Genomic DNA, 71487 nt, shown 5'->3' on the forward strand with positions numbered 1-71487 from the left:
CATTAAATTCGGACCGGAAAGTTGCCAAATTTGGCAAAAATGGCCTAAAATCGGCCTTTTTTTCCGGATTATGGCCTGTAACTTGCCAAAAATTGATCTGACGATAAAATTAGTTATTTTCAGAAATAAAGCTCGTTAAATTTCCTATAAAAAAGTTCCTATACACTTTTTTGCTCAGGGCAAAATCAAGCGCGCTGGCGGGCTCCGAACTTTAAAAAATGAGCGAAAATTGTGTTTTTCGCGGTTTTTGCCCGATGTCTCCTGTTTTAATCGTCCGACGAGTAATTTCTGGACAAATTAAGTGCAGATGATAAAATTTACACTTAGTGAAATGAATTGATGTAAATAATAAGGATAACCCAACACATTACAGTATGCGCAATTTTCGCACATTTTACAAAGTTCGGAGCCCGCCAGCGCGCTTGATTTTGCCCTGAGCAAAAAAAGGTATAGGAACTTTTTTATAGGAAATTTAACGAGCTTTATTTCTGAAAATAACTAATTTTATCGTCAGATCAATTTTTGGCAAGTTACAGGCCATAATCCGGAAAAAAGGCCGATTTTAGGCCATTTTTGCCAAATTTGGCAACTTTCCGGTCCGAATTTAATGGCGCAAAGTTGAAATTCGGATTCAGCGTCAAAAATTACATAGGAATCGATGAAAACATTGCTACCCGGGATTTTTGCAGGCTATAGCCCCTTTCGTGGCTTATTTGCCTGGACTAAATGGAAATAGAGCAAGGGAAAAGATGCGGGTTGATGACGGCGCAGAGATACAACTATTCGTGCTTGATGGATGTCCGTGTTGTATCTGAAAAATTGAAGGCGCGTTGGCACGAGGCGTGAACTCGCAATGTTCCACTCTACGATGCTAGTGATGTTTCGCTTCGGGAGAAAAGTTAAAAAAGGAGGCCGCAATACTTCTCTTCTAACTTCAGAAGTGTTAACACTCGACTTTTCTTTCTTTTTTTAAAAAAATTGATGTCTGATTCTCTTATTAGGATGTATTTGTAGACGTCCATCTAAAGCTCGTATGCAGCAGCGCCATGACTCCCTTGGCGGAGAAGGCCGGATCAATTTGACCCGGTTTAGGATTTCTAGGGCGGTAGTTGTCAAAAAAAAACTCCCTTACCCTCGCTTATTTTCTTTTTTTCAATTTCATGTCTGATTTTTTTTTTTTTTTTTTTTTTTTTTTTTTTCGATGTATTTGTAGACCTTTCATATACAGGGTGATCCAAAAGTCCCTTCCACCCCCTCTAACTTTTTACCTAATTGAGGTAAAGATTTGAAACTTGGGGGATGTTCCTAGGTCAAAGGGAGCTACTTTTTGGCCCCCTAAAATTTTCAGGGGGGCCCCCCTTGGGGGGCTACGGACCCCAACTTTTAATTTTCAAATAGGAAGACCCCCTTTGTGATAGCTCGTTCGAAAGAGCATAAAAAAAGAAAACTTTTCGCGCAAACCCGAAGTCAATATCTCAAACCGTTTCAAAATGGCGGCCGGTTAAAGTTCAAAATGGCCGAAAATTCACACCGGTTATTTGTCGATGGATTTGCGCGAAAATCGGTATGTAGGGGTATTTTGACACGAGAAAAACGAATTTAACGTTAGATTTTCAAAAAAACCGAAATTTCCAAAATGGCCGCCGGTCAAAGTTCAAAATGACCAAAAATTGATTTTTTTAGAAATCTAAGTTCAAATTTGTTTATCTTATGCCAAAATACTCTCAAATTCCAAGTTTTAGGCAAATCCATCAGCAAAAAACCGAGGTGACAATTTTCGGCCATTTTAAACTTTAACCGGCGGCCATTTTGGAAATTTCGGTTTTTTTTGAAAATCTAACGTTAAATTCGTTTTTCTCGTGTCAAAATACCCCTACATACCGATTTTCGCGCAAATCTATCGACAAATAACCGGTGTGAATTTTCGGCCATTTTGAACTTTAACCGGCCGCCATTTTGAAACGGTTTAAGATATTGACTTCGGGTTTGCGCGAAAAGTTTTCTTTTTTTATGCTCTTTCGAACGAGCTATCACAAAGGGGGTCTTCCTATTTGAAAATTAAAAGTTGGGGGCCGTTGCCCCCCAAGGGGGGCCCCCTGAAAATTTTAGGGGGGCCAAAAAGTAGCTCCCTTTGACCTAGGAATATCCCCCAAGTTTCAAATCTTTACCTCAATTAGGTAAAAAGTTAGAGGGGGTGGAAGGGACTTTTGGATCACCCTGTATATATCTAAAACTCGTATGCACCGACCGTCCGACCCCGTTAAAACCCGTGGGCTAGATTCGCGTTTTTTAGCAAGCCTCGGGTCAATTCGACCCGGCTTGGGCATTTAAGGGTTATATGTGCCAACTTTGTAATGCAGTGTCATACGCCAAAATTTTAATCTTTCACGGTCTACAGTTCTGTTGATAGGTTAAATTTTTGCAGCGTGTTTCAGCGCCTTCTTTCCATCAGTCGCATAATTTCCACAGTGAATATCGCCTTTTGAACTTTCTCGACATTACTTGACAGAAAGTAAAGGCTCAATTAAAATATCACGAAAAATGAACTGAAACTTCCGGAGTTGATATATTCCCCCACTGTAAACCATAGAAGGGCATATTTTTTTGTTTCTTTTCTTTTTTGTTTTGTCTTTTTTCAGAATCCGGAACAGTTACCGTATGGACGCAAGGTTTGTGAGGGTTCTGGATCACCGGTTTAAATAGTTTCACCAAGTCCCTTTCTCCGCCGATCAACGCGTCCGTCGATCGACCCAGATTCAGTTGGTGCGTAGGAAGTCAAAACGCCTTCAATTTTTTGAACGCAATACGGACATCCGTCGAGGTTGTATAGTTGTATCAAGGCGCCGTAGCAAACGCGTCCCATTGTTTATCGTCACAGACGAATTTAAGTTGAGAGGAAAGTCAAAATGCCTTCAATTTCATACACACATACTTTTGGGCAAAATGAGGGATGACGTTTCTCCACTTAGCGACGTTGCAGACTTCCTGAGAAACTTTATTTTTCAGTAGGGAAGCTAGTCAACATGATGCGTAAATTCTCTATGATTTTCCGTATTCGATAGCAGGAGATTTGATTCAAAATATAGAGTCGTAAATTTGGATTGTTTCTCTTGGAAGAGATGAAATAAGAACGAAAATTTTGAAACACCGCAATGGAGATACGTGGTTTCGTACTTCAGGCGGTGCGATACGGACATACGACATCCATCAAGTTTTAACTAACGAGAGGAATTCTCATTACCATCGAAATGAAGCAGATATTCGAAAGTCTTATTTCCCGCATCCCAATAAACATTCTTCGTAAAAGTGAAAATAAGACGTCATACCTATTTTAAAATAAGAACGCCCAAATAGAAAGAAGTGCACTTAAATAGTTGGAACAGGGCGCAAATTTTACTAGCATTAATTCTGTCTTCTTATTTTCGATTTAAAAATCTAAAAAGTTTTGTTACGTCACGGCGGCCCTAAAAGGGTTAGGAGGGGGAAGGGGGTGTTCTCCTGGCTGAAAGAATTTCATGACCGCACTCTGTAATCTAATGCAAAAGCAGCCTCGCGTCAAAGGTTGTAATATGTTCTACCCAAACTTCGATCGTAGTTTTTAATTTGCCTGTTGAGAGAAGCAAAAAAAATGAAAAATTTCAGTCGAGTTCGTGTGGTGCAGCGAAAGTGTTGCTCGCTAGCAACACGAAAAAGACTATAATAATTCGAAAAGAAAAATTAAAAATACACGAACATACGTCACCTAGATACTATACACGCTCTCGCGGAACGACTGGGAAACTCGATCAACGTTGCCTTTTTATTTTGATTTTATGATTTTTTTTTTTTTTAATTTGTCCTTTCTTTTCTTTTGGTTTTGTTAGAGATGATCCAACCTAAAATAATTGTTGAGTCCCAGTCAGTTAATATTTTTGTCGTAAATTTAATTAATTAGTTCGACCTGAGTTAGTTCTTCTCTCCACTCGCTTTTCATCCACGAGGTCATTGCTGCTATGATTCGGGTAAAGTTTTTTTACAGAAACCTTAACCTCTCCTTTGTCAATGTCTTATTAAGTAGTGAAATTCAAAGTCGCTTGCGAGAAAAAATAAACGATGAATCGAGTTTTTAAGTCAACTACTTAGTGGAGAAATACGGTGATCTATAGTTTGAAATTTGCATCCGTTTCTTATAGCCATTAAATTGTAATTTTTTGCCTTTGTCTTATTGAAATATCTTAGAAATTATGCCATTGTTTGAGCTCAACGATGCCATAACTATGGTGAAAATGTGTATCTCAGTTTGCGACGTTGAAGATTTCCTTTCACTTTTTACAGTCCCTCTTCTCGTATTGACGTTATAATAGCACAAAATATGTTTTTCTTTTCCATGCGAATGGCTAGACAATTTTGTAAGGAGGGGGGCCTTCATGGGGGCTTAACAGTATCGGATGGCTTCATGATCACAACCTCTGCGAGGGGAAGGGGGCACCAGCTTTATGGGGGACCCCTCGGAACCCCCTCACAACGCTCTGGTTCGTTATCTTTGCCTTTTCAAAAAGACTCCGACAATGGATACCTAAAATCTAATATACATCGAAAAGTCGAAATACCTAAAACTAAATATTGACGGTGAAACTGCCAAACCACGTATATCGGTTTGCGACGTTGCAAACTTCTTGTCATATTTTATTTTTTATATAGAACACCACTTAAAGCCAATTCTTTAAAATTTCCGTGATTTTTCTTATTTGTGTGAGGTAAATTCTGTAAACACTTCGGGGAATGATGTTGACTTGGATTACATTTTGCGATAAGGAACCACTATTTCTGGCTCGTTTTGGAAACAGCATATATGCCATTGGTTTCTCTATGTAGAAAGGTGCTTTTACGGGAGAGCCAGAGATAGTGGTTCCTTATTGCAAAATGCAATCCACTTGTTCTCCTACAAAGAACAAAAAAAATTAAATGGTAGCGGAAATTTTAAAACACCGCAAACGAGATACGTGGTCGGGGAATTCTATCGTCGAAATGATTTCTTCGTCGTTGAAGGTCCGTTAGAGTTTTGTTAGAGCAATAATTTTCCCCATTTATTCGAGAATATCGAGAAAAATTCACTAATATTTGACTCCGCTCAATACTCACACCTATAAATTTCACCATGTCAGGGTCATCAAATGAAGAAGAGGAAACCGAGGACCACTCAGCATCGTAAAAAACAAGTGACCCTTTATACTATGATGAGAACATTGGACAAAGTAGAAAACTCCATAGCACATTCAATTTTGGAATTAGAAAGTGAAGAAGATGAAAGTAGCGATTCTTCAGACTCTGGTGAAGACAACCGTCTCCCACGCCTTCGAGGTTTAGGAGATGTAGGTGAGAATATCATTGACTATCTAATTGAGGGATTTTTCAGAAATCAAGGATACTCATTTTAACCCCTCCCCCCCCCCCCCCAGGAAAAATCATATCCGTTTTAAACCTTTTTTTCTCAAGTTGTTTGTTTACTTATGGAAAAATTTATATTTTACTTAAGGAAGATGTTTCTTCAGCAAAATATTTTTTTCAATCAAATGAAGTTTTTCACCGTACGGAAAAAACTGCACTTGTCAAATGCTACACGTTGCACTTCTTTGAATAACATAAAAACTCAATTTAAATTTTTTAAAAAATGAACCCTCTCACTGCTGATACATTTTTTCATGTAAAATACTGTTTTTATCACTTTTTTATTTATTAAATAACGCTTTCAAATTTTCTTCAAGTTATGGATTTTAACTACTGGTTCTTTATTCTTTAGATCAATAACGAAGAATCCCAAAATCAAAACTCAAAATCCAATTTCTCGCCTGAACTGGGCAAAAATTTCTCTACAGGATTGTATCTCTCTTGGTCTGCGATCTCTTTTCCCGTGGACATTCACGACATAGGCGGATCTAGACACCTCGACAGTGGCGTGGCGTGCTTTGCGATTTATCGATTGATCTGCCATTTAAACCTATGGAAAAGGATCGATTAGTAGGGTGTTCGCAGCGAACACCTTAGTAATCGATTCTTCACCTCGGATTCAAATGGAGAAATATCGATAATCGATCATTCACGCCACGCCACTGCACCTCGAACGGGAGGAGGGGGGCGTAAAAAAGGTCCGGGGGCTCCATCAGAGAATTTTAAGATTTTTGAAGCATTTTTTATGAAGATTGAATCAATTTTGTCATGAATAATTGCCAAATGTAAGTGTCTTTCCTTCTTCTTTCCTCCGTTCCTCCCATTTTTCTTCATTCTCCTTTTCTTTCTCCTTGTTTTCGGGGGAGGGGGGCTATATCGCTTACGCCCCCCTTGGATCCGCCTACGTTTCACGACTGAAAATCCTTAACTCTTCTTGTTGCAGACCAATCCTGTTCCAATCTGTCTATTTCCTTCCCCTTCACCTCTCCATTTTCCGACTCCTACCTCCTAAACCATTCGAACTGTCCCTTGAGGAGATCATCATATTCCAGCTCACACGTTCTCTCACGCCTTAGAGACTTCAATCAAACCTGCTTCCCATTATCAATATCAAGCGACTCGGACTTTTGCAAGGAAAGCGAATCCTCGTCAAGCCTCGTTGACCGAAAATTGTATGAGAAAGAGATCAGACGTTGTATCAAGATATTAGCGAGAGAGTCAAAGAGGATAAATAGTGGCAATTCGCTAAGGAGGCATCGCAGAACGACGCACAACTTGCATTCTTACGCGGGATCAAGATCTAGTTCTTGTCTCGAAAATTGGAGCTTGCAAGACCTCTGCATGGATCAGCACCAGTCGATAGAGGTGTTGTCCTCCAAGTCCTGCGTTGTTATAAAGAAAAATTCGAGAACGTCGATTGCCCTAAGAAAGTAGAGGAAAAAGATGTTGCGGTCGCTACGGATTTTTCCCCTCAACACAACTCGGAGAAACAGGGGGACTCCCAAAATGAGGCGGAACAGTCTGAATCAGTACCCAAAAAACCCCAAAAGAAACTCATCTTGACGTCAGTCTCCGAGTTCAACGTACCAGAGGTACATTTCTTTGATTTTTGTTGTTGTTTCCGAGAGGAGTTTAAGAAGAGAATTAGTGTAAAATCAAGCTCTAGTTATTTGCCTTACGTATAGGTTGTTTTCAACGGTTGAGGTCGTCGTTTCCCCACAAAAGAACGTAACTGCATCTTATTGTTGCCGAATTTCCTATCGCAAATTGCATTTTTACCAGAAGAATCTTGGGCATTTCTAACTGAAAATTTCACTGATTTTTCCTTTGATCTCACGCAAAAATCGGACAAATTTTAGACAAAAATTGCACAGACATTCTTGCAAAAAATTGAATTGTTTGAGTCAATTTTGCAACCTCGGAATGAAGTTACGTTCCTACGTTCGGGGAACGACGATTCGACCCACGTTCAAATAGTTTCTTCGCGAGCAGAAAGTTTGAATTTACTGTTTAAAATGTAACCACTAACATTAATTTCTCAACTATGAGTTAATTTTGGAAGATTTCGATAAGTTCAACGTGTTCCGTGTGAGATTTTGACGAGGGAACATGTCTACACGGGTTTAATCCTCATCATGTCTTGTGCTCCATTGCATTTTAATCGCACAACGCCTGAATACGACTATTCGTGATCTACGGATGTCCGCGTTGCATACGCGAGATACTGAAGGCGCTTTGTCTTTTCCTGAGCCCTTGATCGTGCGCTGGCCGCGCTACAGTGCTTCGATATGTTGTTATTGTGAACAAGGGGTCAAAGTACCATTACATTTTACAAGAAAAATATTATCCTTTGTTGCATCCGAATCTTCACTTTTATCCTCCATCATCGCTCATTTCTCACTTTAGACTGAAAATTCACATTATTTTTAAAATATCTTGAAAACCGCATTGCGCACGGTCTCCTGTAGTAGAGTACCTGTATAGGGAGAGTACCGACAGATCGGTTCATGGAGGCTTAGGGCCCAAAAGTGCAGCCACCTTCTAACCAACAAATTTCTGACAGTATGTACATATACAGGTGGCCCGTTTTTTAATTAAATACAATCAAATTAACATTCAAACGTTTGTGCGTTTAAACGTTAAAATTAATATCGCATTATCAAAATTGTGCAAAAAATGACACACAATTTTGACGAACGATAAACCGAACATATAGAAAATCAAAATAATCAAAACATACAAAATGGCGGAAGTTAAGGGGCCGTTGGAGAGCCAATCAGAGGCCAGTTGTTAAGTTCTGTCCATACCTGTGTAAATCTACCTTGGTCTCCTGTAGCATCTTCTAATTTTTTCAACAGATCGTAGAGGCCTGTAAACGTATTGCCAGTGAGATCATTCCAAGATCCAGCAGCCCACCCAAATGGCCGATATACTGCCCGCTATCTCGCGTTATAGATATCCTGTCTTGGATTGTGATGAGCACTGCCAAGGTATGCGCTGTTATGAGAGTTTCCCGGAATTAAGATTCCTAAAACTTAACTTGATATCAGATAGTTTTTTCTATTTTATTTTATTTTTTATCATATGATTTGGACAGATTACAATTTTCGAATGGAAAAAGAAAATCATTGCCATTAAAAATCGTCCTGTTTGTAAATGTGCATAAGATTCATACAAAAATCTATAGGTTCTTAATCATCATTATCAAGACTTTTAGGCTGTAAAATGGAATGGCAATTACGCGCAGCCGACAGAGAGAAATGTACTGTCAGTTACACAACCGACAGGAAATTTTACAGGCTAAACGTCTCAGTAACGATTTTTTGCTAAACTTAATGCAGGCGATATTAGATTTCCTTGATTTAACTTGCTCCGTTAATAGAATAAACTTCAAATTTATCTAGGGTGTCTGGAATTTGCGGACCAGAGTATCTCAGCCGAATGTAAGTGCTGTTCTCTCAGGATTATCGCAAGAGGCGGAGCTAAAGACTGTGTCTCCCAAAGTAAATTCGTGCTGTTCTTGTAATTGTGTCGGATCAGTCTTGCCCCAACTGATTTCAAAACTGGAAACTCTGGATTCAAATATTCAGCAACTCAAAACACTTTTAGTGCAGAACCATCAGAATCCATTGTACAGTGAGTATCCATTACCACATTTGATAATCGAATATTAATGGAAAGCTGCTGTGTTAGGGTAAAACGCCGTATGAACATTCGGATTTTGCCATATTTCTTTCGGTAGAAAACAAATTCAGGGAATTTTCCTCTTTGAATTTCTCAAAAAGGTTCAACCGCGATTTATTCTAGTGTATCCTAGAATTTCAAAGAAGAATATTTGCAACTTTTTTCTAAAACATCAAAATTTCATTGAAAGAAATTGAGCGACATTTGAATGCTCCATCGATGTTCTTTTTCAGCACGACAGTTAAAGTTGATCAGGGCACATTAATGACCGTGATAATTTTGTTTTTTTTTTTTTTTTTTTTTTATTTTAAGAGCAAATGGAGCTAAGATGATAGCTTAGTAGGAGTAAGTGTCAGAAAACAGAGAACCTACAGCTTATGAGTGAAGAGTGAGTAGTATATGAGAGAACATGAAAAAATTAAAATCGTAGCGTTTCTCAAAATCATTGTCAATGACTGTCTGAAAGAAATATAAAATCAGGGATAACATTTTCCAAGTTCCAAAATTATTTTTATTTCACTCTGACAGATTCAGCCACGCACTGAGTCACGTTACATTTTGCTAATAATTGAGCCGTACAAGTTTTAATAGATTTAACTCAAACAAATGAAATGATGTTTAGCCATGGAGGATAAATCTAAAGTATACATCAGCATCTCTCATTTGATTGAAAAATTACGGATTTGCGGTTAATTACGGTTATTATTTACGGTGCTATGTTCACGACACCTCACGTTCAAACTTTTTTATTTTTTCCCCCAGAATATTAGATAACGTTCTGATAATTTATTTGTGAAATGAGTGTTTTCCTTACTTTCGTAAATTGCCGATAAATATCTTCAGGTTTATGCAGATATGATTAGGTAATCAGGTTAAAGGAATCTACGACCTTTATGAAGAGTACGTCGCATAAATGCTGTTTTCTGAACAAATGCCTGTTTTTTTAATTGTGATGTCGATTCCATCATAATTTTAAGCATGTCTCTTTTTAGCAGTCATTGACCACATTTGATTTTGATACGCTGTTACCTTTTTTCATTTTTTTTTCAGGGCCTATAAGTCGATGTCTGAAGGATCTGTTCTCATCATTCATGCGATTTATAAAAGCCGTTTGCTTTCTGTTCTCTGGCATTCAATATTTGCTACTTGTTGAAGTGGTCATTTTTAAAGGAATGTCAGCGATTTCATTAGATCTTTCCATTGTGAAATAAAGTTTTAAGTTCCACCCCAATCCAAATCTCGCAAGTTATTTCCTTTTTCAGGAAGTTGAGTAAGTTTATTTTTTTTTATTTCATCTCACTTTTTCATTTGGTTCTGTTGAGCTACACGGAAAAAAATAAGTTAGCGCTGAACCCTAACACTTCAGGTGAAATAGCGCCAACTTAAGTGTTAAGGCTCCACACAAAGTTGTTTTTTCCGTGTATAGATTTTGAACATCGTAGTGGGTTTTCTCCTCATTCGTCTCGAAAAAACAATCTAACTTTGCTTCACAAAAAAGAGCAGATGCAAAAATGGCTCGGCTCTAAACATTTCATTTCAATGCCCACTAGGTACTCAAAATTTTCGCGCATATCAAGAGGAAAACAATCAACCTTATGGCTTGACATTTTTCCCAAGATAACCATAGAATAGTATAAAAAATTCAATTCGTGTTGATTGGTGTGTCAAATGTTCCAGAATTTAACGCTTATAACTCTGTTTATACGAGACATTGAGGTTCTTATAAAAGTGGTCTCGCTGGTTTCCTGGTGAAATTCTCTACTGGAGGCACCCCTTAAGGTCTAAAATGTAACGAAATAATCATCAAAATTTGCAGCTTCAGTCAAAAATTTCATGCCCGACCTCTCTAATTTACTCGATCCACTGTGCGTCGTACCAAATCGTGGATTCTCTAACTTAGTGGCGTGGCGTGAATTGCGATATATCGATTTTTATGCCATTTAAACCTATGGTAAAGAATCGAGTATTAAGGTGTTCGCTGCGAACACCCTGTTAATCGATCCTTTTCCATAGGTTTAAATGGCCGATTAATCGATATATCGCAAAGCAGATGCGCCTTCACGTCACTATTTATTACTAATGATCTAGCTCTAGTTTCATCGCATCCCGTTTTTCTTCCAGACTTCCAAGGGACATCCACACCGCCTCCTCCGCCACCACCCCCTCCTCCCCCACCCCCGCCCCTCCCTGGCGGGCAAATGACACCCACATGGGAGCAGCTCAAGGGAGGAGATAAGAAAGAGGCGGACAAGAAGAGTGATGGAATAAGGAGGCCTCCTATTACGGTTGAAGATCTCAGGGCTGTGACGTTGCGCAAAACCCCGCAGCAAAGTGTAAGTCATTATCACTAAAACTAACAATAAGCTGATGAATTCTGCCATGATAAGGAAAAACGCCGTATGAACCTTCAGGCGTTGCCAAATTTCCTTCGATAAAACGCGAATTCCCTGGTAAACTTATGAATACTCGTATTTTTCTTCCTATTTTTCAGAGCATATTCTTGGTATTTTGATCTAAAGTCCCTGAAAATGTCATCAAAGGAAATTCAGCAACTCTCGAATGTTCATACGGCGCTCTTCCTTAGCACGGTAGAATTGATGTACCTATTTTTGGGTCTATTGCACGCAAGAGATACGGCCGTGTGGGACCAGGCTTAATGGTGGTAAAAAAATACAAAAATCATAAGCAATAATGCATCCACTGGGCACGAAGCAGACGTGAACAGGGACTCAAAAAGTATTCGGGATTTTCGGCCCATTAATACTTTCATTCAGTGCTCCAATTTCCCGGAACCAGTACCAAATTTAGGAACTTTCGAGATTTTTCTGAATTTTTCCCGGAACTTTTGAAATTCCCGAAATGTTCCGGATGTTTTGCATTTTCCGGAACTTTTGAAAACATCTAAAGAGAATTCCGGAACTATTGACGGTCGTGGAGCAGGAGAAATTGGAACAAAAAAGTTCCGAATCCCGGAACTTTTGACGGACATGAAATGGGAGCACTACTTTAATTGGCTTCTTTTGGGAGTTTTTTGCAGTAAGATGGAGACAGACCAGAGGAAAATTACCCTGAAAATCGGCCGACCAACCGGGCTCTTTTCCGGTTTTCCTGTTTGCATACATCTGCCCCTGACACGAAAAGTTGTGCATGAATCCTTGTGCACTTGCTTCATGAAAATATGGTTTTTCTGGTTGATATTAAGTATAGTAATGTAATGGTTTTGATTTATTTCAATTTTTCTTCCGTTGAAAAAAATTATCTGCTCGAATAATCAGTTCTACCTGTTTTAAGTTCAGTTTCGACGAACAAACATTATCATAACGAAGTTCAGGAAACGAAATTTTCATCTCGATTTGACCAGTGAAACACTTTCGATGCAGAATGAACCCATTTTATTTGATTCGTTTCTCCATTTTCCAGAAAGAGCGAAAACTAAATGTAGACCCTCGCTGCCCAGTTGTCAATTTAGAAATGCTGCGTTCCGTGAAGTTACGGTCGAGACGCAGGCTAAATAGCAGCGGAAGTCAAAGTTTGAAATCCATCACAACCAAATCTTCCAGGTATCAAAGTCTCTCGTTAGATTGTGTTCGTTACATGTTTTAGTTTAATTTTAAAGTTCTTTGTGGTGGAAGGGGATATAGGAATGTCTGAGATAAGGAAGGAGGGGAAATATAAAATTCTGAAAGCTTGAGCGAAACCGAGCTTGGGTACGATCTTGACACAAAGCACAATCCAAGACAAGTATTCAGGCGGAATGGGTCATGGTTTTTCGGAAAATTCTGTAGGACTTCTGAAGTGAGGACTGTATTACATCACTATATCAGCAAGTAAGATGGTTCAGGGACATCATTCCTACTGATAATTAATTGGTTTTCAATCGTTTTGCCCTATGTCGTTCATAACCCACGGCGACACGACTATTCCTATTATCGTGAAATCACCCTTTTAATCACAAATTGAAAATATTTAATTCCTATATTTAATGGCCAATTCCAAGGCAAGCTGTTATACCGCACTCAAATTATGTATCTTACAGAGAAAGAAGTGACACAGTTAGCCGAAGTTTGAACACAGGAAGCGACTACGGAGATGATAGTCTTCAAAAACAAACAGCGTGTGAAGCCGATTCCTCCTCTGGGTGACCGTACATACCCTCATGGGCCAGTTTTTGCCACGACAGCACGAATTTTTCATCGGACGGATACGTTCATCTCTTGTTGGATGGGGAAAATCAAATACGGGATCAAATGGAATACTGTCCCCCCTCTGAAACTGCCTCCCTCAAGGAGCGACTTGATTATTACGACACATTTGAAACGAGTTTGTATATATATTCTTTTTCATACGATTGTAGTATTGAATCTCGACCTGAAATCATCTCACCAAATAATTTACGTTGTGAGAGTCAATTTATATTTTACTACAACGAGCACTCTGATTCAAATATCGCTAGAGGTTTCACAATCGCAAGATATAAATATGTCTTTTTTTAACACAAAAAGTGTAACTTCGTGGTATTTTTCTAGAGAACAACGATGTACATCAAGACACCAAAAACCAGCATAAACATGTAAATATTAATTTTGATTTTGAGGGCAATGAAGAAGCACTCCTAGGAAAAACAAGTTTTTTTTTTTTGTTTTTTTTTTAATTAATTAATTTGCTAGTCACATTCTCACTTTCAAGTCACATGCGTCGAAACATTCAAAATAAAGCATGCAAAAATAATGAGGGTCTGAATTGAAGCCGCCGGTTTTTCAGAGCTTGAAATTGCTGAATTGTCTCTATGGAAATATAGTGACCTCATGGTTGCATTTTTCAGCATACCTATTATCTTTGAAAAAATTTGCGTTTTGCGCCGCAATGACATTGTAGAAAACGGCCACTGTATGCAAAAAGCTTAAGAGTAGCTAAAATATTAAAAACAAGAAAGTTTAATTTGGAGCATCTCTGTAGCATAAGAGGTGTGTTCGTCTAATTTTTATGGGCTTAAGTAATAAGTGATTGTAAAAAGTATTCCATTCAATAAATGTGTTCAATTATTTTCACCATCAGATTTCTTACTTTACGCATGATGAATTATTATTTAAAACACGAGGCCCGATCGTAATACGTCTCTACTAGTAGCTCTCTGCTTCGGCTGTGTTGCTTTAAGAGCTTGCGTAGCTTTTGATGCACGAATACAAATTAGAGACACAGAACCAACACAACATGATAATAGAGCAAGGGAAAGGACGTGCGTTGATGACGGCGCAGAGATACAACTATTCGTGCTTGATGGATGTCCTTGTAGCATCTGCAAAATTGAAGGCGCGATGGTGCGCGACGGGAACTGGCAATGCTCCGCTCTATGTTGCCAATTCTGTGTCGCCAGTGGCGTGGCGTGAACTGCGATATATCGATTGTTATGCCATTTAAACCTATGGAAAAGGATCGATAAACAGGGTGTTCGTAGCGAACGCCTTAATAATCGATTCTTTACCATAGGTTTAAATGGAATAACAATCGATATATCGCAGTTCACGCCACGCCACTGTGTCGCTTGGATTCGGGGGAAAAGTTAGAAAACGAGGAGGCTGGAATACATCTATACTATCTTCGGCTGTGTGTTAACACTAGATTTTTTTTCTCTTTTTAAAGTTGATGTCTGATCCTCTTTTTAAGATGTCTTTGTAATTTGTAGACGTATCTAAAGCTCGTATTCAGCGGTGCCATAACTCCCGAAGAAGAGATGGTGGGGTCAATTCGACCCATCTTGGAATTCCTAGGGATAGGTGTGTCAATGGCGTGGCGTGGAAAGCTATCGATTGATCTGCCATTTAAACCTATGGGAAAAAGGATTGATAAACAGGGTATTCGGAGCGAACACCTTAATAATCGATTCTTTACCACAGCTACAAATGGGGAAATATCGATAGTCGATCATTACACCTCGCCACTGGTAGTTTTCAAAAAAAATCTCTGACACTCGATTTGTTACCGGCTTGTTAGCGTTAAGAGCTTTCTTTCCTCTAATATAGTGAGGAAATAGAGTTACAATGTCTATTTTCATTTCACGCTAGTTGTCATTTTTTCATTGTGTATACGTATATTATTAATTAAAATTTTTCTGGTAACGAATGGCAATCTCTGATTCCCTCATTTTCTGACGTAGGGTTAAAAAAGACGCTCAAGGTCTCGAGGTCTTTGTTCGCGACAAAGAAATCTTCGATGATTTGATGACCCCAACGAATATCTCAACAGAGAAGGGCGAAGGGTAGAGCCGCCATGAAATTACTTATTTTTAAAGCATTTACGTCATCAGAAATCGATAAATTATAAATTTCTCCGTGATTTTAAAACTGATCCCTGTGCAAGACGCAGGCGGAACGGAAAATCGTCCCTCAATCGAATCGACAGTCCTTTCAACTTGAATGGGCAATCTGTCGCGAGGCATTAAGATTTGCTCCTTCGATCCGGTATAAAATAAAGAAAAATTAATGGAAAAACTCTTTCACATAATTTTGCTGACGTTGGCGCGAAGGATCTATAACACTAACGGTTCGCTAAAAAAGGGTTTCACATGTTTTCATTCACTCCGTCGAAGAACGAGCACTGAAACTCCGAGGTAAGTCAAAATCACGCTATCAATATTGTCGCACTTTTTGGGTGATAGATAGGCGCTATAAGATAACCTCTCCTACTCTACCAATTGGGTCGTATTACACCCTTTAACGTTGCATGCAAGTTTTTGTTTCCTTCTTCTTCGTGAAAAACCATATGAAACGAATAAAAAAAAAATTAATTGGAAAAAACAAGTACGAGATGTTAATGTTAAAACGAAGAATATTTTTTAAAATTAAAAATTGAATTAAATTAGTATATACTGGGATTCATTCGCGACTATCAAATACTGTACCAGGGTGTCCGAGGAAATGATTGATTTCTTCTCTTTTTTTTCAGTTCGGGCCACTTCTTAGTGTTTTTTTTTTTCTTTTTTTCATTGGTCAAAGATTCCTAAATTTTAGTCCCCATTACCACTATTTGACCCGAGTCAGGGTCTCAGCGTGACAAAGCGTGGTCCTGTTTCCCTAATTTATCCCCTTTTAATCCCAATCTAGCAATAAACTACTTTGAGCTGCTGCTCAAAACGACAGACAACGGAGGGAAGATTTTCATCGAATAAAACAGAATTTTTTCACTCGAATCATGTTTGGGACTCGAATTCTTCACAGTATTATTCTTGTATTACTAAATTTGCAAGATACAAATACCACTGCTCGTAAAGTTTGTGCTACCGATTTTACACAAAATCTAATTCGAAGATAAAAAAGTTTGCAGCATTTCTCAGAAATCTACCTTAAAAAAAAGAAAGAGGAAAAAAAATTCAACATTCAAGTCGTAATGCCTGATAGCTGGGAAGCATCGGATTATAAGAATGTTTTAGCTGCCTTTTACTTACTGAACTAGTCAAACTAGCTCCAGTCACATTCACTGTTTACAAAAAAATAAGATAGAAAAAGGAAAAGTAGAACAACTAAAAAAAGTTGAAGGGCTTGTTTTCAGAGAGAAAAACTCTTGAAAAAAGCTGTTAAAGAGCACGAATAAGGAGACCTTTTTTGGTTTTTCTAGATACCTTCCAATTTTTACGAGTTTCCATTGCTCCATTTGTGTAAACTTAAACAAACACTTTATCGATATCCTTCGTTTTATAAATTATATATTGACTGCTACAATTGAAAACTGCGTACCGCCGATGCAGCATTCCAAAATCTGCAATAGTTTTTTTATTTACAATTTTTAAAAAATTAACAAAAATATCCTGTATGTAGAAAATATTTCCTTGAATGTAAATATTTTTGGACGAGAGAAAAAATTTCACAAGTTTAAAAGGAAATATTTTCTGTTAAATTTTCCTCTTTACAAGAGTAAAACGTTGGCAAATATTTGCATCATCGCATTTTTTTATTTCAGCAATCAGAATATTGAAAACCGAATGTAATTTTTAGAATTTCACACTTTTGATGCTAAAATTCTTGTATTATATCTTTTTAATGTAAACTCTACATTAATTGGGTGTAGAAAATTTTAGAAGGGGCTCTCTGATTCATACATTTTAACAGTTTCATGAATTTTCTTTTTTTATTTACCGTGTGCCTATTCAATCACGAGTTGTGATCTTACTCTACGGAAGCAATATTTTCCGTAAAGCAATGTTTATCGAGATGGGTTGAAAAATCAGGTTTGACCTATTGATATTGAAATACCTTTAGTGTTCTGATGAATAATTAATTACATTTGCTGTAAAAACCGAGTACTACTGTAATAGTTGTGGTAACCACTAACCACCGAGGCGTGTCCTCTACCACGGTAGTTATCGTGACTGACGACCTGCCTGGCGCATGTTTAACCAGCCGCTGATTGTGATAACTATTTTATTTCTTTCCAATGTAGAACATTTTGACGAGAAATATTTAAAGAGAAAAAAATGCCACTTCTGATTGTCAACGAGTGGATGGATTTTACGACACGCTGGCGATTCGTTAGCAGGAGAAATAAATGTATTGCCACGGAAAAAAAATCTTTGGTGCTCATAGCCAGATAGTAGGTGACATTTACCATATTGGATTCCCAGATTCGACCCCTGAGAACAATTTTGCTACGAGCACAAATGTAGGATGGTTAGAAACCTCAAACCGCGATCAGGTAGGCGTTCACAACAAAGATGGTAAATCGCACCAACACTGCTGGGCGGGCGCGCCGTCCTCCGTAGACGTCCCGCACAACGCTGCTGAGATAGACCTTCAAAGATGGTAAACTGACCCATGCATCTGGATGTTTTGTGTATCAATCATGAAAGCAAGGAGAACCTAATATTTTGTATTTTTAGCCATAAAGAGAAGTATTTTCTTGTGAAACGTACAACTAAAAAAATTGAATACAAAGGTGTGCAATTTCGAGGTTCACAGCTAGGGGATGGTGGAAATGGGTTAATCGCGTAAATAAATTTCGAAATCGAGTAAAATGAGACTACAGCACTTATTGTGAGGTGCTGTAGTCGTATCCGACCTATCAAATTTTTTTGCCTACCGCGGGGATTGAACCTGGGACCTATCTAACCCTAGCCGGAGACCCTAACGATTGAGCTACCTATACAGTATGATGAGAATCTTGACCGAAAAACCTGTACATAGCTTCGATTTGAACGGAAAGCCAGGATATTCAATCTACATACTTAGATTGGTTCATTTATTTTTCTAATTTTTGTATTTCATTTTATTTTTAACGTTATTTCAGTTTTTTACTTTATTTTATTTCGTTACTTCATTTTAAATTTTTTACTTTATTTTTTTTCTTTACGTAATATAATTTGTCTTTGATTATTTCTTTTTTATTTATTTACTTTATTTAATTTTTTTCCTTTGTCTCTTTACTTAATTTTCATGTTTTACTTTATTGTTTTTTCTTTACTTATATTATTTTTCTTTGATTATTTATTCTTTATTTCTTCCCTGTATTTGATCGTTACTTTACTTTATTTTATTTCTTGCAATTTTTTTTTTTTTTTTTACTTTAATCCAGTCACTTCATTTTAATTTTTATACTTTATTAAATATCTCTTCGTTGTTATTTATAACTGCATTTTATTTATCTATTTTTTCTTTTTTTCTTTTCATGTCGAGATTCAATTCAAAATTTTCAAACTAGGATAATTTTTATGATTGGCTAAAGCGCTTCTAGCATTGGACAAATAAGCCCAGGCTACTTACTTGAACAAGTGAGATTATGTAGAATAGAGAATAAAAAAATTACCCCTCTAAAGTACTGAAGCCTTGACATGGTGTTAAATATAGTGCATGCCTAGCCTACTGGTAAACCTGGGATGTTTAGCTTAACGACAGCATACAATTGACAAGAAACATTGTTAAAACATTAGTAACAATTGATAAATTTCTGCCATTTCCTTGGAATTTTGAATGTAGAAACAAATTGATTTTGAAAACTATTATTAGTACCAGGGTCCTTTGGTCGCTACGCTGCCGACAACCAATGCGGAAGAAAACAACATGCGTAAAGAGTCGTAGAACAACCGTGTTCAAGTTATCTCCGAGATTAATGGATTCAAATACCGTCAATGTTTTATTTTTGATCAATGTTTTTAAAAGAATACACACTGTTATTCTAATGAGTTTCCGCAAATTTTCCTGAGTGATTTTAAAATAAATAAAAGAAAATTTGACTTAAAACGCATAATATCCAAAATCTAAGCTCAGATTCGGCTTCCTCGTGAAAAATCGATGCAATTTCATGTATCATATGTCACCATATCATGAAGGAAAGAGATTAACGTAGGCCTGTAGATTCTAACATATCAGTCCGACGTGGCAACATGGGTGATTCGGAGTGGGTCAGCTGATGAGTAAGAAGAAGTTTGTTTTCTCGGAAACGGACGAACCAAATGCTTGGCGCCTGGCGCTTGGCGGCGTAGCTCAAACGTTTGAATTCTGTGCCTACTTCCGCATAACGGCCGGCTTTGATAGAATCTTTACGCCTACGCTTACCCTCTTTTCTTTATGCTATGGTAACATATGATACATGAAATAGCATCGATTTTTCACGAGAAAACCGAATCTGAGCTTAGATTTTGGGTACGATGCGTTTCAAGTTGAATTTTCTGAATTTGAAAATTTAAGACGGCGGACGTAGCCTAAATTGATACATCGGCTCCCATTCCATCGATTAAATTCGAATTTTTAGTCTAATTTCGAAAATTCGAAAAACCAAGGTGGCGGGCGTGGCCTAAAACGCTATCTCGGTTCCTGCTCGTCGGATTTTAGTAAAACTTGATGCCAATGGGAGAGAGGGGGGAGGAAAGAAATTTTCAAACACTGTTTTCAAATACAGTGTTAGTTTTATTTTTCCCCTCGAAAATTACGATATGAGGTATACTTTACTTTTAGAATGAAATAATTTTTGGTTTTGATATATATTTTAGTTCGTTTTAATCCCTTTTTTTAAATCAGTGAAAAATTTAACATCGCCCGAGTTTCTGAATTGTTGTAATAAATGTCCTTTAATTATCATTAAAACCGAGCAGAGTCAAGAATAATTAATTGCGTGAAGTCATATAGTTTAGCGGCGACTTTACCGACGCCCGAGCCAGGGACGGGAAAAGGAGTACGCTCCACGAACATATTATTACATGCTTATCAGTCACACAAGGTGGGTTGAATATGAATTCTTGAAAATTTATCAATATACTTTCCCTAATCAGCCCATATCTGATTGCTTTCTTTGGTGACTCAATGTTGGTAAAGCGTAAAAAATTGGCGGGGCAGACTACTAACAAAATACTTTAATTGAGTTATCTGAGATGGTGACCTTCATAATCAACAAGTTTATAATCTGCACTAACGCATTCTGTAGTTCAATGAGCCCACTTAACCGAGTAGCATCAACCAAAAACAAGTTAGGTGAAGCGCAAGCGCACTCTTTGGTGCAATGAGTCAACTTGATGGAGCAGTTTACCATCAATTTTGTCTCGGTGAACAGATTTGTAATGGCTAGTAGCAACTAATTGAAAATGATTGATTTCCCTAAAGACGTTGTGGACAATACAATGCCGTTGGTTATTCTGTCAATTGTTTCATGTATACGGCACCAACTTTTAATTAACAAAACCAAGATGGTTATCCGCGCACAGTCATTTTTTTCTGTGATCGTGACTGACGACCTAAGCCTGGCGCATGTTTAACCAGCCGCTGATTGTGATAACTATTTTATTTCTTTCCAATGTAGGAAATTTTGACGAGAAATATTTAAAGAGAAAAAAATGCCACTTCTGATTGTGAACGAGTGGATGGATTTTACGACACGCTGGCGATTTGTTAGCAGGAGAAATAAATGTATTGAAATACGGTATAACTGTCTCCGTCTTACATTTCAGTGCCAATCAGTGTGTTATCAGTAAAAAATGGTGATAGAAGAATTATCAAGAATTTTTCGAAATATTTTTTGTTTCAGTGGGACATTATCATGCAGTTGACCTTCGGTGTTTTGGTGACTTCATTCCTCGTTACCCTATTACACCCTTCTTTAAGGTTTGCTAACAACTATAATATATTTGTTTTTTTGTCTCTCGTAGAGAGCTAAGTCGTTAATGCGATAAAATTACAATAAATAGACTGAATTGTGATAATGAGAACTATACACGTTCTGGTTCGTACATGAAAGCACCTGTCTAAGTAGGGAAACTGATGACACGTGCGCGTTGTTTCTATAACGAGTTTGGGAAGTTAGTTAATTTTTACTTTGTGCGGTTTAGATATTTCAATGGATGGTCGTCCAAAAAAAAAAAAAAAAAAAAAAAAAAAAAAATTCTCCGACGCAACTCTTTTTTAGCCAATTTTAGTCGTGCGCTGGTAGGGCGCTTAGGAGGTCTCTAAGCATGGAGTTTTTTTCTACATGATTATTGAATTGGACACATCATGAAGCATATTTAGAGCAAACTTGTCCTTAACTTTTCTCAAGGTTCAAAAATAAGGGACACCACAACGCTCGTCGACGCTCAACGGCGATAATTGAGCAAGGGAAAGGAAGCGCGTTGATGACGGCGTAGAGATACAACTATTCGGGCTTAATGGATGTCCGTGTTGTATCTGCAAAATTGAAGGCGCGATGGCGTGAGGCGCAAACTCGCAATGCTCTGCTATATGTTACCGATGAGGTGTCGCTCAGATTGGAGAGATAAATTAAAAATGAAACCCAAAATTTCTCGCCTATTTTCGGCTGTGTTGACATTGGATTTTTTTCTTTTGACGTCTGATTTTTTTTAGGATGTATTTGTAGACCCATGTCTAAAGCTCGTATGTGCCGGTCCCGTGCAACCTACTGGGCTCGTGTTTTTAGCAAGCTATAGGTCAATTTGAACTGACATGGGTATCTAAGGGTTGAGTAGTGGTTAAAGTAAAAAAAAAAATTAATTCCGATTGCAACGATGCAAACTTCTGAACATGCAACATGTTTTAATTTATTTGAAGAAAGTTAATTAACATTTCCGCTTGAAATTCACTGTGAATATCCCTAACTTATTAAAAAATACAAATTACAGAAAATTCATTAAGAGGGATTTCTCGAGAATTTTTCTTTTATACAATAAAATCAAACATTTCTAACATCGCAATGGAGAAACGCATCTTTTACTTTAGCCAAAAATGACACGTCTAGTGAAGATTTAAAAGTTGTTGATCAAAAATCACCCTACTTTGAGTATAGCTTTGATATTTTGGAGACAAATAGATATTTCGAAATAAGATGGACATCCTTGACATACTCATGCTTAAAGAAACTATGTAAAATTAATAAAATAAAAGGAACTGTACAGATGCAAGCTATATGCACACAGTTTCCTTTGATTTTATTGATTTCAACATAGTTCCTTTTAGAATAAATACGTGCAAATAATTTCTTGGCGAAAGTTTTAAAAGTTGAATTATGTTGTCTGCTCTTCCGACGGGTTACAAACTTACAACCGCTCACTTTGACTTAGATGCTAATTTATGAACTTTCGCAAATTTCCTTTGAATCGTTTCAGGACAGTGGTGGGAGGCTCTCTGAAACTGAAACTGTGTTTGCCGTGCATAGGAGAGGAGTGCAACCTGTTGCCTGAGGAGGAATGCCTTTACGGATTAGTCAAAAATCATTGCGGTTACTGGGAGTGTGGCAAGGTAAGGAATTACTCATTATAATCAAATCAAGCAAAAAGAGGCCTAATAGGAAGTAGGTAATTGAATTCTTTAACAAACAGGGTCGAGGGTGTACAGTACAAATTGTGATATACTGCGCGCACTGTAGTCAAATACCTCTGTGTCTACGGTTACTTAGGGTTATTGAAAGTTGTTGTTTTTCGGTCAGATCAATTAAAAGAACTTGGTAGATCGACCAAATTTTATGTTAAATCGACCGAAACTGAAGTTGAAAATATTAATTTTCAAAGAACTGATTGAAAACGCCCGCTACTTTTCCTCGTAACGGGAGCTGTAAGGCGAGGAAACTGAGACACTGAATAAGCGTTTTCTTAGCAGAGCAATGTGAGCCTAAATTAATCCCTAAGAACCTGTTGCGCAAAAATAAGGTCATTCAGACGAAGAGGAAGTATTAAGCGTGCACGGAAAAAAAAAGAATTGCTGATTCAGCAATTCAATTGCTAAAAACAGTGAGTGTAATGTTTCAATGTAGATTTTACAACACAAAAATGCTACTTTAACCACATTGTAAACTAATTTAACCACAAAAATGCTACTTTAACCACATTGTAAACTAATTTAACCACGAGGGTGGTTAAAGTAGCATTTTTGTGTTGTAAAATCTACATTAAAACATTGCACTCACTGCTTTTAGCAATTGAATTGCTGAATCAGCAATTCTTTTTTTCCCGTGTGATTTAGAATAATTCCTCACACTTGACATCGTTTAACTGCTCAGCGAGTAGAAATCGCCTTCAATTTTTCATGATACCAAGTGATGACACGAGTGTTCATATATTTGTATCATCCTCCAGGCGACCTTAAAAGCATATGATAATGGAATCAACAACGCAGAGTAGGCTTTTAAAACGTTCAGGGGGGCCATTTTGCATGATTGAGGGAACAACCCCCCCCCCCCTCCTCCCCGCAACCCTGAGGAGGGCGAGGGATAAAATTGGACGCGTAATACAGCTTAATGTAATACGTAATACGTAATACGCTTAAGGCGTGTTGGAAAATTTTCTAATTTTAAAGGGTGTTAGTTTTATCGATTTTCTCCTCTTATTTCATGTTGATTCATTTTTTTTTCTTTAAAAATTATAATATATCCCAGTGCAAAACCAGGATTGCCCTTGGGCTGGCTGCTTCGAGTTGTTTTCACTAAACTCTTAAATGCCTACAGAAGACTACACTGAACTTTGACCTGCATTTTATGGAAGACAACAACGCTTTATTCTGAAACTAATGCTCAATCGATTTTCAGGGCCCTGGACAAATCTGTGGCGGACCCTCAAAGATTTTCGGTGAATGCGGGGATGGAATGCACTGCAAATGTGACCGCTGCGTTGGATGTTCTTCGAAAACATTAGACTGTGACCTCAACACGTCGATCTGTTAACGCTGCTCAAAATTTGAACCTTATTTCCACCATGACCGACATGATTTTTTTGCCAAAATTTCAACGGAACTACTCATTAAAATATCTCTCATTGGATCTAAAACAGTTAAAAATGCACATTGAATAAAGAAAAAAAAACAGTTCTTCTGACCCGCGGAAATCAAATGAATTCTGCGTTCGTGGAAACCGTGCCACAATACGGACGTATCCCTTCTTAAATACACAAATGCTATGTCATGTAGCGTCAGCAGGTGGGAAAATGCTAGTTTTACATCTGGAATATAATTGTTGTTAAGATTTGTTTTCCTACTGTTTCTCCTTCCTTGAACATATGTCATTATCCTCTCTCTCTCTCCTTCTCTCTCAAAGAACTGGATATTCCAGTACCCAGGACACACAAACTCTATTAAATCTTCAATCCCTGCTGATGATTCAAAAAGCTTTCTCGCTCAAATTTAGAAAAGCATTACAAAAATTGACATTTGACCTCGTTTTTTTTTTTTTTTTTTTTTTGTAGAAAGCTGTATTTTTTCAAAAACTTTCTGTGACATTTACTCCGTTTATTTTGCAATGCCCTCCTATTATAAAACGCTCTTTTTATTTGTTTATAGCTTATCTGGGCCATAACACAAAATTGCCCATTTTAGAATTAACATTCAGCGGGCATTAACGGTACTTTTAGTCCAGTGACCTTTTTAAGTATTTTCCGAGCACCTCAGTTCTACAATAAATGGATTACATTTTGCAATAAAGAACCACTATTTTCGGCTCATTTTAAAAACAACACATATGCCATTGGTTTCCCTACGCAGATATGTGCTTTTAAAGGGGAGGCAGATATAGTGGTTCCTTATTGCAAAATGTAATCCAAGCACAGCATCGATACCGACACGAATATGCCGCACAGTGGATCGAGTCAATGGGAGAGGTCAGGCAAAATTTGGAAATTTTGAAAGCTTATATTATTGGAAATATGAAACAAAAAAGTTTAAGTAGGGTTTCATTGGCTTTTTCGTAAAATTTCCTTCGGTAACACTCCTTGAAATTGAATGCTTGACGGAATCAAAAAAGAAAAAAAAAATTGAAATTTTAGTATGTCCGATCGCTCAGACTGACTCGATCCACTGTATGCCGGATCTCCTCAGAATACAATATTGCAGAGTTGAGATAACTAAATTATTACTGATGTCCTCCCAAAAAGAAATATTTTGCCACGCTATTGTAAAAGTATCACACACTTGAGTAAATAATCCGCTTTTCATAATGCATCCATATTTGAAACACTTCTTTTTCGTGTTAAGAAAATAAATTAGAGCAGAAAAAAGATGGAGGAGGAAAAATATGTAATGTTTTAAGCAAAATTAGTTTTAGTTTAGGATTTTTCAAAATACACTATTTTTAACAGATATAATAGTCAATGCGTTGTACTTTATACGTTGTGCTGCAATTTTGAAACATTAACGCAAACGAGATAAGTGCATATTACAAATTTTAACTTACTTTACGAATACCCCTCGTATGTGGCAACGTCGCGCCGCGTTGGGAGGCTCTATATAGATAAACACATGTATATGATCACTTGTAATGTGGTCATAACGTTTGAAAATTCAAGGTTTGCTGAACTTTGCTGAATGAGCTCGGTGAGGAACAGCCTCCGAATACCTTGTGAAATAGAGGTACTCGGTTTTTTGTGTTTTCAGGCGATAAAATATGGCAACGTTGACTTTTTTGGGAGGCTTTGAATCCAAAAACTTTTTTAGAGGAAGGATTTGACCACCTACGTACATAGTTTGCCAAAAGAGTTCAATTCTGGTGTAAGATGAGTCACCCTTTTTAAACCATTTTAAATAATGATGAAAAACAGGAAAATTAAAAAAAAAAAAAAAAAATTTAAACAATGAGCGCAAAGTTTAATATCAACGAAAATTGGCCAAAGTGATCCTCTTACACCTCCAATAAACATACTTGAAGGGATTTTTGCTCCTCTGATCGATGGGAGCATTGTGAAAGAGCGCGTCAAATGCCGCGAAATTTAAGTCGAGCGACGATCGAGTAGTGGTTTGACTACAAAATGCTAAAATCGCTGATTTTTGCATTTTGAGACTTGAAAACGAGGGATTTTTGAGCCTCGTGGGTGTTATTTTCTGTATCTGGGGTATATTTAAACTGTTATTTTCCTCTTAAAATACAGTATCAGAAGTCTCATTATCCGAATTTGCGACTTTCTAGCTCGATTGCATTTACCGGAAAAAGAACAAACACAGTATGGAAATAGAGCAAAGCAAATGGAGGCGCCTTGATGACGACGCAGAGATACAACTATTCGTACATGATGGATGCCCGCGTTGCATCTGCAAAATTGAAGGCGCGATGGCGCTAGGCGTGAACTTGAATATACATAGGAGAGCCGTAATAATGGAGCCTCGTTTCGAAACTTTTCTCACGACACCTCATTAGCAACATGAAGCGGAGCTACGGAGCATCACGAATTCACAGCTCGCGCCATCGCGCCTTCAATTTTGCAGATGCAACACAGACATCCATCAAGCACGAATAGTTGTATCTCTGCGCCGTCTTTCCATTTGCTCTATTTCCATATTGTGCTAGTTTCGTTTTTTGTAGGTATTGGTGCTCCAAGGGCTCCGTGAGCAACATAGCCGAAGATAGGATGTCCCTAAATGGATTATCATTTTAAAAAGAGAAAAAATTTTAGAGGTCTCTCAAGCGATCAAAAAGGCGCACAGTAATGCAGCAAGGCCAGCAGAAATAAAACCCATTCCCCATAGAGCCTAGGAACTGTTGCCTTGGACCTCAACAGATAATACAGCTAGAAGTCTTGAGTCGAGTCTTTTAAGTTATTTTGAAAGAAAGAAGACGCAACATATGTTTTGTTTCAGAGGAACCGGTACTTTATTTCGAAACAACTGCTCCTGTATTATTTTCATCATTTTTTAAAAGAATAACAATTTTGTTTACACTTTCAATTAACTTATTACAAACAACGTAATAGCGAAGAAATTTTCTCCACACTGATTGTTCTCTTTGATCGTCATGATTGCAAACGTTGCTTTTCGCTACGGCAATCGATCCTGGTCCAAAAGTCGTAGAATGGTTTACGGTGTAGTTATCAGCAGCCTGCGGATATCATATCATGTCCTGAAATCAAATTTTGCAGGTCTATAATCACTCAGACTGTTTAAAATTGTGAATAGGGTAAGGTTAAACAATATTTTATCACATTAGGTCAGATCAAATCAAGGAGAAAATGAGCCACAATATAAATTGCGGGCTGAGCGGCACCCCCTGCGTTTACGAGTCGTCTCTGATTGGCTGATCCGCTTGATGCCTTTATGGAAATTACCAAGGAGCTCATTTTTCATTGAACATATCTCGAAAACAAGGAAAAATTTATACATCGGAGATTTCGTAAGTCAATTTTCCAGATTTTTCTGAAGAGATTGATGGATAATATATGAAACTTTTTTCTCAAACATACCAAGCAGCTCCACCTAGAATTTTTTTTTTCTTTCTTTCTTTCATGACACCAAGCGCTAAAAAAAGTCAAAGCTTTAAACTATAAGTTTTAAAAAAAAAATCCAGGTCGAGCTGCTTGGTGCGTCTGAGAAAAACGTGTCTAGTATTACTCATATTTGTCTCTTCAGAAAAATCTGGAGAATTGATTTCTGAAATCTCCGACGCATAATTTTTTTTTTTTTTTTAGAAAAAAAAGTGTCATGTATTATTCACCAATCTCTTCAGAAAAATCTGGAAAATGGATTTCTGAAAACTCGGACGAATAGATTTTTCCTTGTTTTCGAGATATTTTCGATTAAAAATGAGCCCCGTGTTATTTCTCATAAGGGCTCCAGCAAGTAGGCACCAGGCGGATCAGCCAACAAGAGACGGCTCGTAAAAGTAGGGGGTACCACACGGCCCGCGATTGGACTGCATTTTGCAATTTGGAACTGTAAATCCTAGCCCGGTTTAAAAACAACGTATGTGCCATTAGTTTCCCTATGCACATAAGCGTTTTTCCGGAAGAGCCAGAATTTATAGTTCCAAATTGCAAAATGCAGTCCAATTCATACTGCGGCTCTTGTTTTCTCTTAGGGTCATATCAGGTTAGGCTATGTTCAACCGGGAGACAAAATTACGGTTCCACCATCATGATACAAAATAAGTATGACCATTCACAGTTAAAGAGACCGAAGTCAACAAAAAATATTCGTGTCTTATTGAAAAGAATTTTGGCGGCGTCTAGAGGCTCTTACGCCGTTCTTACTTAGCATGAAAGTATTGGACTCAATACTTAATCAAGGGATTCATGCAGACGGAATGGTCGAGGAAGCTGTGAGCACGAATTCCAATATCTAAAACGTCATTCTACATAATGGAACTCTACAACAACCCCATTTCTGAAAGCTTCCTTTGGCAAACGAAATGATCACGTAGCGATGCGGTTGCACTCGATGCCGAACCCTGTTGAGCTAAAAAAACACGCAGTATAAGCAATCGAATGTTGCCAAATTTCCTCTCATAAAATATTTGTTCAAGGGGAAAGTTGGATTGCATTTTGCAAAAAGGAACCACTAGCATTGCAATGATGCTAAGATTATGCAACTTCATCCTTTCCAATAAAATTGCGGAAATTGTGAAAAACTATGAAATTTGGATGGTAATTTTTGTCTTAAATTTACAGTTTTTAGCGAGTAAAATAGAAACTACTAAGGGATAATCGGGTTTTTCCTCCTAGACAAAAGAAGTTGCACGATCTTAGCAACATTGCAATGCTAGTGGTTCCTTTTTGCAAAATGCAATGCAGTTATGAATGCTTCTCCTTGAAAGTTTCAGACACTTTCGATTAAATGACGACATGTTGCATGCAAGAGATACAGCCGCGCGAAAGACTATTTAGAGTTAAATGACACGAAAATTACGATGGTCACATTAAAAAGTCTGAAATACACTCCTACTGCGCAATTGCGTTGTCAGAACGCGTTTTCAATTCCCGCGTCTGAGGGCAGTTTCTAATCACCGAAACGAGCAAACGGCGGCTCGTGATTTCCGGAAGATGCCGAGTCGTTGTTGTTGTTGTTATTTTTCCTTCAGTTGTTTACAAACCAACGTGATCTCTTATAGTGTCCATATACGCTTTATGCGGTAACCAAATCGATCAACTTTTAAATATCCAACGCAATCCTTCTACATTTCATTTCACGATATCACGAGCTCGATTTTAGGTTATGTGTCAGTTTAGTTGACGAAATAGCCGCGAGTTGCCGTTAATTGTTTCCGTTAGAAAACTGCCCCAGACGCGGGAATTTGAAAAGCGCGTTCCTACAACGCAAAATGCGCAGTAGAGTGTATTTCAGACTTTTTAATGTGACCATCGTAATTTTCGTGTCATTTAACTCTGAAAGTCTATTCGCACGCTGTATCTCTTGCATGCAACGGCCATTACGAACAAAATTCTCTGAAAAATAGGAGGAAAACTATTGAAAAATTTTCCCGGAAATTCATGATTTGTTTATGGAAATTTGAAAACGTCTACAGGCTCATACCGCGTTCTTCCTTGATACGAGAGGACAGTCCTAGAGCACCCTATAGCGGAGTAGGCCATCGGCCAGTTTTCATTGGTCGCGAGAAAATAGGCTGACACGATGTTCTTACGGACATGACATGTTCTAGACAGTCCTAGTCTCACGTTGAGGGCAAACGGCGTGTGAACATTCCAACGTTGCCAAATTTATTATGATGAAGTAAGAATTTTCTTGAAGATTTCTGAATATCCATCTCCCAATTTATTCGAGACTAGCAGGAAACCCGTGCTACGCACAGGAGAACCCCCACCATCAGCAATCACTGTGATTAGTGATCAGTTACTAATTGTGTTTCTGAATTATTTTTTACTATTTCAAAATTGGCGAGACGCACTGGTTTGATAAAAATGCAGAGATTAGTAGTATGCTGATTAAAGCTGCTATTTTGGTCTGTTCTGCAGTAAGCTCATATGGTCATTATAATAATCAACAATACCCAATCAAAAGTTGGTTATTTTTATAAAGATTTGTTACTTTTGTCAGTCCAATGTTTAATTGAAGTTATAGCTGGTGAGTTTCAGCCGCGAAAATTACGGGATTTAACCAGAGGTTTCGTTTAATTCTCAGCAATGGCGGGTTTGTCATCGACATCGCGGAGAAAACGTGATTTTTCCAGGGATTTTGTAACACAAATTAGAATTTACACGACAATCACCACGATATCACGGCAAATACGTCGTGTTCCTAGCGAATTTCTAAGAGTATTATAATTGCGCGTTATTCAAATCAATATCGTGGCATACACGCGAATTTCTTACTCAACTAAGACTACGTAAATGTGCGCATAAAACTCATAAACATCTGTTACTTGGGATGGGCGAAAACGTATGATTTTCTTTCAATTTTTTATGATACCACATACCCACTCCGGAGTTCAAATAGTTGCTCGCTTCATTTTTGCTTGTTAAAAGTGAAGAATTGCAAGAATCCAATCTCGATTTTACGAGAACTATGGGATGTAACCATCGGTTTCCTTGTATAAGATTTAATGCTTTGAAATTAAGGGGAAAAAAAGGGAAAAAAAACATTAGCGATGATCCAAAATTTTGCAAGTATGACTCATGTGTTTCGGTAAACTATGATTGAAACAGAAAGCAGGTGGAGAATGTCGAAACGATGTTCTAGTTTTGCTCTGCTGTCAGCACCGCGTCTGCAGGCGCTGTTTGACCGAGCCGTCATCACAGTACAAAACGCCTTCAATATAGCGAGCGGCAATGTGGACATCCCCCGTGGTGAAATAGTTGTATCAAGAGCGCCTTCCACGATCGGAGTCAAATATTGATGAAATGCGCGCAAAAACCCCGCTTCTCCTCCGATTGCACCGTTGCACACCGTCTTTATGTTCCATTTGGGTTTACTTATTTTATTTTTGAATCCAAACAACAGCTTCTCTCAAAATTTTTCGAGAATTTGCCAAAATCATTTCAAAACAGAACCAATGCACAGACAGATTTTCCAGATTTTCACATCCCTGAGAGAGTAGCCCGGCAACGGATGCACGAGTCGGAGCTCGCAAAAATCATGGCGCGGCGTTTCCAACAGCGCGACGCCGAACTCGTTCCATCCTCCTCGCACTCGTTGGACGCCGAACTCCTTCCATCTTCTTCGCACCCGTTGCGCGTACCCATAGAGTACATAGAGTCGTAATGTAAATGGGAGAGCTGGCGCCATGTTCTGCTCGCAGAGTTCCGAGCCCGGTGTGCGCCGAGTTCGGGTCACTTTTTCGATACAAGTTCGATCCAAGATGGCAGTGCGGAATACGTGGTGATCCCTATCTTCTTTGTTTACATCGGATGGCCGAGTACCCGTGTATCGCAAACAATTGATTATGTATCGAAAAAGTGACCCGGCGTCACACAGGAGTCTCGGAATTCGGGACCTGGAAAATGCTTAAAAGTGGCGCCAGCTCACCCACTTACATTACGACTCTATGTACTCTATGACTCTCTCTCGCACCCGTTGTCCTTACGGAAAAATCGACCCACGCGAACCGCGATATCCCGCGAACCGGCGGGCGGATCGCGAAATCCTCCCTTATCCGGCGCCTCGGGGTAGAGAGGGATCCCAGTGCGGAATCTCAGGGTCATACGGCCTCCCGTTCACGAGATCCGCTGTTACGTGAGTGAGTGATTGAGTGAGTGAGTCAATCAACGTAAAGTCTGCTTTATTAGTATAGATTATGAAACGCGATTAAACGATAGTATATTTAATCTCGTTTCATTCGCGATTAAATATAAAATATCGGTAAATTTTAGGGCAAAACACTCATAACTCTCCTTAAAAATTGCAGAGTGACAAAATTGTCTTACACTTCAAAAATTCCTCACTTCTTCCACAACTTCTTCGGAGTGTTTGAACGCAGGATTCCCTGACTTTGCCATGTTGGCTTTGCAAGGCTTTTTCGACATAATTTTTCATAGATACTCTTTTTACAAAATATTACGGCGCGAGGTCCCTTGAAATTGAAAAAATTCGAAAATCGAGGCCTGGAGGTTCTAATCAAGTATTCAAGCGTGTTTTAAGTGGCCATGAAGCATGCTAGTTCGGTAAAGAATAATTAATGTCGTCAGTCCAAAGGGAGAATCTCGAGGTTCTGCAGCGAAATTCCTCGACTTTTCAAGGTTTTCAATGACATTTCGAGAAGTTGTCACCCCGATAAAGATTTAATCAGAGAAAATTTGGCAACATTTGAGCGGTCGTGCAACGTTCATCCTTGGCACGGGCGTACTCACTACTCATCCTCAGTGGCGTGGCGTGAATTGCGATAATCGATGGCTTGGCGAAATAAAACTTTATATTAACTTTCGTTCCAAGTGCCAAGGAGTGCCACGCTGGGACTTGTTGGGGCAGACCCACAGGACCCCTGAGAAGCCTCCTAAACAATTTTTAGCTGCTAATATCTGCTACTCCGACGGCAGCATGATATTATCTGATATGAAGTCGGTTGCGCGAAATCGGTTTTTATCACTCCGCGCAACCAATTGTTGATATTTCTCTAAGATCCATCACGCAGGTAAGTGGTCAAAGGTTAAAATAGGCTAAGTACGTGTAAAAGAAGTTACTGGATGCAGCAGTAGTAGTGTAATTTATTTACTTCTATGTATAGGACATTTCAGAAATTTAAATTGTTTCTGTTATTTATCATACTAATAATGAATGGTCAAGAGGTTAGAACTGTTATTATAAGTTTAAATAATGTGACTACTACTCACACTGGTTGGTATCCTCATGTTATAATAATTATAAACACGGCAATTATAGAAATTTCGAATATCATGTAGAATATCATTAAATTTCACCTGTAGAAAGTCAATATTAATAGGACTAATATTGTAAATATATACTTATTACACATTTTAGTCTGACTAATTTTACCAAAAATTAAAAAACAATATTCATATTGATAAATTAAGCTGGATGTAGCTAATTAGCTACATATGGTAGTGGATGAAGTAGTCGAGAGTTAACGTTTCGTTTGGTCATGAAGGGCAAATAGATATGTTGTTTAAAATCTCGTTTCTTCTATTTTATTCAATTTTTTTTGTTCCTATATTAACAGCAGTATTAAGATATACAAATATGAATACGTACAATGCTGCTCATAAAGCCAGGTGGAAAGAGAAAAGGATGGCTGCAAATATTTTAAGAAGTGTCGAACGTTTAAATTATAGAAATGCATTCATTTGCGAGATGGAAATCAATGTTTTTAGTCTTCTTCAGAAATAACTTATGTAAATAGCAATTTTTCTCGGATTTTCATCACTCAAATGGTAAAAGTAAAGGCAGATGGAACAGGTGTTCGCAGCGAACACCCAAATAATCGATTCTTTACCATAGATTTAAATGGCATAACAATCGATACATCGCAATTCACGCCACGCCACTGCTCATCCTCTCTACCACCGTCGGCTTCGCGTGACGCGGCGTGACGCTGAGAGCGAGAGCAACGGAGGAAATTCTGTCCGCCTTCAATTCATTGCATATGCGATAAGGACAACTACCGGGCACGAATAGTTGCAGTTTGGCCAGGCGTTTTTAATCCTACATACTAATTCTACTGCGATTTGTGAACAAAACGTCGCGTCGTCGTATTGCAGACATTTCCGCAGTTCGTCTTTTTGAACAGAGACCGCGTTTCATTCAATTTCTTTTTTCATTTTTACCTACCTATTGCTTCATTTGACCTACTTATTTTTAAAAGTTTTACTCCTGCGAGTACATTATCCACGTGTTTTTACTTAGATTTATTCTTTCTATTTGCAACGATGAAAAGGACACATGCATAAGAAAGTTCCAATTTTATTTTCTTACCTTGATCAGGTTCTGAGATTTCTGAGACGTCTTCACCATGGGACAGTTGACTAGTTTCATAGGAATCGGATATTTTCCGATTGACGTGCGTTTGTTCATGTTTTGCAAGATGATCCTTGCGGTAAAAAGCTTTCCCGCAGATTCTACAGGAGAAGCATTTCTGGTCCGAGTGAGTTCCGTAGTGCCTTTTTAAATGTTCGCTCCTTTTGAAGCCCTTGTAGCAAATAGAACACACAAACGGTCGGTCTTGGCTGTGTCCTTTCCTGTGCTGATCTAGGTGTTCTTTCCGTTTCAAACAGACCCCACATTCTTCGCAACGGAATCTTCTGTCAGGTTCGTGATCTGCAACAAAATTTATTATGTTGAACACAGAGGAACTAGGGGAAGAAGAAAACATGTTGCACGAAATCGACGTTAGTGTTAGTTAAAAGAAACCCTCATTTAAGGTAACGATAGAAAAAAGTAACAACGGTGAGGCTCATGGTGTCCTTTCTCTTAATTTTTCTTGTTTTGCCGGTTGAAAATGCGGGTGTGATCCCTGCGAAACGTCCCGGGTTTCTTATTTTATTTTATTTGTTTCATTTTATTATTTGCGGCCTTAGTCCCGTTTTAAGCTGTGTCTCTCTCTCTTTAAGAAAAGTAAGTATTTTCAGTTTTGACAACCGAGCTAAATAAAAAATCGTAAACTATCATGCGCGCTTCATTTTTTCCTTTCACGATGCGGGAATTCTTTGTGATAAAGTGAGAAATTACGCGATTTTCATTTCAGTATCGCGGAAAATAGACGCAGTTTATTCAGCGGTTTTGCGAGGAAGTGAGATAATACGCGATTTGCACTTCAATGTAGCGGTTTATACGCGATTTTTCAGCGACTTTGAAAAAATATACAAATGACGCGTTCTTCACCTTAATATCGCGTCATACAACATCCGCGATTTTTCCAGCGGTTTTGTAAGGACAAAAAAAAATCACACAATTTACATCTCAATATCGCGGAGACAGGGATGCAGAGTTTTCCAAGTTTCCACGTTTTCACGCACCGGCCGGCTGGTTCTCCACGTTTTTCTCAACGGTTTTCCACGATTCTCTTCAGTGTTATTTGTGCGGACCTTTTGTCTTATTATTTCCTTTGATTTTTTATTTTTGACCATAAAAATTATCCATCCTTGCACAATTTTGAGAGCCCGGGCGAGTGATCGAGCGTTGTCGGTACGTACCCTTGGCGCCGCACAGTGGATCGAGTCAATAGGAGAGGTCTGACAAAATTTGGAGACTTTAAACGCTTGTAACTCCGTTTATGCAAAATTTTGAGATTTTAAAAGTGGTTCCATTGGTTTCCTCGTAAAATGTTCCATCTTAAGCTCCCCTCAAAAGTTAAAATGTGACGAAATAAACGTCAAAATTTGCAGTTTTAGTCAATAATTTCATGTCCGCCCGCTCTAATTGACTCAATCCACTGTGCGCCGCATTGCTTCGATACAAAATCGCTGCAAGTTCGCCTTCAAATTTGGCGATGCAACCTAACCCCACACCGAAGTTAATTAAGTTGTATCCACCGATTGTCTACATCCCGAATGTTTCTACTTATCCTGAGGCCCTGATACTTATATTCGGGGAATTTTCTACAAATTGACAGAGACGCACAGCCATGCCATGAAGAGACGCTGCATAAACATTGAATATTGCCCTATGTTTCTCGGACAAGTAAGTAAGTACACTCAAGGAAAGTTAGGGCTAATTTTCCTTGAAAGTTCTATAAGATTTAAATCAAAATGCGACCGAACTTAACTGAAAAATTGGAAGTTTAATAGTTAAAATTTTTCTGGGAAATCTTTTTTTTATCAAAGGAAATTTAACAAAAGCCAAAGGTTCGAGACGAGGAAGAGGAGGGGGGGTTCTCTTCTCTAAGATATCGAAATAGTTTGTGGAAAATGTATAGGAATGCTTTTCAAAAGCGGAACGAAAATTAATATCCATCTCCTTTATTTTACTTCGAAGTCTCACATCATTTGGAGTCTAGGCACTTGTTAAAAACAAAAGTAACCGTTGCTCTGCATACTTAATATTTGAATATTATACCTGGACATAAGGTTAAAAATGTATAATACTTAACTAGGTTTACAATGAAACTTTAAAACAGTCTGCATTATCAAACTCCATTTGGCAAATTTAATCCCCATTCTTCCTCCTCCTTAAAATAAATACCGACCTTCATTTTTTTATTTATTTATTTTACTTTTTTTTAAGCCAATAGGGGAGCCAAAAAAGTTCAATTATAAAAGTTTGAAGTTAACTAACCTGATACTAAAGCATGATTCTGCAGCGAGGCTTCATCAGGAAATTCCAAATCACAAACGTTGCAGTTAAAATTTGTTGCGCCATCTACTAGAGGATTGAAGGTTTTGGGTTTATACACAGGAGATTTAGTCCTATTGTCCTTGCAAATTGTGACATTCACAGATCCCATTCCGATTGCAGAAACTCCTTGAGATAGCAAATTATTACCTAAAACTTTGATATTGTACGGAATGTTATGTTTTTTTAAAAAGTTTTGAAAACTTAGAGGTAAAATCTGAGGTGGCATTCGGGACATATATTGTAGAAGAGCACTTGATTGCATACCGATATTTAGTTTAGAACAGTCAGTACTATCAAAGTCTCTTTTATTTTTAGTTTTCAGATCTAGAAACTCTGAACTTAGAATTGGATCTGTCATGGTACCAACACTATCTACAGACACTGATTTAACAGACCAAACGGCTGGAGAATTCATATGCAAAGCGTTGTGAGGTAACGTTGAAAAAATAGGAACACTAATGGAGTTTTTAAGATGTTCACTGAGTAGGTTGTTCGAACGGTTGGGATCAGTCCATGCAATTTGGATATCATTGCTAGTGATTGATGTTGGTGCTGAGATATAGTGGACAGGAGCAAACTGATTACTAGTGCTAAAAACTTGCTGAGGCTGACTAATAGCTGGCGTATTTAGAATATAATTTGTTGAATTCACTGTTTGAACCCGAGAAGTAGCTATACTTTGCAACATCTCAGGCATTCTATCTTGTGTTTGCACTCCTTGTATATTGTTGACTGCAACACTAGTGACCATGTTCCCTTTATTTGCATCTCCAGTTGGATCTTGATTGGACTGGACTGCCGCTGACTGATGAGAAAAATCAGGGACCGCTTGAAATGTGTTGGCGTAAGTTCCGTAGTTCATTTTGAAGTTTGGCAGTACGACGATGGCCTGTCACCAACTGAGAAAAGCATTCAAATTCCAAGAGGAGATCCAATTGTTGAAATAAGGATGATTGAAAATCATCCTTGAAGGCATTGAGCTACAAGTAAAGTTATATTGAGACAACATCACAAACGTAAAGTGATAGAGCTTAATTGTCCCAATGATAAGGAATAATTATTAATATCCTATGAGGTGGAATCGTCCCAGTCATTCGTCAAGTTATGATTTAAAAATTACACGGCACTATATTGATAAATCACTAGAATACTTGTGTTTGGTGACTACTATTTTAGAGGACACTTCATGATGACCATATCCCAGATGCTGCATCTTCACAAATACGATGGATTTGCCCTCAGACACTTACGACGCTGTTTTTATACATTTCCGATATTCTCGATTAAAGAAACACGATTAGTACTTGCTAGCATTTGCACACTGATCAATAAATATGACACTAAAATGTTGAGGTGTATGACAGAGATGATAAGATAAGTCGTAAACAAAACAATCACAGGAAGGTGGTGACTGTTTTCAGGTTAGGTTAGTTTTAAGAATGACGTCACAGACGTAAACAAACAGCGACGCCTCCTCCACTCACCCCTCCCCATCCCTTCATACGTATACTTCCCCGAGCGGTCGAGCCTCATCTTCTTCTACTTCCCGAATTTTTAGTTTCATCAATTTTTTTAAACTGCCTGGGAAATATACAGGGTTATTCAAAAGTTACGCACCTCTGGCCATAACTTTAGTTCTAATTATGATATCGATTTGCGGTTTGTGGCGTCCTTCCTCATATCGAGGGGGAAACTTTTTGAGGTACTTTTCAGTTCTTCACCCCCCCAGGGGGAGGGGGGCGGGGGGCAACTCAAAAATTTCAAATGGCAACCCCCATCATGTGATACATCGTTAGAAAGAGCATGAAAAAAGAAAATTTTTGGCGCAAACCGGAAGTCGATCTGACCCCCCTGTCAAAAGTTAGGGGGGTCCAAAGGTTATTTAGGGGGTCCGTACCTTCATTTTTTAGAGTAGCTTCGGCGGCTCTTGGACATACCGTTTCTCTTTTCAAAGAGTCCTCGAATACTGCAAGTCTGATACCAAAGTCTTCATATTGCCCCCGGGCCACCAAAGCCCCTCCGTAGGGGGGGATGGGCCTGTTACAATGAAACATTGCATTAAAATGCGAAAAGTCACAGAAGAGCTTCAAACTTAGCATCAAATCCGAGTGGAACTTCTTGCCGATGTTAACGCAAACGCAGCCTGCGACTTTAAAGTGAGTTCTCAAAACTCTTAGCCCCCTGCCCCCCCCCCTCATTTTTGGTTGCAGAGCGGGTAAAAACCGGGAAATTCACTACAAATAATGCCCAAAACTAATGTCCAACTTGAGGAGGACCCTTGAAACGTTGCGATCAGTCGGAGCATTGAAATACAAGGACTGCCACCCCCTTGAAGTGCGGAAACATCCAAAACACCCCCGCTGCCCCCCTCATTTTTCGTTGCAGAGCGGGTAAAAACCGGGAAAATTGCCAGAAATGATGGACCGGTTCATACCAGCTCTGCAACGAAAAAAGAGGGGGGCAGCGGGGGTTTTATGGATGTTTCCGTCCTTAAAGTGGGCGGCAGTTCCTGTGTTGCAGTTCTCCGACTGAGCGCAACGTTTCAAGGGTTCTCGTCAAGTTCTACAGTGGTTTCGGGCATCATTTCTGGCGATTTTCCCGGTTTTTACCCGCTCCGCAACGAAAAATGAGGGGGGCAGCGGGGGTGTTTTGGATGTTTCCGTACTTTAAGGGGGTGGCAGTCCTTGTATTCCAATGCTCCGACTGATCGCAACGTTTCAAGGGTCCTCCTCAAGTTGGACATTAGTTTCGGGCATTATTTGTAGTGAATTTCCCGGTTTTTACCCGCTCTGCAACCAAAAATGAGGGGGGGCAGGGGGCTAAGAGTTTTGAAAACTCACTTTAAAGTCGCAGGCTGCGTTTGCGTTAACATCGGCAAGAAGTTCCACTCGGATTTGATGCTAAGTTTGAAGCTCTTCTGTGACTTTTCGCATTTTAATGCAATGTTTCATTGTAACAGGCCTATCCCCCCCTACGGAGGGGCTTTGGTGGCCCGGGGGCAATATGAAGACTTCGGTATCAGACTTGGAGTATTCGAGGACTCTTTGAAAAGAGAAACGGTATGTCCAAGAGCCGCCGAAGCTACTCTAAAAAATGAAGGTACGGACCCCCTAAATAACCTTTGGACCCCCCTAACTTTTGACAGGGGGGTCAGATCGACTTCCGGTTTGCGCCAAAAATTTTCTTTTTTCATGCTCTTTCTAACGATGTATCACATGATGGGGGTTGCCATTTGAAATTTTTGAGTTGCCCCCCGCCCCCCCTCCCCCTGGGGGGGTGAAGAACTGAAAATTACCTCAAAAAGTTTCCCCCTCGATATGAGGAAGGACGCCACAAACCGCAAATCGATATCATAATTAGAACTAAAGTTATGGCCAGTGGTGCGTAACTTTTGAATAACCCTGTATAACTCAAGTAGAAATTGTGAAAAAAGTATGAACAAATATGAAACTTTCGCAGCATTGAGTTAAAGAAAAGGGGTGGAAAATTCCGAGCCCTTAGACTACGACTTAAAAACGTAAAATAACAATTTCACATTTTTCGCATAGTATTTGAAAAAATTGAATCAACCGAAACGTTTCCGCTCCATGAAGTGAGTAAATGAATGGTAATTTCTGCACCATGCAGTATAATATAGATTCAGCTTCACTTTGAACATCTTACATATTATCCCCCCCCCCCCCTTCACTGCGTTGATGTAAATTTTTGAAATCCTCTTCCCCTCGTTTCTATCCATTCCTGACAACAATCCTACTCCTCAAACAACTCAAAAACTAGTTTTACGTATTGATCTTCCCTCTTCATGAATTTGACTGCATATTTGGAAAATGAGAGATTATCCTGCTCGATGTCGCGTCTTCCAGAAACTTTGAATGAATGAATGAATTTTGGATCGATCCATGTCCCGTAACTCTACAATCAACATCCCAAATAGCGCAGGTTGCAATTAATTGCGATCACATCGTACCTAAAAAGTATGTTATTGCTTCGGTATCGGAGTGCTGTGTATATTGCCTACTCACTAATTGAAGGGGCTCCTCGTATTGAAAATCAGCCACATACATGGAACACATTTTATTGATCGTCCAAAATTGGCATTTATTGACCAAATGGACCACATTTTGCGATATAGAACGACTATTTCCGGTTCATCCATAAAAAACCCTTCTGCATTGTGCAACTGATGGCAATTCTGCTCACAAAATAAGCCAGGATTGGTACCTAGTTCCTTCATGCGCAATGTAGTCCAAATGATATAAAAATAGTGTGTTGTCATAGCCAAAAAAAACGGCAATTTTTTGGCATGTGTTGAAATATCTGTTTCATAGAAAATGTTGGGGAGAAAAACAGATTCGTTACGCCTATGGTAGCACATTACTGCGGTTTATTCCCAAAAAGTCCCTTTTGTAGAACCTAAATAATTTATGTGTGCAGCTGAAATTAGCCGAACACGAAAATGATCCGCTTCATTTAACTATCGAAAAACAATATTTCGCTTTTGGATACTTTCTTTACATGCGTTAGAATTTACAAAATACATTTTTCGGGAAGGTACAGCTGTCGGGGTAATGGATCCATGTTTTGTCAATAACTTAAAGCGAAACCAGTATTTCAGCAATACCATGCTATGCTATGTTCGTTTCCTTCCGCACTGAAAAATAATTCTCGGCGTTTTTACCAAGGTCCGTTGGTACCTTTACCATCTCACTTTTTTTACCAATTATTGGTAATTTTACCAAGACGGACTAGTAAGCTTACCTAAAAACCGGTATTTTTACTGTTTTTTCCAGGTAAGAATACCACTTTTATTGGTAATTAATTCCCGGTAACTTTGCCATTTTATCTCGGTAATTCTACCACAGTCGATGAAAAATATTATGGCGTTTTTACCAAGGTCCAGTAAAATTACCGAGAAAGCTCAATAGTTTTACCGAGATTTCTCGGTAGAATTTCCAATTCCATAAATGGTAAGAAAAAACTGGGATCAAATAGAACCCTGAATTCTTGGTAATTTTACCCTTTTCTTAGTAAATACACCGAGATTTTTTTTCAGTGCGATGTAGAAGATCCGCCTTGAGGTAAAAACATGCAAGATCCTAAGAATTAAACATGGTATAAATTCTCAAGCTTTTAATGAAATCAGGCAGGAAGTTTTCGACGTGGAATGCGATAAAAGTTTCTTCCCAGCCTCACGATTTGTTTTCAATTTTTTTCCTCACAAAAACGGAGACCACATAATTACTAGTTTCGTAGATGACCGTGGCATGTGTGTGCCCTCTATTACACGCCCACGAATTCCATAGACGCGGGGGGCCGAACCAATCGTCATCGTGATCGTGTTGTTTTTGGAACTTATTATGCGTCATCGAAAACGTTTTATATTCGTCCTCACCTAAAGCGAAGGTAGTACCAATTTTAGACACTGCGGCATAGTCATAACTGCAGTCGAAAAATGAGCTTTTTCATGAGAGGCTTTAGCATTACCTTCATTCATCCCGGTAATACAGTAAAAGCTCGCTAAGTCGAACTACGGTTAAGACGAAATGTCGATTAAGTCGAATTTTTTTTCGGTCCCTGGACACGTTCATAAATGAAATGGAAAACCGGTTAAGATGAATTTCCGCTTAAGTCGAATTTTTTGTCGGTCCCTACACAATTCGACTTAGCGAGCTTTCACTGTACCGTTAGGTACGATGGATCTTGCATTTTATTTCTTGAAATGTGTGACACATTTCGTCTTTTTCGTATAAAACGAAACTCCATTCGAAAGTTGCAAAATGCATTACCTAAAACCATTATTTTTCACAATATGTGCCTGTGCAATTTTTTGGATATTTACCTACGTGAGATCTGAGGGATAACCAGGGAAATTTTTTGATGGAAATGTCTAAGATTCTCCTGATAAAAATGCAAATCACGAGGGGAAATTTCGCATCATTGCGATGTAGTTACGTTTTTTAAAAGGGAAAGGGAAATATTATATTTTGAATTGGTAGCACTTATATTTCGAAAATTAATAGATATAATGGAAGTTGAACTTACCAAAATTTGTTTCCACTCTAACTCAGCGTTCCCGGTCGGTTAAAGCGTTCACCTCTTTGAGGATTGGAGTTTTGCCTTAACGTCAAAACCATCGAATACTGCGCACATATCAAAAAATAAATGCGTGCTCTTTGACTTTGAAAGCGTGTTTTTCTTTCTTCTTCTGTTTCTCCATATTTACTTATTATCTTATGGGAAAAATTGTATGCATTTTTAGTAGGTAGGTATTGCAAAATCTAATATGTTAAATCTTTTCTAGCATTTAACTGAATGCTAAAAATTTCCTAACGAAGGCGTCAGGGGGCCTCCGTCTATCAATGATATCACTCTTCAAATATTTAAGCATCTCTCTTTCATTTTATTTATTTATTTATTTATTTATTTTCAACACCTGTTAAATCTGAGAGATAGTAGTTCAGTTACAACTGTTGTCGAGTCGTGTACTCAATCACAGTCAGGCGGTTTTTGTACGCAAGTGAGAAAATAAACACCTAAGTATCAGAATTGAATGGTTCATCGGTCTTTTCTGAAGACTTTGGTGGCGCCTGTTTGCACCTGAAGGTCCCCCAAAAAATTCAGATAGATGGCCGAAGTCGAAAATGCGTATCTTAGATCGAAACGCCTTTAGCAGCCGCTCATAATTAATGTTTTAAAAGGAAAGGAACAAAAGTTTCCATTAAATTCTTTTTTATCCGCATTTTATCCGCCTTCATTTGATGGATTATGCAAAAACAGCTCCTAAGCGTTGAAATATTCTCACAATTGAAGGGGTTAGAGCGGGAGAAACTCGATTGAGGGGCTTGGGTGACAAGGCGTATAGGTGAAATTCTTGAAAAAATTGAGACATTCATGAACTTAACTAAAATTAGTTTAAAAGTAAATTCTTAGGAAAATTCACGACTAAAATCCAACTTAAAAGTATCGAGAAGTGAGTTTGAACTCCTTTCTGTCTGAAGGCTCCGTGTAATTTTGAAACTTTAAACACTTAGTTCTTGAAATAGAAAAAACTGCACGTATACGCCTTGTCATCTAACAATAAGCTCCTGAATGGAACTGATTATTTTCCAAATCACGTAAGCGCCAAAATTGCGAATACGAGAAAAACAAGAACAACCGTTTTATTCGCTTTTTTGACAATCTTCGAATACCACGAAATGTATGTTATTCTAAAAGGCTATTTTGAAATCAGACACGATTGATTAGATCACAGAAAACAAAGAAAAACAATCCCTCTGCCACCAAAATAGGGATTGGCGATTACGTGATTTCGAAAATAATCGCGGTTCAGTTGTGCTGTTCTTTACAGAAGCAAAGTGGGAATGGACTGATGTGGTGCTTTCCGAACTAAGAAACTTAATACGCCTTTATTTTTCAGCCAAAAATTTGGCAGCTCTATTGAAACTCACTATCCCTGGTAAAAAATTGGCAGTAGAATCTGTGTTCCGAAATACCACAGACCTACAGCCGGCTATAAGATTTCCAATAGCTGTTATAGCCGGCAACACAATTTCTTATTGCCTTTTATAGCAGATGACGATTAAGCAACGGCCTGGCGAAATAGTGTATGTTAAACGTTACTAATAACGGATGCTAGGACTTATTGAGATTTTGGACTACCGCTCTATTTTTGGGCCGTAGTATTTTGATATATTTTGCGCGGAAAGCTGCGTACTTCTGAAGGATGCCCGGCATTCCTAATATGTTGGAGCGCCTTTAATTTCGTATGATACTGTGCAATACCTCTGGTGTGAAATAGTTGCTTCAAGCGCCGTGGCACGCTGCGGCGCGGCGGGCGGGTAGTCAGCGCGAAAAGCGCATCAGCGCCTACAAACCTAACAGGGATACTTCAAGCATTGCGCAATGCGTGAAGTATCCCTGTTAGGTTTGTAGGCGCCAGTGCGCCGCCACTCCGCTTTGTGTTAGGCTCTAATATTCAATCTCGTAGAGTCAGCGATTTTCAACTCATGACTTTGAAATGTTTGCACACTCTGTATGGATTATTCTCATTTTAATTAATGAAAAAAAAAACATGTAAAAGTGCGTTTTGTAAATATTAAGGTGATTCCGTACAAACTTAAGGATTTACAAAGCACTAGAATTTCTACACCATTTCTTATAGCCCTTTATAGCTGATGGCGAAAAAGCAACAGCCAGGCGATAAAGTGTAAAGCCCGACGATAGGAACAGTATGTTGCCCGGCTGTATAATTTTTTTCCACTTTCTACAGCCAGCTATATGATTTTCTATCGCCTTCTTCAGCCGGCTATAAGAACTCCTATGGTATTTTGAAACGCAGGTCCTATGGCCAATTTTTACCAGGGATCCGTGTTTCTTTTTGTAGTTTCACCTATTTATACACGTAGAAAAGGGTAAGCGTGTTATTTCATCAACGTGTCACTCGTTTTATGAGTTATTACACAATCTGACTAGCACTGTTAAGCGTTTCTATAAGGAATATAGTTGAATTGCATGCAACATGGTAATTTTTAACAACTCTAGAACCGATGCTTGCAAGTGCTACCTTTAAAGTGTAGATTGAATATATTCCATAACTTGATGAAACTTCCCTAACATTTGCAAAGTTAAGTATGAAACTGCAAGTCAATAAAGTAAAGAAGAAAGTAATGAGGTGAAACTTTCCGACGTTGCAATGCATTTAAGCCCCTCTGCGTGGCATTGACTCCTTCAATTAAGCTGAGAGCGCCCCTCTAGGCTCCTAAGAAAGTTCAGTGGGTGACCTCTCAGGTATTATTGATGAAGTTACAGTATTGAACTAGTAATTAAAGTTAATCAGTTATGGAAACAGCACCCACAATATTTAATTTAAGGAGAGGGAATAACTGGCTTAAAAAGGTTGATTTTTTTCCTGTTGAATTCAGGCAGTAGACGTCCTCCGATAAATGCATGAAAGAAGTAACTTTTTTGAACGGTCGGCAAAAAAAAAAAATAAATATAATCATAAGATATTTACAAATAGTTGGCACCATCGATAGGTACGAAATAAATTAAACGGAAGACAAGAGACATCCTCTCGCGCCTGGAGACCCCCTTCGGGTCTCGCAAGCATATTGCAGCTTATTGTAGAACTTTAAAAAAGAGATTCCATTCCACAGAAAATATTGCGGTGGGGAAGACATTTGTGGGAACCCACTTCTCTAGAGTTCTGACAAGTCCCAAAAGGGCCATTTGAGCATCAAGGAAGACTTAGTAGGATAGTTTTGGCCTATTTGGATCTGGATCAGGAGCCAATGTTTCCAGTTTCCAACGGAGCGAGTGTTGGCCTCCAATCGTTCTTCATCAACGCGTTACCTCGATCACAGCTAGGCATTTTTGTGGTTTTCTCGCACCTCTTCGACACATCCCAGTACGAGTATCCTTCAGGACACTGGTAGAGATAACCTGTAATACAAATTTACAAGATGACGTGGTCAGTAAAAATGATATCTCAATTATTGCAAATACAATATTGAAATTATGCAGGATTATCATGATTTATTCGGGCGAAGGATTGTCCGCTTCTCACAAACTTAAAAACTTATATCCGTTGGTTGTTTTTGATTGGCGACTAACTCACACCGCAATCACACGCTGAATGTGGGAGCTGAATGAGGCTTGAATGTGGAAGTCATCGGCCCGATGCCTGAATTTTGCGCGTGACGCGCAAAATTCAGCAACGATTCTCAGCAACCATCGGACCAATATTGAATTTGTCTGAACTATTCGAGTAGATTTAATACTACACATCTGGATGAAAATAACTCGAATTTGCTAAATTTCAGCCGTTGGGCGATGACTGTTGACTTCCACATTCAGCTGCTAAATTCAGCGTCTGATTGCGGCATCAGCGCTGAACCACCGCTCTTACTCGCGCATACTATACCACTGTATTGTACGTGGCCTATACCGCTGGCAGAGGTCCAAAGATGATAGATTGAATTTTCCGAGGTTATAATTTATTCTATTATTTGTTTAAAATTAAAATCTGCATACAATTTTTTCAATTCCTTAGGCTCTGAAAAGTTAAGAGACTCGGTTTTCAATTTGTTTTGTGACTTACTTTCCGTGAAAAAACACGATATATTTTCATAAAACTCACCATTAGTCGATCCGGTGCTGTCTTTCTTGCATTTGTAAAAGAGCTGACAATCATTTTCATACGGGTGGTTACCTTCAGTCGGGCACAACTCTTTTTTCGATGTTATTTGAATCTGCAATCAAAAAGATACGTATTAGTGTTTTCACTCACCCCGTAGTCTAAAGCGCCAGAAACTATAATTCAATCACTATAGTTCTATTTAAAATTCCCGCACTACAGTATTTAAGCTAACGTTTGTTATATACCCGTAACGGTTCCCCTTTGATTGGAAATAGAGCGGGATGTATGGATCTGGATGCCTCCAGTCACTAACTGGGCCAAAGTTAGAGGTGTATCTAGCACTTTGGCAACACCGGATATTCTCCATTTAAACGTGCGCTAAATAATCGATTCTTGTCGGAGCACTTGACCCCTCCGAGAATCGATACATTTCTGTAGGTTTACATGGAGAGAAAACAATGTTGTCAATTTTCAGGATCCGCCAGTGGTCAAAGTCTGGATGCAACTATTCCCGCTCGAAGGATGCCTGTGTTGCATACACGAGGAAAAGAAGGCGCTTTGATTTTTCTTGAACTCACAGTAATGCAAGTGCCAGCGACGCAGCGTCCATTAAAAGTTGTTTGCACGTTGCTCAAGAGGCGTTATCGGGGATGGGGAGGGGAGGGGGCTCGAAAGACCTAGACCCCCAGAGGTAACGAAAAACATATTTTTTAAAAAAGAAAGAACTTTCTGGAAATTTTAAGACCTTTTCCTCCCAAGACTCCTACGCATGAAAAATGTTTTACATGCAGCCCCTTCTTATGTACCTATAAGTTATTCCTCGACTTTTTTTTTTTTTTTTTTTTTTTTTTTGTTAAGGAGAAAAGGAAAATTAAGGTATGAAGGGGACAAGCAGTTGTCCTCGATCGGCATCATTAATACCGAAGACGCCTCTTACAAAGTGCTGTGCGAGGTTCGAGGCTTGCACAATAAATTGCTGACAATTGTAGGAGGCCTTCCCTAATAATTCCCCCGGTTGCTCTAAGAATCGTGGAACACGGCTCGTAAGTCCTCAAGAGTGATTGAACTTTAGGGAACGCAAACAAACTATTTTTGGGGATAAAATTCGGGGTACACTTACCGGAGGTAATGAGCCGTCTGTTACTGCTTTCAAGAGCCGAGATCCACTATCACCGGAGCATTCATCTGTTTGATCTAGAACAAAAGAAGAGAGGGAAAACAAGGTATAGATATTTAAAAAGACTTTTTCATATTAACAACAAAAAAATCATCCACAAAAAATCACCCAAGAGTGTCAGTATCTATTGTATTTTCAAGTAATAGAAAAAAATTACCCGGAAAAATGTATTTTAAAGTTGAAGTTAATATGCAATAAAATATGTTACAGCAAATGTTCCACTTTGAATTCCAAGAACGAATCTCTTTTTGGGAATTTATGTATGTATGTTGGCGGGAATCAGCAAAGTATAGAATTAGAGGATGGGCGGCAAATTGGAAGCTGCGATATTTACAAATATTTAGGAGTGTTTTTAACCCAGGATGGAAGATTGGACCAGGCCATCAAGAATAGGAACATGCTGGGAAGGAGGGCAATCGCTATGTTAAATGGAGTCCTTTGGAACCAAAGGATCTCCAAAGAGAACAAAAGGAGGATTTACAACGCGATTGTCAAGAGCATAGTAACCTACGGGTGTGAAGTATGGCCGATGAAACAGCGGACCCGGGAGGTTTTAGAGGCAACAGAGATGGACCTCTGGCGTAGATCCGCTGGTATTTCCAGAAAGGATCGCGTCAGGAATGAGGCGGTACGGGATATCATGGATGCCAAGCAGACCATCGTGCATGATATTATGACAAAACAACTCATCTGGTATGGTCATGTCCAGAGAATGGCAGGAGACAGGTTGCCGAAGAAGGTCCTTGACTGGGTTCCTCCTGGGAGAAGACGCAGAGGGCGCCCAATGAAAGGTTGGAGGGAAGGGATTGAAGCAGAAATGTTAAGGTGCTCAATCCCCCAAGATTTGTGGTTTGAAAGAGAGCAGTGGAGGTTAGGAGTCGTAGAGCGCGAGGGAGTACTGTAAAGCGACTTGTATGTATGTATGTAGGTATGTATGTATGTATGTGCCGCTTTTACGGCGCGCTAGGGCGCTCTGCGACGCCTACTCTCCACAGGAATCTGTCATGGTAGAGATCCTCCGGAAGCTGGCATCTCTCCATCTCTTCACGGATGCCCTCTACCCACCGCTTGGCGGGGGGTGGGGGGGAATTGATGTACTTTATGTAAAACATATCTTAATTTCACCGATCTTCCCTTCAGTTTATTTTTATATTTCCTTTCACGCATATTTTACCTGATCAATCCCACTTTTTATAAGATAAAATGAAGAGCAAATTATCAAGAATGTGGGTTTTTTAAGTATCATACTTTATGTAAAATATATCTTCATTTCACCGATCTTTCCTTCAGTTTATTTTTATATTTCCTTTTACGCATATTTTACCTGATCAATCCCACTTTTCATAAGATAAAATGAAGAGTAAATTATCAAGAATGTGGGTTTTTTAAGTATCATTGGAAGATATCTTACCGATTTCCAAACACTGGACTTTGGCGTCGTCGAAGATCGTGCCCTCGGGGCAGGAGAAGACTACAACTTTGATTTCAGAGCTCTCAGCAATGGTGCACTGGTAGAACATCCCGCAACTTTTAGGATGCCTCCTGAATCCAGTGGGACACGCGATCGCGAACTGATTTTCTTTCAGATCAGGACACGTCTGGTTGACACGCTCTGTGCTTGTTTCAGTCGTGCTTCCGTACTCGGTAGTTCTTTCAGTGGTATAAATATCCGTGGTGTATCCGGTGGAAGAATACGTGCTTGACTCGGTGGGGGATGTTGGGTTGTACGTGCTGGAGGATCCGTAATCCGGATACGTTGAACTGTACGTGCTAGACTCAGTCACACTCTCTGTAGAGGTTGAGCTGTAACTGCTAGATTCAGAGGTAGGCTCAGTCTGTTCATCGTACGGGGTACTGCTGACAGTTGAATACTCGGTTGCTTTCGTTGAACTATATTCCGTAGAGCTTTCTGTCGTTCCCTCACTCGTGCTGTAATACGTGCTTGATTCTCTTGTGGTATACGGCTCTCGCGTTGTAGTGGACTCGGTCGAATATCCTGTAGTGCCATTAGTATACTCAGAAGTCGGTTGTTGAGTTGTTGGCTGATACGGTTTTTTGGTTGTCCCCTCCTCTGTTGTCTGATTTCCTTGATTGCAATCTCTGGGTGGGTATACGGAGGCTTCATAATTGCAAGTGTCTAGCGCCGGATCAAATATGGTTCCATTGGGACAATCAAAAAAGAATACTGAGAATCTTTCTCCTTTATCGCCATCCCAGTCCACACACCTGTAGAATTTCTTGCAGTCAGAGGGGTGAGGGAAGAATCCAGCCTTCTCGCACTTGATTGGACCCGGGGCTTTCGTTGTGTCGTTGCATGGTTTAGGAGTGGTTGAACCGTTCACAGGTTTCGGGCTGGTTGAAGGCTCCGTCGGGTATGGTTTCGCGGTTGTTGTTTTAGTGTATTTGGTGGTTGTCTGGGGTGGCTTGGTGGTTGTTCCCTGAGGGCGACCGGTGGTTTGACCATATGGTGGAGCACTAGTTGATCCGGCTGGTCTGGTCGGATACTTGTCTGGGTATGATTGCTGCGTGGGACTGGTCTGACCGTAAGCCGGAGCACCAGTTGAACCTGCTGGTCTTGTCGGATACCTATCTGGATATGGTTGTTGTGCGGGAGTGGTTGATGACGTTGTGGTCGAATTGTTAGGAGTTTCAGGCTGTGGGTTTGTCTCGACAGGCATTTGCCCGCAGTTCTCGACCGCCGATGGATGGTTACAAACGCTGTTTACGGGGTCCCACACAGTGCCAGGGCCACAATCAAACTCGTACTTTGTAAATCCTTCACCGTTACTAACGCATCTAATGAACTTACTGCAGTCCTCGGGTACCGGGAAGAAACCTTCGCTCGTGCAAGTGCTGGAAGCGCTGTTTGGTTCAGATGGAGCTGCAGATCCGTAACTGGGATTCGCCCCGTTTGAGTTCGACGGTTGCGTCGGATAAGCTGGGCGTGCTGTGGTACTTGGTTTTTGGGTCGTTGTTGTCGGAGGTTTGTAACTGGAGCTCGTTGTGTACACTGGTTTCGTTGTTGTACTTGGCGAGCGAGTTGTAGTCGTTGTTGAGACAGGTCCATATCCACCTCCTGCATTGGGATTTTGATTGGATGGATAAGTAGGCCGTGATGTGGTCGTAGTTGTGGTTGTGGTTTTTGGTCTCTCGGGAGAAGTCACAGCGGGAGGTCCGTAACCAGAGCCACCACCACCACCACTTGGTCTAGTTGGATACGCCGGTTTGGCAGTCGTTGTAGCTTTTGTCGTCGGTTTGGTCGTCGGTTTTTTCGTTGTAGATGTCGTCGAGTAGTAAGATCCACCCTGGCTTGGTTTCGACTCTTTGTCGGGATAGGTGACCGATGAGCTATTGTACGGTTCGGTTGAAGTCGGAGGGCGATACGGAGTCGTCAGTCCACAATCCGGCCGCTGCACGCTTCCGGGGAAGTTGCAAGTGTTTTGCTCGGTGTCCCAGACGGTTCCCTCCCCGCATTCGAAATCATACTCGGCGAACCCGCTCCCTCTTGGTACACATCTTATGAATCTCGTGCAGTTTCCCTCGACGGGGAGGAAGCCCTCTTCCTTGCACTGCTTGGTTGTGTTCCCTGGTTTGACTTGCGAAGACGACGGCGGTGGACGTGCTGGGGGTTGGTAGCCACCTCCGCTGACCGGGTTTGGTTGATTGGGGTAGGACGGTCGTGGGGTGGTGCTTGATGGACGTGGAGGGGAGCTACTTGGTGATGGAGGTCCGTAATTAGAACCGCCCTCTGGACTAGGCCTACTGGGATACGCTGCAGGTGCGGGCGTGCTCGGTGGAGGAGGTGCAGGAGACGATGGTGTCGGTCTATTTTGCGGCGGATATCCTGGCTGGCCTCCAGATGATGTTTCCGAGGGTCTACTTGGGTAAGCCGCTGGTGGTGGTCGATTTGCATTATTTGGTGGTGGTGGTTGGTTTGAGCCAGGGAACTCAATCGGACGTTCGTCAGTATCTTCGAATGGTGGGATGTTCTCAGATGGAGGAGCCTGAGGAGGGGAGGCATGTCCATTGTTATAGCCACCAGGGGGCGCGTATGGCGCTTCAGGTTGCTGCGAGCCAGAGTTGTCCGGACTGTTATTCCATTCACTTCCCGAGGATTTACAATCCGATCTGCCAACTGCCGAGGGGTAGTTACACACGTTATTTTCAGGATCAAAAACGGTGCCCTCACCACAAGTGAAGGCGTATTGGTCGTACCTATCGCTTTCGCCGTTCTTGACGCATCGGTAAAAATGCGAGCAATCACCCTCGATAGGGAAGAACCCCTCAGATTCGCATTTCGGCAGGTTGAGGACGGGCATGGGCGGTTCTGGCGCTGCGCCCTCCTCTAAATTATCAACATTGTTGCTCGGCTCTGATCCTGGGGACGAAGGGACTTCTCCGTAGTTCGAGGGACCGTAATTCGAAGATCCCTGCTGGTTTCCGTAGTAGTCGTTGTTCGATGGAGCACCGTACTGGGACTGGGGCGGTCCCTGGGGTTCGGACTGACTCCCCCAGTTGTCGGGCTCCGGCTCGGCTTCGATTGGCGGGGGTAACTGTCGACACTCGTCCCGGGAGGATAATTGTGGGTGGACGCAACTCTCGTTCTCCGGTTCGAAAACCGTGCCGGGGCCACACTGGAACTGGAATGAGGTGAATCGGTTCCTGGGAGCATTTTCGTCGGTCTTGCTCCAGTCTATGCAACGGTAGAACGTCGTACAATCATCTGGATCCGAGTGGAAGCCCTCCGAGTCGCAATTGAAGTTCCGTCTCAGATTTCCGTATAGTGCTCTTTCCACTCGATGTCTGCTTCCTGGAACAATGGGGAAAAGTACCATCCCATTAGATTTAATGAAAGAGGAGAAAGGAGTGTTGTGTCAAATTGTGATAAAACTCGGATTTTTTCAATCTAATTGAGACGCCTGGTGCAGAAAGTGTATTTTTTGGTTGCCGTGTCTCAAATCTTCACTACTAATTTAAATTTCAGAGAGGAAGCTATGCAATGAATTTTCTGCAATTTTTCGTTTTCAGCATCGTAAAGTCATAAAGGAAATTCAGTAAAAATATCAACTAATTCCATACAATTTGATCTATTTATTATGAATGAAACGTAAACGGAGATTCTGAGATACTGCACCCAAGAATTGTCCTTACTGCACCCAGCGCTTCAATTATGAGTAAGTTGTCTCGGAGGCTTGTTGTAGGTGAAGTTGCAAAAGTTGGAGAGACAACTGAAAAATTACGTATGTCTTTTGTGCGTATCACATTGATATTTAAAATATTATTGATGATATCACGAGACTTTACAAAGAAAGAATCGTGATAATTAGTGATCGCCAATTGATTCTTCAAAATTCATCTGGATGTAAATTCATACAAATTTATCATTTTTCCTAAAAAGGAAACGAAAAAGAAAACACATGGTAGTTAATCAGCAAAGAGAGCATTTCATTCGATTAACTTACAAAAATGAGAAGGAAGGACTTACTAGATGGGACAGCCGAACATAATGTGATGTAAAATGAACAATAAAAAAACGTCCGAAGCAGGCTTATCATTATTCACGCCTTGTGGAGCTCATCTGAAACAAAAATAAAGTATATGAGAAAAATTTCAGAATTGAAACCATTAAATAAATTTTGGAAAATTTGGAAACGTCGCCTGATCTACTGAAGATTTTAGGTATTTTGTCGCGAATTTTCTCAATCACTGTTGCATTGGTCATTTGTCTTCGTCTGGAATTAGCCGCCGGTGAAGTGGTGAGTGCTTGGACAGTCGAAACGCCTTCAATTTGGTGCGTATGCAACACGGACGTCCATTGAGTCCAAATAATTGCATCCAAGAATTAAAATGAATTTTTTTGTGTGTTTGCGATCGTCACTAACGGAAGTTCGATTGTTTCTCTTACACCATGACCTAATTCCAGAGTTGCGATATGTGCCGATGAAATAAAGTTTTACTGATTTTTATCCCGATATTGTCGATTTTTCGAACAATTCTTTGATTGTATAAATATATAACAACGGTGCCGTCCTAAAATGTGTTCCTAAAATTCGGACCCTACATTCTTTGATCTAAGAGCGACGAATGTGGCAAAATCATTTTCATGGTCAGTTGACGAGAAATTGGAGAACACATCCCAACGTATTTGTAATTTTTTTTCCGCTGAAGAGTTGGAAAGTATATCAGTCAGAAATTTAAGTCGACCTACAGTTAATTTGGAGACCGATGCGGAAGGACGTAGCTTGTAGAAAATATGTTATACGTCACTAATAACAGGATCATGCGGTGGACTGACAATAAGTTCATAGAAAGAAAAAAAAAGAAGAAGAAAAAAAAATGATAATGAAGTATTTAAAGTAAGGCAGTCTAAAGCTCTCGTGTAAAATCCTAGGTAAGGGGTTGACAAAAATCAAGTGAGTATTTCCTCTCGAGTTTTCCTTTTGGTAGGTATCGGTGTTTTCAAACAACTCATACACAGCTCACAAAAATACTATCTAAAATTTCGTACAGCCAAGCCTAAGGGATACCCCTGGAAAATCATACATATCTCGTGAACACCCTCTTTTCTTACCAGGGTTCTTTAATTGATACCGAGTACTTTCTGTTAGAGCTCAAATAGATGGTGAAGCTCTTAAACCACATATATCGGTGTGTGACGTTGCAGACATTTTTGACAACATTCATGCAGATTTTTCTTTGAAATTTTCAGATATTTTAGATGATATAGCGTACAAAATTGTAAATGAAATGAAATATGTTGAGATAAGTTGTTGTTGTATTGGAAAATAAAATTCGCAATTTTCTCAAGTAAATTTGGTTTCTATCGGAGGAAACTTCACAACGTCTGAAGGCTCATACAGCGTTTCCTCAGCACGGCAGAAGAAACGACCGGGGTAAACTTCATCCCTTTTTTTATTTTTGACTAAAAAAAAAAAAAATAATATAAAAATTGTTCGGTCATGGGCAAATTTTATTTCAAAAGCCTTTCAAAAATTGTATAATTTTTTTTTTTTTGAGAAAGAGAGAAAAGTAGCTGAAAAGTTGTAATGAACTCTTTACGAATTGATTATTTGTCCTTAAACATGCTCAATTAAACCAATCTCATAAACCATAGTAATATGCCTGAGGCGCGAAGCGCTTCGATGGAGTTGGACCCTAAAGCGGTCGGTGAGTGTACCCCCTAGTTGGTATAGATAATATATTTTTACCTGCACCGAGCAGAATCCATTCCAACACCTTCCATGACCGTTTTGGTGCACGACTTAGAAACTCACATAACAGGAATAGATTGTATCTTTTTCCTTTTTTGAAAAAAATTTAGGATTCTAATCTGCTCACTTCGAATTAGCCTTCTAATAAATCTATCTTTATTGCTTTCAAAATTTGTAAATTAACATAATGACTAATAGAATCTACAAAAAATTAATGAACCGGAATTATCTTTTTATAAAAAAAATTAACTAATTTATTGCACTGGTAGTTACATGGAAAATGGAATGTTTATTCTTTTTTGCAATAAAAACTGCTGAAGGCGTGTAGAGACTGGGAATACTGGTGGCCACTTCATTTTAACCGGGGCATCCCTATCTAGGCGCGCACTGCAGATGTATGAAGTGCCGCAGATCTGTTCCCCCTTGTTACCCTTTCTCGTAGCTCTATTTACTCATGAAACCTGCACTTGAGATTGGGACAGAGGGCGAGAGTATCGGAGGGTGGACGGAGGGATGAGAGCGAGAAGATCCCTGCGCGCGCAATGCACCCTCTGTCCTGGTCCAGCTCTCATGCCGGATCTCGACCTATATTTTAATCAACGACAAATCTAATTTTCTTCCTCAGTTTTATAAATGCTGACCCACCCGCCCAACTTCCACCCTTCCGCCCCTCCGCCGTGAACTTCGCTCTCGAATTGGAGGCATTAACTAAATTACTTTTCAGTCCCCCCTCTTTTAATTTTTCCTTGCAAGGCTGATGTTGAGGGTTGTATTCAAATATTTTAATTTGAAAACTGCGCTCCGTGCGGAAAAATGGAAAATTCCGTTTTGTGAGGGAAAAATTGTTTTTATGATCACGCGCATACATATGTACTTTTTTTCATTACGCATTGAAAGGGTAGACCCAAATTTCGTTTATTTCGAAAATCGTCAGCCCCAAATTTAAGAATTGAAATTTTTTTTACTACAGTAGAAAAGCCCTTAAAAAAAGGTCACATTTTTTGACACAAGGCTGGTTTTAGAAACTTAAATACATGCACCGAAAACATTTCCCATTCACCGAAAATCTTCGGTCGAATAAAGTTGTTTTTTTAATAATTTTTTTTATGCTTATAATTTTGTCCTCCCATCTGTAGATGGACACTTTTGGAGGAAGCTATCCATTTTTCTAAAACATGAAATGCCAACCAATTCTAGTAAGATTATGGGGTTCTGGATTTCAATTTTTCTTTTTTTAACAAAGCAGCTACCATTCCTGGCTCATTTTATGAATAAAGTCTGTGTTGTTAGCTTCTGTATGCAGATAGGTACTTTCGTAACGAGTCAGAAATAATATTTCCTCGCGCAAATGTAGTCCAACTCCCTGTCCAAACAGTCCCATGGGGTCCAATGAGATTCTAATAGGCCCCCATGGGGATTTCATGGGGACCCGTTGGACCTCATAGGATGGGTAAGTCACTTTTTGGTCCCAATGAGGTGAATCAATAGGCCGACAGGAAGTCATGGGGCAGCCAGAGTAACCTGTAAGGGAACGAGACCTCGGTTCTTGATTCTCTATCCTCACGGGAATCGTTCTTTATACTCCATGGGACCGTTTTGAAAGGGTAATGAAGCCTCAAACAAAGAAAATCTGAATTTTTTGGGTAAACTTTTGAATTTGGCGAAAGTTGAATCCAAGCACGGTTCTCCTCATCCGAGAGACACAGACGGCTACAAGCTCAAATGAGAACATGCGCTGGATCACGGTAAATACACAATTTTTTGACGGCATTCAGTTTCGTTTCTCTTTCATGCTTTCATTTATTTCTTTTGAAAATTGATCGCATGACATGCATAGACGCTGCTGTGATGAGAATGTGAAGCATCGAAAGCAAATCGGCAAATCATCTGAGGTAAAATGATAGAATGAATCACACGCAATCCTCAATTAGCAGAAATCATTTCAGGGCCCGCGCTCAAGTGACGTAAATCGCCTCCAAAACGGTGGGTATGCAACCCCGCGACGGTCGAGTTAAAATAGTTGCCGCACGGATTGGTAGGAAACAATGAAGGAGGCCCTTTGTTCGGGCTGGTTTTGAGACGCTAAACGTTAAACGATTAAATAAGTACGTTGTCTAAAATCCGTGAGTGTGAACTGTGAAAACTCTGACTCCATTTGTTCCACGCTGCGGAAAAATATTCTCCAACATTTTCGAAAAAAAATAATGGTCGGCTCGATAGGTGTGGTCTACGTTCTTCACTTTCAATCATAAACTTATAGAAACCATATATGATGGATTCATATGAATTGAAGGGATAATAGAGCCATGGAGAATTAATTGCATTGCAACGCTGCAATGATTTATTTAACAATTTATTTAGGTACTCATTTACTCAAGAGTGTTGCAAATTTTCTTTCGAAGTTCCCTGAAATTTCCGATATTCAATATAAACCTCTTAATAAAAAAAAAAATTCAGGTGATATTTTAAAACGTCGCAATGCGAATAAGCTCATCTGGCTCACATCTCTTTCATTCTGATTTCCCGCTTACTGACGTAAATCTTAAATGACAGGAAAGTAAGAATATTGGAGGCTAAGAGAAAGATGGATTATGCGTTATGTATAATCAAACTCTATAGTTTTTTTACACACTTCTTCCCTGGTTTTCATTAGTTTTCCGACGAATCATCGTTCAAAAAAGGTTTATCTCCCAAATAAAACTGTAAATTTTTCACAATTTCGATCGTCACGTAATGGTAGATTAAAGTCCCTTCCTCAGGACGCATCGAGATGCACCATAAAACACTAAAACAGCCTCGCCCCCTCCCCCCTCCTCCCGAAGAGCGTATCAGCTATGAATGCTCCCGAAGAATCTAGAGTAAGAGGATATAGTAATGAGAGTTCCCAATCACAGTCGTCAGTCAATTTAAATAAAAACATGTGATTCACAGGTACATGACATCACCACGATCATGTTACCAATGACGCCACCGATTGTATCACTGATCTTGAATTCTCTACGAGTAAAAAAATTGACGACTTTGGCACGGATCTTGAATAGGAAAAATTGTTTTTCCAAGCGGATGAGCTTCATCCCTGTCTTCTTTTTTCTATGACGCGTGCGGTTGTGTTGTGTGAAGTGCTCACTGCGTGAGGTAAACTGGCATCCACATTTTTATTGGCGTCAAACTAGGCGAAGCCAAACAGAGAATGACGTTTACGATGCTATATATCTCACTTACATTCTTTAACCTACCTTCGTTGCACGGCGATGCAGTTTGAGATTTTATCATTACTTCGGTCTGTTGAGAATTTACACGTTTTTAAAAATGTAATTAAAAATTTATGAGAGCCAAAGGAGGCGCCTAAAAATTTGGTGTAGCTCAGCTTTTAATAGCGTCCTCGCCGATCGCAAAATTGTACACACTCTTTTCAAAAATCTTCACGACCCTTAAAAAATCGCAGATAGCTCCTACCCTACAGTTACTGATTCTGATCAATTATAAGGCCTTGTCTCCATGGGACGTTTCATTGGATTTGTCCCAGGGAAAAATCTCACTTGCGAAGTTGGGAAAAATATTGAGTTAGTCAATACTAATCACAGTACCAATTAGGAGTCATTGTGGAGTCCCAGGAACGACTTTAAAAGAAGGAGAGGAAGAAATATTGTTGTGTTGTTTATCGGGATAAAGGTCCAGAGGTTTCATTCCTGCGATTCGAACTTGGAAAAAATCCTGAGAAACGTCCCGTGGAGACAAGGTGTAACTCCTAAAGTGTGTGGATAAAATTAGATCACTGCACTGACGCAACCCAAAATTATCCATGGGTGCTTAGATTTTGTCCAGGCCTTTTGCGCCATTCATTTGTACTATTTTTGTGAGGTCTCAAAGGATTTTCAACCCTGCGGACAATAAATAAGAAAGTAGTCTGCAACTGAGAAGAGAATAAAAACCTGGAGGCCCAACATCGAGCTGTGGAAGCTAAACAAATAAACTGGCAAAAGTTTCCCTTGGGGATCCAGTACTCTTCTACGAGACCAATATTCTCGCCTGCAGTGAATTTTGCATAAGTGATCTGGTTAAGAAATGTGTCGATGCCGAGCCTCTTTGTTGAAAAAGGCGTCTCAACATTCACCCTTCAGTTACCGTTCGGCCAGTTCGGACTAAAATTTTGGGAGCCACAATTCACATGAGGGAGGTTGGGGGTACATAGACTGAACGTACATTGATGTTTCGCCTTCAAGTTTTAAGGTAGGCCAGAAAACATCCTACGTGCAGTAATTCGTAGATCCAGTCTTGTTGTATTGTGCCATCGATACAAATCTTATTTTGCATTAAATTCCGTCAAATTCCAACCAAACGTTTGTGATGCTAATTCTATTTTACTGATAAGTTTCTATGGTCAAATAATAAATAATATGTAATCATTCTCAGGAAAAAGGACACAGAAACTCAAAATCGAATTATTGGCACTGGAGCGCAAGAGAGCGCTCTGAGCACATATTGGGACAAGAAGCGGCCACATGTAAGAGTCAGGGTGCTTTGAAATTTTAGGTTTAAAAAATGCAGTTTCCGCGAAAAAACAACTTTAAATATTGGACGTATTTGTGCTGAAAGGAAATATGAGAATATTAATCAAATCAAGAAAAACTGTGATATACACTCAAAATTAACCTATGTACTTACGTACCTATGACAGCCACACCACTAAATAAGTGCACAATCTGAGGTTTTCTGGAGTTCACTTCAACGTAAATACGTCATATTCTTACAGTCTTGTTGAAAATACAAAATTTCCGGGTCATCGTCCAGCCTTACACCCTCATTTGTACCAGAATGAACCAAACCGCCCAGAAATATGTCTTTAGGATCTTGGAAAGGGTTCCCGGTTCCCCTGCTAGAATCTGGATATCTAATTCTTCGATAATAAAAATCGCTCTTTGCCTCCGTAAACTAATGTCCCTTCCCGATGCGCATGATCAGACACAACAATGGAGATGTCGCATGTGTGAGGGATTTGCGATTTGACCATTGATTCTTATGTAAAAGTTTGCGAGAAACACGATGGTCCCACTGGTTTTCTCTGAAATCATCTCCCAAGCTCAAAAAAAGCTCTCAAAGTGAGGCCAAAATGGAGGGGATATCCCACCCTACCCTGAGAGTCCACCTCTACATCAAAACAAACTCTCCATGCAAAAATAGGGAGCAAATACATTAGCAGGATTGCCGTGTTTTCAGGTTTAGAGCCCCCTGCAGATAAAGTGACAACCCTGTCAATGTATTTGCTCCCTATCTTTGCATGGAGAGTTTGTCTTGATGTAGAGGTGGACTCTCAGGGTAGGGTGGGAGATCCCCTCCATTTTGGCCTCAACTTGAGAAGCTTTTTTTGAGCTTGGGAGTTGATTTCAGAGAAAACCAGTGGCACCATCGTGTTTCTCGCGAACTTTTACATAAGAATCAACAGTCAAATCGCAAAGTCGTCACACATGCAACATCCGCATCGTAATAATAACTGAGGGGTACAGGGTACACCCCCTGACCGCTTTACGGTCCAAGTCCAACCCCCGAGGCGCTTCGCGCCTCATGCGTTACGCGTTACGCGTTAGCCTTACGATTTTATACCTGCTATATGGAGTATGATTTACATTTATTGGGGAGGGGTGGAATGGGGGGGGGGGTGTTAGCGGAGTCAGCACTCATCCTGGAAGCATTCAACTATTCGTTCGGTGAAAATCCTGTGGATCCCGAAAGTAATTCCACCCCGCGAATTGGTGAGGTCTCATGTTGCAGGATAATTTGCCCGGCAAGTTGGCGCGCTTTGAGCTACGGCTGGCATGCACCGAGCCATCGCTCAATGTTGAGTGCCTTGTTTGATGTATCTTATTAATAGCGGTGACGCTTTTTTTTCCTCTCCCGGGGCTTTTCCTGGGCCTGCAACCCGCGAGTGGTGAGCGGTCGGGGGAATTGGCCGCGCTCCAATCTCTCATACTCGGTGTTTTGTTTATGTCCGTCACCGGGTCGGATCAACGGTAGTCTCCCTTTTCTTCCGATCCTCGCGTCTCTGCATTTCTGGTTCATTGAGCCATTAATCGGCGACGTAACTTGTGTCCCACGCATGCAACGCAACGGCCGGTCGTTTGATTAACGGCACTCGAATAGTTCCGATCGGAGCTTCGGATTCAATTTGCGAGAGTATGTTTCGACCATCGCCAAATCGACATGCTTTCCGTCTTTCGTCCTCCAGGGCATAGAGTATGTATATGAGAGTAGTAATGGACACTGGCGTACCACCTGATTGGCTCGCCATCTCAGCTGAATGCGAGCCCGTTGTGCGCCAAGAATGGCGGCGCACTTTTTCGATACATGTTCGATCCAAAATGGTTTCTTGGTATCGTAAGAGAATTACGATGCACTGTTGCACATCTTACTTTGTTTAAGGCTATCGTGGCAATTGTGAGAAATTACCCTGTGTAAGTCGCGAACAATGCGATTATGATATCGAAAGGCAAGTGACCCCTCGCATCCACAAAACAAGAGTCACGGCAATTTCGGGACCTGAAAATTCTTAAAAGTGGCGCCAGCTCATACCACTTACATTACGTACTCTACGTCTTTCGTCCGGGGAGGAAATCGGTGTTCGGACTTTCACACGGTGAGCTGAGGAACTCTCTTCAGTCATATGGGCTACGGCAAAACACCTCAGCGGGCTGATTATTGAAATTGATAGACTAAGCAATAGACAAAGAGGGAAAAAAGAATATGGAGGGATCCTATTGGTGGAAGCGGGTGGTTGCAATGGAGAAAGGGCGTAGGTAATAGACTATATAACTAACGGCAACCCACGAGAGACCCGATAGTTAGTCCATCATTTTCTCCCTTAGTCTACCCATTTCAACCGATAGGATCGCTCTGCACTTCTTATGTCTTCTTTGTCTATAGCTTTGTCTGTCAATTTCAATAATCAGCCCGCTGGTCGGAACGAAATATTTTCAACTTATTAAGGGACTTATTCAACTTAAGGGAAAACACCGTAACTTTAACTCTCGATAGTTGCCAAATTTCCCCGGATATACCATGAAAGTTTGAGTAGAGTTTATGAATATTTTTCTGTGAAATTTTCAGATATTAGGTGATTCGATGGACGCCATATTTCGTGTCGGAACGGCATGCGATATATCGCATCGATTGGTTCCATTTTTTCAGCTACTCGTCATTTTCCTCCAAATTTGAGATCGCAATTCTGTTGTCAGGAGACTACAGCACTCACTTACCAATTTTAACAAAGAAATTCAACGTAATAAAGGCGTGGTTGTTTCAGAGAGAAAATATCGCATTCGATACTGATATCGAAACTGCACTCGAATGCGATATTTTCTCTCTGAAACAACCACGCCTTTATTACGTTGAATTTCTTTGTTAAAATTGGTAAGTGAGTGCTGTAGTCTCCTGACAACAGAATTGCGATCTCAAATTTGGAGAAAAATGACGAGCAGCTGAAAAAATGGAACCAATTGATGCGATATATCGCATGCCGTTCTGACAAAAAATATGGCGTCCATCAAATTAACCTTAAGGTTAAATTGGGAACAGAATTGTCTAAAAATTTGGAAGAAAAATATTTACAACTTTCCCATAAAATTCGAACTTTATCAGAGGAAATTTGGCAACGCTTGAGGGTTTATACGGCGTTTTTCCTTGATACGGCAGTATTGGCAGCGGCGATAGGTACATATTTCTTAAAAATTGTTTATATAAAAACATTTACGAATGATTTTACACGATTTTCAAGCAAACCTTTCAAAAGTGGGGATAAAAAATTCAAAATAATATTTTGAAAACAACCAAGAGATATGTACTTTGAAAAACGAGAGAAAAGGAGGAGAGGGAACTGAAAATTTAAAATACACTGGCACCATCCACACGGTGTCCACCGATGGAAGGCATATATGAATGTTTTGAAAGTGCCTCGAGAACGTTAAAAAAAATCAAGTGGGCAATTTTAAAAAAAAAATTGGCAGCAGCGAAGCATGAATGATCGATTACCTATCGATATTTCCAATTTGAAGCTACGGTAAAGAATCGAATATTAAGATATCGTTCCGAACACCCTGCTTATCGATCCTTTTCTATTAGTTTGAATGGCAGATCAATCGATGTATCGCAAAGCACGCCACGCCACTGACTCGGAGTGAGAGGGATGGGAAAAGGGGGATACCTTAGATTTGAATAGCGATTTTGAAATCAAATTGCAAAAATGTGAGCCGAACTTGGTGATGCTGAATTTGTATAAGTTCTGAGGAAGGACTCTGGATTCCCATTTTTCAAAGGTTTCCCATTGAAAAAGCCACCTCTGGAATAAGTGCCGTTCCAAATCTCTCGAAGCGCTTTAAAGAGGGAGGGACGCAGAGGGGACGAGGCTTCGAAGCTTTTAAGCTCGCTCTAGACATTCCAATCCTTTATTTACGACGCCACTGAACATTCTTCATTTGGCGCACTGACAGAAGTAATTCGGTCAGTCGACGGCCCGTTATAATCGGTCTCTAACGGTTTTTTCAAAAAGTACCCAAACCTTAAGAATTGCCATGATAATTAGTGATGATTTTTACGTTAGACAAGATACTTGCATTTTTTACATTATTTTAAGAATTCTGATCCCCCCCCCTTCCCCGGAACACTATCTCCTCTGTAAGGCGTCCTTTCTGCGAATAGAATTAAGTTCTTAGTTCTTCCTGATTAAAGTTTGGACAAAAGAATTGTCTGAGGAAGACTTTTTTGCATTTAAAAAAGGCAAAACGAGCTATACTTGAGGGTAGATGATAATGTATCGGCGTTCAGTTAAAACTCGCAAGTAAAAGTGGCAGTGTATCATGCAGCTCCATCATAACCCTGGCATTAAAAATTGCATGGGTTTATCATTTTTATGATTCCATGAAGCTGATGTTTTAGATGAATGGCAATTAAACTCATGTATTTTGATAGGGAAAAGCTCATAGAGCCAAAACTTTACGAAAGTTTACGGCTAAAGAACCGTCCATGGGTGATGTTAAGCACATAAGGGGGTGGGTGAGCTAGAACTGCCTGACAAATCCCTCTCAAGATGGATGGGAGTGAGAGACGAGGCTTCGAAGCTTTTAAGCTCGCTCTAGACATTCCAATCCTTTATTTACGACGCCACTGAACATTCTTCATTTGGCGCACTGACAGAAGTAATTCGGTCAGTCGACGGCCCGTTATAATCGGTCTCTAACGGTTTTTTCAAAAAGTACCCAAACCTTAAGAATTGCCATGATAATTAGTGATGATTTTTACGTTAGACAAGATACTTGCATTTTTTACATTATTTTAAGAATTCTGATCCCCCCCCCTTCCCCGGAACACTATCTCCTCTGTAAGGCGTCCTTTCTGCGAATAGAATTAAGTTCTTAGTTCTTCCTGATTAAAATTTGGACAAAAGAATTGTCTGAGGAAGACTTTTTTGCATTTAAAAAAGGCAAAACGAGCTATACTTGAGGGTAGATGATAATGTATCGGCGTTCAGTTAAAACTCGCAAGTAAAAGTGGCAGTGTATCATGCAGCTCCATCATAACCCTGGCATTAAAAATTGCATGGGTTTATCATTTTTATGATTCCATGAAGCTGATGTTTTAGATGAATGGCAATTAAACTCATGTATTTTGATAGGGAAAAGCTCATAGAGCCAAAACTTTACGAAAGTTTACGGCTAAAGAACCGTCCATGGGTGATGTTAAGCACATAAGGGGGTGGGTGAGCTAGAACTGCCTGACAAATCCCTCTCAAGATGGATGGGAGTGAGAGGGTTGAAAAGAGGGGTAGGAGGGGTAAAAGCATTGGAGGATTTACCTGACGTTATATATGGACGGCCGAAAAACCAAATACCTCTATCGTGCTAAGAAAAAACGCCGTATGAACATTTGGGAGTTGCCAAATTTCCTCCGATAAAATATTCATTTTTTAGGAAAGTTGCGAATATTTGTTCTTGAAATTTTTAGGAAATTTAGGTGAAATTGCGAACAAAATTATCTAAAAAATTGGAAGAAAAACATTCATAACTTTACCGAGAAATTCGCATTTTATCAAAAGAAGATTTAGCAACGTCTAAAGGTTCATATAGCGTTTTTTCTTAGCACGGCAGTATGGGCCTATGTTGATTGATAACAGTAGCGTGGCGTGAGTTGCGATATATCGATTGTTTTGCCATATAAACCTATGGAAAAGGATCGATAGACAGGGTATTCGCAGCGAACACCTTAATAATCGATTCTTTACCATAGTTTTAAATGGCATAACAATCGATGTATGGCAATTCAAGCCACACCACTGATTGATAATCAGGGAATTCTATTAAAAATGGTTAACTTTCAAATACAAGGAAATCAGAAACAGTAGAGTTCTTCAAGCCCCCCCCCCCCCCCCCACCTCATCATCAAAGAAGTTTATGTGGACTCATAGATACACAATTACCGCACTAATTGGACAGCGCTCTTCAATCTTAGCGGCGTGAGCCTTCCATCGCGTGAAGGTTCACCATTGCCAAGGAGCACAGCGTACGCCGATTCAGATGGCATTCCTCCGCTTAATGCACCATCCATCATTCTGACCGAACAGTTTATGGTTTTAACACCTCGCCTCTACTCATCCCTTTTTACCGTCCCTATCCTCCATTGCCTCACATGCGAAATACGCATACCGACGCACTCTCTTTTCACTTTCCAATCTAACTTTTCTGAAATGGAAGTCCTATTGTGCGGATCGAGCTATGCGTCATTTTAAACGCCACCCTCCCCCCCCCCCCCCCCCCCCGGTCCGTTCACTCCTCTATCTCCCTCACCGGGATATGACGCGACCGGAAGAAGAGTGTGAATTGCAGATTGCACGAGGAAAGTATTTGAAGTGCATCCAGGATGACCTTGACCTACTTTTATACTCTACTCTCTCCGGTAGTGACCTTCCTGGTTCGGTCTGATTGCCGCCGTACTATACTACGAAGGGCCCGCTCCCTGCGGGGATTTTCCAGGATTGCAGATAACTTTGAGGGTGGAGGGGGTGTGTGTAGGTAGGGGGAGGGGGTCCTGGGAGGCCTACCTTTCAGAAAATTTTCGATCGTACGTTTGGTCGCTCAATGTTTGAGGACCGCGTAAAAGAGGTTAATGGGCCCTCGCCCCCCCCCCCTCCTATCACGCATAGAATGTTTCTCCCTGCGCTTTCAGTGAGGGGAAGGGATTCAACGGCAGGATAAACATGTTCATGGGGAAAAGCTGCGCATTATAATGCTATCGCATAAAATCTCGACTTAACTTTAACAATTTATTGTCCCTTTATTTAAAGAGATAAGTTGAATTGCTGAAAAAGAAAACGGTCGTCTTTTTGACCCGTGGAGAGGGAGGGTCTATTTATTAGTATCTTTCCTCAGGTAATTATAAGACATTTTGGCTGATAAATTCAAGGTTCATTTTGAATCTGTTTGGGGGTCATAAGTTCATATATCAACATTAAAGGACATAAAAGTATGCTCATAAAATCCCGAACAGGAAGATTCCTCATCCTAGAGGCTGCTTCCTCCTCAGTTAGCGTCTTGAACTTGATGCGCTGGCGGGTCATTTCCCCCCTTCCGCCCTCCCTTAAGATGCCATCGGAGGGGGTTTAACCGCGTAAAACAAGACGGGCATAAAATTAGCATAACGAACAAGGGGCATTGACACTTCTGGTATTTGAAGTCAAAAAATTTTGTTGGTAAAATATAAAAAAAAAAAATTTGAAAGAATAAATTGAAATAATAAAAATACTTACATGATCAAAAATCCTTTACTGCATGAACAGACCGAACCAAAAACCGTCTCGAAAACACTTTGGAAAAACCCTCCTGCTCACGGAGACTTGAACGCAGGACACGAAGCTATTCGTCTAAACCACGCGCATAGGCCACCCAAAATTTCTCAAAATTCTAACTCTAAGGAACTGAAAAAGGAGCGATTGCAATTGAGATCAAACGGAATACTTAAAATTAGCACGGAGAAAAAAGTCAGCTTTGAAAATTATGCGAGCGAGCGGTCCGGCGATCCCCCGGCCGGAAGTGGAAAAGCTTAAAGAGGCGTTTAAGTGATTTGCGGTCGGCGCGACGCTACATATACATGTTTTCGAAGCGTTAGGGCTTGTAACCATGGCAACAGGTGCATCCTCGAGGTCGGGGCCCGGCGCGGGGGGCGCGGGGGGGCTGGGGATGACTACATCAGCGTGGAATCGCGGATCGAGGAAGATCAGCGCGTCGGCCGCGTCGCACCCGCGGCTCCCGGGCGACCCCGACCTAGACCGTGGTCACCGCGAATCATTGCACCGGTGGCCACCGCGCTGGTGGCGTCGCGACGCGTCACTCCGCCGCCTTCCAGCGTCTCCCGTCCGGCCCGTTTAACGGACCATTGAGCCGCCGCTGACGTCTGGGCGTGTGTGGCCGCTAGCCCTACTCCAGAACTCTGAACTTTGTTTAAGAAGATTTTCGACGTGCTATGCTCCAATTCTCCCGTCGAATAAGCTCTTGTATGGCCTTGTCTCCACGGGACGTTTTCATGGGATTTTTCCCAAGTTCGAATCGCAGGAGTGAAACTTCTGGGATTTTTCCCAGTTACCGTCTCCACGGGACGGGGCTCTTTGTAGTCCTGCGACTAATTTGCGCGGGAAGATAAATTAGTTAAAGTCGAGTATTTGACCGGGATTAAAATAATAATTGCACACAATTGACAATTAGACACATTTTTTAACTAAACAAACATGAACAATGTAGTAATGAATAAAATATCGCAAAATTCGTTTTCACTTCTTCTTCTTCTCTCAGTGGGTCCTAGGGGTACAAGTACCATACTTGGTACTGGGAAAAATATTGATTAACTCAATATTTTTTCCAACTTCGTAAGTGGGATTTTTCCCTGGGACAAATCTCGCGAAACGGCTCGTGGAGACAAGGCCTAAGTGTCAGAAATTCGCGATTTAAGTACTGATTCCTACACGGAGTACTTCACACGTGTGACCCGAACCCTTCGGTATATATCGAGGTACTTCAGATGTCTGACCCGAACTTCGGCAGCTGGACCTCAAGTTTTTAGGTACGTGATCCGAAAACCTCAGAGATCCGTATGACCTCAACTTCGGGTCCCACGCACGAAGTTCTTTTCTCCGTGTATGTAAAATTTCGCTGGAAACACGATGGTGGCTTACTTTGAAACAAACTCCAAAACTGAAAAAAATCTCAAAATTGAGACCGTAATGGAGGGGGTATTCCACGCTATCCTGAGAGTCCACCTCTACAGGGTGATCGAAGGTTGTGACGTCTAGTTGTGTGTGGCAGCTAGCTTTACTCCAGAACTCTTTGATTGATTGAGTTGATTTGAGTTGAGTTGATTTTGATTTGAGAACTTTGTTTAAGAAGATTTTTGACGTGCTATGCTCCAATTCTCCCGTCGAATGAGCTCTTGTACGTGTCAGAAATTTGCGATTTAAGTGCTGATTCCTATCTAAGATTTCGCTAGGAACTTGATAATGCCGCTGATTTTCTCTGAAACAAACTCCAAAATTCAGAAAAAAATTAACGCCATAACGGTGGGATATTTCGCGCTATCCTGAGAGTTCATCTCTAAAGAGTGATCCAGGGTTGAACGGCCAGACTGCAGGAGCGTGTTCTATGGGTCAAAATTAGACTTTTTTGTTGGATAAGGTTTTTTTCCGAAAGTCTGAACTTTGTTCAAGAAGATTTTCGACGTGCTATGCTCCGATTGATCTGAATCGCCCGTCGAATGAGCTCCTATGTGTCAGGAATTTGCGATTTAAGTACTAATTCCTATCTAAAATTTCGCTGGAAACACGATGATGCCACTGGCTTTCTTTGAAACGAACTCCAAAACTAAAAAAACTCTCAAAATTAAGGCCGTACCGTACCTAATGGAGGAGATATTCCACGCTATCCTGAGAGTCCACCCTTGTCGATCGGAGCCCTTATTGTAAGTCAGGAATTCGCGATTTAAGTACTGATTCTTAGGTATAATTTCGCTGGAAACACGATGGTGCCACTGGCTTTCTTTGAAAGAAACTCCGAAACTCAAAAAATTGAAAAAAAATTGAGGCCGTAGTGGAGGGGGTATTCCACGCTATCCTATTCCAACTCTACAGGGTGATCCAAGGTTAAACGGCCAGACTGCAGGAGCGTGTTCTATGGGTCAAAATGAGACTTTTTAGTTGGATAAAGTTTTATCCGAAAGTGCCCCCAGTCGGAGCTATGGACCACCCAAAATTTCGGAGAGTAAATCGTTTCTCCTGAATTTTGGCAATGTTTGTGAACCAAATCTCATGAAAATGTGTAATCCCTGTACTTTTATGCCCTGAATTCATAAATGATCTAAAAAAATCGAAATCTCAATGAGAAGCGGGGTTTTAGGGTTGTTTCGGCTCCTGCAGTCTGGCTGCTTAACCCTGCATCACCCTGTATATCAGTACCCCAGAGTCTTTTTGACATCAGGGAAAAACCGCGTCGGCCCCATAGATTCCAATGTAAATCGCAATTTTTGAGACCCCGTATCTCATAACCGGCGTGAGATAGGGCTACCAACTTTTCCACACACACGGAACCGTTAAATGAGTTTTCGAAAATGCCACATACTCGATTTTTCAAAAAAATGTGAGTCAGGCACCTTTCGGCTCTGGGGTACTGATATCTAGTCAAACTCCTCATGCAAAGATAGGGAGCAATTACGTTAACAGGGTTGCCATGTTTTCAGTTTTGGGGTCCCTAAACAAAGTGGCAATCCTGTGAATGTATTCGCTCCCTATCTGTGCATGGAGAGTTTGACTAGAATAGAGGTGGACTGTCAGGATAGCGCGGGATATCCCCTCCATTACGGCCTCAACTTTGAGGGCTCGCTTTGAGTTCTGGAGTTTTTTTTCCAGAGAAAACCAGTGGCACCATCGTGTTTTCCGCGAAATTTTACTCAGGAAAAAGTACTTGAATCACAAACCCCACTCATGCACTCATGCAAGAGGTCCATTACTTGCTACCGTTTTTCGTGCCATTCAGGGGCAGAGCCACAGAGTTTGGAGGATAGCATGTCGGGCTGACTCGCTTAAAAAAACCGTTACCATATTTTTCAGGGAAGAACTTAATCCGGAAAATCGCGCGTTCTAGAGAGCGCTGGCCCCTGAAGGGTTTTGGATTTTTTTCTAAGAGCGAAGAGATTCGGAAAATTGAGAGTTCCCAGGAGGAATGGTAATTATTTGTAAATATAAAAATAATATAAAATATAAAAATATTATAAATTTAAAAGAGCGAGAAGAGATTCGGAAAATCGAGAGTTCCCAGGAGGAACGGTAATTATTTATTAATGCTGTTGAAAAGCAGAAACAGAACGCCGAGGAAGAAACAGGACCGACAAAAAGAAAACTGTGACTAATATTAAAGAGCACTACCACTATTCGTTAATGTAACTGCGGGAATACATTAGTAAGAAGTGGCGAGACATGATGGAGACATGGATTCTCCATCAGGACGCGCCCGCTTTCATACTACCTATTACAGGCAGACGAGGCTTCATGGAAAAATAAGGAAATTGTTCGTCTTCTGCACCCCTCCACCCCCCAGGTGGTTCTAATCTCTCACCCCCCTGCAACTTCTGCTCGTTTCCTATGCTTTAATAAAAAACCTCATGTGAAGGGCTTAAGTGCAGTTTTTGCTAGTTCGAGAAATACGTGTTTGAAGTTTCGAAATTGGGTACATGGATCCTAATGGCGGAGAGAAATTTCAAACTGACTTCTGGATGCCTAAAAATTGAAATTTGGGAGCGAATTTCTCACAAAATATGAATTAAGGTGATTCGTCAAGCTCAAGTGACGTGGTCGAACTGGCATGCGATGTCTCGCATCTTTTAGGTCAAAAATCTCAGCAGATTTTGAATTTTCAGCAAAAAAAAGGACGATAGCTTCTGCGCATGAGCCTAAAGATTCATTCTAAACCCAAAAATCGGCAAAATTCAGAGAATTGAAAGCAGGATAGTGTTTGGAAAAAAAACATCGCATTCGATACAGAAATCGATAGCTGAATCGAATGCAAGGTTTTCTTCCAAACACTATCCTGCTTTCATTTCTCTGAATTTTGCCGATTTATGGGTTTAGAATGATTCTTTAGGCTCATGCGCAGGGGCTATCGTCCTTTTTTTTGCTGAAAATTCAAAATCTGCCAGGATTTTTGACCTAAAAGATGCGATATATCGCATGCCAGTTCGACCACTTCTTTTGAGCTTGACGAATTACCTTAAGACTATAGTTTTACTTGAAAGCATTAATATCTTAACTTTATCGAAAAGTGCACGTGTGCGCCTTGTCCTCCATGCTACTCATATGCTCTTTTCATGCCTCTTAAAGTATTTCGATTCAATCGTAAGGAATCGAGAGAGCTGTTTAATCCATCCGGAACACCCTGACGG

The 71487-nt window shown here is 40.0% G+C and overlaps 4 protein-coding genes across 6 annotated transcripts; 2 read left to right on the forward strand and 2 right to left on the reverse strand.

Annotated features, from left to right (window-relative positions):
• The first annotated feature begins 3831 nt into the window (after nt 1-3831).
• On the forward strand, nt 3832-13457 carry LOC109041522 (uncharacterized). Of its 2 annotated transcripts, XM_019057892.2 has the most exons (8): nt 3832-4001; nt 5145-5355; nt 6371-7019; nt 8286-8417; nt 8832-9063; nt 11233-11444; nt 12532-12671; nt 13148-13457. In XM_019057892.2, the coding sequence occupies exons 4-8, from the start codon at nt 8403-8405 to the stop codon at nt 13251-13253; spliced, it is 705 nt and encodes a 234-aa protein (XP_018913437.2). In that variant the 5' UTR covers nt 3832-4001; nt 5145-5355; nt 6371-7019; nt 8286-8402; the 3' UTR covers nt 13254-13457. The 2 variants fall into 2 exon arrangements, with proteins under 2 accessions (XP_018913437.2, XP_072157280.1); XM_072301179.1 differs by lacking the exons at nt 8286-8417; nt 8832-9063; nt 11233-11444; nt 12532-12671; nt 13148-13457 and having other exon boundaries at nt 6371-7013.
• Nucleotides 13458-15582: 2125 nt separating this feature from the next.
• LOC109041520 (neuroparsin-A) lies at nt 15583-24543 on the forward strand. The gene is made up of 4 exons (XM_019057891.2): nt 15583-15718; nt 21115-21191; nt 22685-22817; nt 24100-24543. The coding sequence occupies exons 2-4, from the start codon at nt 21127-21129 to the stop codon at nt 24232-24234; spliced, it is 333 nt and encodes a 110-aa protein (XP_018913436.1). The 5' UTR covers nt 15583-15718; nt 21115-21126; the 3' UTR covers nt 24235-24543.
• A 2577-nt stretch (nt 24544-27120) lies between these two features.
• LOC109041518 (uncharacterized) lies at nt 27121-37923 on the reverse strand. Its single transcript, XM_019057889.2, has 3 exons — nt 36444-37923; nt 34146-34487; nt 27121-27390 (listed from the first exon to the last, which is right to left on the reverse strand). Exons 1-3 carry the CDS (start codon nt 37363-37365, stop codon nt 27362-27364), a joined length of 1293 nt encoding a protein of 430 aa, XP_018913434.1. The 5' UTR covers nt 37366-37923; the 3' UTR covers nt 27121-27361.
• A 7523-nt stretch (nt 37924-45446) lies between these two features.
• LOC109041516 (uncharacterized) lies at nt 45447-67139 on the reverse strand. 2 transcript variants are annotated; one of them, XM_019057886.2, is made up of 6 exons: nt 66818-67139; nt 53304-53396; nt 49230-52628; nt 47762-47835; nt 46642-46753; nt 45447-45944 (listed from the first exon to the last, which is right to left on the reverse strand). In XM_019057886.2, the coding sequence occupies exons 2-6, from the start codon at nt 53371-53373 to the stop codon at nt 45784-45786; spliced, it is 3816 nt and encodes a 1271-aa protein (XP_018913431.2). In that variant the 5' UTR covers nt 53374-53396; nt 66818-67139; the 3' UTR covers nt 45447-45783. The 2 variants fall into 2 exon arrangements, with proteins under 2 accessions (XP_018913431.2, XP_018913432.2); XM_019057887.2 differs by lacking the exon at nt 66818-67139 and adding an exon at nt 55027-55442.
• Nucleotides 67140-71487: the final 4348 nt, after the last annotated feature.

The sequence above is a fragment of the Bemisia tabaci genome, chromosome 6 (genome assembly GCF_918797505.1).
Source record: "Bemisia tabaci chromosome 6, PGI_BMITA_v3".
Lineage (NCBI taxonomy): Eukaryota > Metazoa > Arthropoda > Insecta > Hemiptera > Aleyrodidae > Bemisia > Bemisia tabaci.

Coding starts and splice junctions, on each gene's coding strand:
- LOC109041520 (XM_019057891.2), top strand. CDS start 21,127: ATGCAGTTGACCTTCGGTGTTTTGGTGACTTCATTCCTCGTTACCCTA. Junction 21,192..22,684: donor CTATTACACCCTTCTTTAAG/GTTTGCTAACAA, acceptor GAATCGTTTCAG/GACAGTGGTGGGAGGCTCTC. Junction 22,818..24,099: donor GTTACTGGGAGTGTGGCAAG/GTAAGGAATTAC, acceptor ATCGATTTTCAG/GGCCCTGGACAAATCTGTGG.
- LOC109041516 (XM_019057886.2), bottom strand. CDS start 53,373: ATGATAAGCCTGCTTCGGACGTTTTTTTATTGTTCATTTTACATCACA. Junction 52,629..53,303: donor ATGTTCGGCTGTCCCATCTA/GTAAGTCCTTCC, acceptor CCATTGTTCCAG/GAAGCAGACATCGAGTGGAA. Junction 45,945..46,641: donor CAGCACCGGATCGACTAATG/GTGAGTTTTATG, acceptor TTTGTATTACAG/GTTATCTCTACCAGTGTCCT.
- LOC109041518 (XM_019057889.2), bottom strand. CDS start 37,365: ATGAACTACGGAACTTACGCCAACACATTTCAAGCGGTCCCTGATTTT. Junction 34,488..36,443: donor GAATCATGCTTTAGTATCAG/GTTAGTTAACTT, acceptor ATTTTGTTGCAG/ATCACGAACCTGACAGAAGA. Junction 27,391..34,145: donor AATCTCAGAACCTGATCAAG/GTAAGAAAATAA, acceptor ATTTGATTTCAG/GACATGATATGATATCCGCA.
- LOC109041522 (XM_072301179.1), top strand. Junction 5,356..6,370: donor TCGAGGTTTAGGAGATGTAG/GTGAGAATATCA, acceptor TTCTTGTTGCAG/ACCAATCCTGTTCCAATCTG.